The 72,089-nt window shown below is 37.2% G+C and overlaps 1 protein-coding gene across 1 annotated transcript; it reads left to right on the forward strand.

Annotated features, from left to right (window-relative positions):
- Positions 1-11,124: 11,124 nt before the first annotated feature.
- On the forward strand, positions 11,125-58,186 carry ADAM7 (ADAM metallopeptidase domain 7; the record flags this gene model as incomplete). The annotated part of the gene is given in 22 exon segments (XM_079706754.1): positions 11,125-11,243; positions 17,830-17,908; positions 19,269-19,345; positions 20,376-20,568; positions 21,856-21,909; positions 25,256-25,324; positions 28,242-28,411; positions 30,714-30,798; positions 32,224-32,344; positions 33,173-33,333; positions 33,337-33,357; positions 34,798-34,887; positions 35,909-36,104; positions 36,510-36,612; positions 37,617-37,803; positions 42,228-42,308; positions 43,445-43,523; positions 44,655-44,760; positions 45,347-45,446; positions 48,526-48,597; positions 57,049-57,105; positions 58,142-58,186. Coding segments are annotated over 22 exon segments (2,265 nt in total).
- Positions 58,187-72,089: the final 13,903 nt, after the last annotated feature.

The raw sequence follows: 72,089 nt of genomic DNA on the forward strand, positions 1-72,089 counted from the left end.
ATTAGGTTTGACGTAAATACACTACCATGTGTAAAATAGATAGCTAGTGGGAACCTGCTGTATAGCTCAGGGAGCTCAGCTTGGTGCTCTGTGATGACCTAGGTGGGTGGGATGGGGGGGTGGGAGGGAGGCCCAAGGAGGAGGAGATGTGGGTGTACATGTGGCTGATTCACTTCATTGTGCAGCAGAAACTAACACAACATTGTAAAGCAATTTTACTCCAATAAAATAAAGAAAGAAAGAAAGAAAGGAAGGAAGGAAGGAAGGAAGGAAGGAGAGAAAGAAAGAAAGAAAGAAAGAAAGAAAGAAAGAAAGAAAGAAAGAAAGAAAGAAAGAAAGAAAGAAAGAAAGAAAGAGTACTGGACTTCCCTCTGATAGTCTTTTCAGCATGGACTCTAGAACTTTTAGCATGGATCTAGAGTAGCCTTTCAGAGCATGAATCTAGCACTAGCTTAGCCTTACTACTAAGATGTGATCCCTCCTTACTCTACTGAATGTTCTGAGTGATGAACAAAGTCTCTCCATTCTGGTTCTGAATTTAGCTTGTAGAATTACTAGCTGAGCTTTTGTAATTGTTTGGTTTATTACTCCTCTGTAATTATTCTTTCTCCAGAAGTCGCTATTTTCCTGATTCATGAAGTTTTCTGTTACACACATGCACAAATTTTTGTTCATCCATAAACTCAATGGACCCAATGTGCAGATTTCTGGAGCACTTTCTCTGCTACACTGATCTACAAATCCTGTCTTCCTAAGGATTCTCCCACCCAATTGAACTCTCTCCTCAATTCAGCAGAACCATAGGCTATGTTTGTGTTTCCTCTTCTTGTGCTGCATTTCAGGTTGAAATCAAGGTTACTGTGGGGCTTCCTTGTTTGTTTCCCTTATTTCAGGGAAGCCTGTTGTCTAATTTCTAAAGATATCATTACATATAATTTGCTCTGTTTTCTGGTTGTCTATAATATAAACCCAAATTTCGATACCCCCTAATGAGGAAATTGGAAATATTTGGACCTATTTTTTTCTTATTCCATTCATCAGTTATCTGTGGATCTTGGAGAAAGGAACACCTAAGTTTAATTTGTCACCTTAACACCTATAGTTTCAAAGCAGTGAAGAATAACATTTTAACCATAACATATGGTATTTGGATGCAGTTATCCTAACAAAACTTTGTTCTTATTGTAAAATATAAGAAAAATCCAATCCCTTTAAATAAACGCTAAATTCAAAGATAAAACGCATCACGAATTTATAAACATAAGTGTACCTCCCACTCACAGAAACTATTCCATGTACTCCATTTCTCATCACTAGATAAAAGGGCAGGAAGAAACTTATTTTAGAGCACTGTATCGATCTCATGATAGAAATGCAATCATTTCCAGTTCTTGAAGTTCTTATTCAAACCAGAACTATATGTCTCTGTATTCACAGTGTTTTTCCATTCAGTACAGGCATACTGCAGGTTCAGTTCCAGACCACTACAATAAAGTGAATATCAAACTAAAGCAAATCACATGAAGTTTTTGGTTTCCCAATGCATATAAAAGTTATGTTTACACTATACTGTAGTCTATTAAATGTGCAATAGCATTATATCCAAAAAAGTACATACCCTTATTAAAAACATTTTATTGCTGAAAAATGCTAACTATCGTCTGAGACTTAAGTGAGTCATAGCAGTAACATCAAAGATCACTGACCACAGATCACCATAACAAATAGAATGAAAATGAAAAAGTTTGAAATACTGAGAGAATTACCAAAATGTGACACATAGACACAAAGTGGGCAAATGCTGTTGAAAAAACGGCACTGACAGACTTGCTTTATGCAGAATTGCCACAAGCTTTCAATTTCTAAAAAAACACAATATCTATGAAGCACAATAAAATGAAGCACAATAAAATGAGGTATGCTTGTAAATATTTTTTGTTTGTTTTATGGGAATTCTACACGTCTGGTCTGCATGCCTTGGCCTGGCCACTTATTCTTTCTGAACTTCACTACTCATAGCTTAAGACATAAGGATAATTTCTATTTTACTAACTTACAAGGTATTACCAGGATCACGTGAGATAATCTATGAGGTGCCTATTTTTAGATGAGCTATATATATGTCATACACACGTTTGTGTAGTCCCAATGTCCTTGACATAAGCCATTATGATGTATGTGAGAGTATTTATTTTACTAAGAAGTTACTTTGATAGTGTATGTCCTGAGTCTCTCTTCCTGAAAAGCATTTGATTTTAACTATATGGAGAATTGGAACATTTGCATGCATTTCATTAAGAAAAGTAATGGGATCTCCAAATTAGTATAGTCAAATATTTATTCATTATCCTCAGATTTAAATTAGCTTTTTAAAAATCATATATCTCCCTTAATTGGTAACCCACAGTAAAAAAAAAAAAAACTAGTAAATATGAATATCAACGCTTATTGCCTGGTCTCTCTCTTCTAATCTATCATCCTATCCATACCAACCTACTTATTCCTACACTGGGTAGTCAAAAAAAATTGTTAAGGTAATTAATAATGATACATAATACACAAAGATGAAAACATCAATTTGAAGCAAGGAACAAAAAAGTAAACCTCTGGGCTTTTAAATATTCATCTTGATTAATTTTGTCCTCAATGTGAATAAGAGGTGTTCTGGATCAGAGAGAGATTAGTTATTAGTATTTCCATAATAATAGCTGTGTTGTTTCCTTTGCTCCACTCTTACCCCAAGACAATACAATGAAAGCCAGATGGGAAAACTTATTTGAGTGGTCAGATACTCCCTAAACAAGAAATGGAGAAAAATGGATTTTCTCAGCTGTCTCATGGCTGTCTTTCTCTCCAGTCCAAAAAGAAGACAGAAAAGCCTTTGTTCCTTAGAGACAGGATGGAAAAGTTTCTAAGTTCTTACTCTAATCTTTTGGAATATAAATATATCACTCCAAAGGCCAGAGATGCCCCAGACTTTCAGGCTTCGATGACCTATAGATATATCTCCAAGGTCCCAGGTCTCATTTTCCATTGAAATGTTAACGCATACTTGTACCTATGGAATTAGATAAATGTCACTGGAGTTCTCTCGCTCTCTATACTGGTGTATTATCTTCTCATGGCTTATTCTTAGGTCAAGGTACAAAATTTATTCAGAAGACCCTTGATCTGCAGAAACACAAAAAAATTTTCTCTATATTCCTCAGTCATACAATGGCAAGATCATAAAATTTATGTGAACAGCAAAAGTAGGCGAAAGTAGCTCTAGGTTAAGTCCTTGAAATTTCTCTTTTAATAAATCTCAGAAATCAACTAATTTCCTAGTTAAGAGACTCTCTCTTTAGAGTAAACTACAGATACATATAGTCCTGTGCACATACACACACAGAAAACAAACAAGCAGAAAAAAATCCATTATTTTCACTCAAAAAAAGTGACTATGTTTTGGTTTTTGTTTTACTTCCACTTGGGAAATTAAAATAAGCTTCACAGAAATTAGAGAACCAAAATATTTTGTTGTAAAATAGAGATAAAAACTCATTAGGTTGACTTAAATGTTCTTTTGATTTTACTTTTTCAGATAAAGGGCTTTTTGTCCAGGGCATGTTATTGAAGTCAGATTTCCTTACTAGGAACAGAGCATTTTAGAGCTAGAAGAACCCTTCAATATTTAACAACCCTAATGGAATCAGAGCTAATTTTAGAAAAAGTATCTCTAGGATACATATTGATTTGTAGTACTGACAAAGTTTGTGTTTCTTCAGAATTATATATTTCCAGTTGCCTTTCTATGTTATTATTACCCAGACGGGCTTTCTAACTGATTTAAATCATAAATCTTTAAAAATTATTATATCTTTTAAAATTTTTAATTTATTTTCTATTGGAGTATAGTTGATTTGCCATACTGTGTTAGTTTCACGTGTACAGCAAAGTGATTCAGCTATACATATACATATATCCATTCTTTTTCAGATTTTTTTCCCATATAGATTATTACAGAATATTGAGTACAGTTCCCTGGGCTATACAGTAGGTCCTTGTTGACTATTTTATGTATAGTAGTGGTATATGTTACTCCCAAACTCTTAACTATCCCTCCCCCCACCTTTCCCCTTTGGTAACCATAAGTTTGTTTTTGAAGCCTGTGGGTCTGTTTCTGTTTTGTAAATCATAAATGTTGACAGGAGGTAGATGCTTGGGATTTTTTAAAAAGGTATGGACCTTTATTAGAGTCAGTGTGATATCCTGAAAAGCACTGGCTTTGTAGAATATAGACTTGGTTGGAATCCTTACTCTGCCACTTACCACCTGTATGAAATTGGAAAGTGACATTGGTTTACTCACCTATGAAATTACCCCCCGTTAATAGATGAGGACACAGGATGTAGAGGCACTGGATGAAGTAGGGTTACATGCTGCAAACTTCTGGCAGTTTAACAGAGACATATAAATTGCTAGCTGCGTGTTGTGAGACACAGTAAGCATTAAACCCATGGAAAATAACTTTAGCACATTTCTATAATAGAAATTTTTTCTCTTTGTTCAATCTCCGATGGACCATCTAAACATCTCTGATTTTCCATAGCTCTATCTTCTTCACCAATAGGAGGGTAACTCAGGACACAGTTGGAAAACTTCTTGTGCATCTTTTGAGGACTGCATTCTTTTGCATCACTTATACTGACAAGATCATTTACACACTTTCAACAAACAGTGGTGCCTCAGTGTCCAGGAAAAGAATGTCTAGAAACTTCATTATGAGATTAAATACTCTAAAAGACAAGTTTGGCTTTCTTTCAACAAAAAAGATAAAGCGTTATGTAACACAGTGAGCAAAACAAATTGTTCCATTTTTGTTTCTTCTTGCTTTTCTGTTTTTTACTATGTGTGTGTGTTTATGTGCTGTGTGAAATTTTTGTTCAGTCCCAGTAAATCCATAATATTTATCATCTATTCTATAAAATGAGTGTAGCAATAATGTTATGATAAATTATAATCAACTTCTTACATTACTATGTATTGAGTACCAACAACATGCAAGGTCTGGTACTTTTAGACTCCGCAGGTGACATGTGAATGCTCGCCGTGGTCTCTGTCTTCAAAGGGCTTGCACATATTTCAGAAGATAAAGTGAAAATTATACTAATAATATCTATGACTGCAAATATTTGAGAGCAGTGATAGGCAGAGGGTAACTTCAGATATATCACTTTATGAAGATATAAACAAAGAAACTTACTCAATACTGTGGATTCCACTATATCTAGTCTACCGTAGCAAGCAGAGAAGAAAGACTCACTCAAAGGTACTCACATACCAACATGCAGACTGTAGAGCAGAGCTAGGCAGGGTATTAGGAGTCAGGACAAGGAAGGAGCAGCGCGTGCTATGGTGGGTAATAGGGGTAATAGAAGTATCATGAAGAATGTGGTACTAGATGTGTTGGGGTCAGGGAAGGTAGACAGGGGATGATGGCCCCTCACCCCAGAGAGTGATTTATTATATTTGTCAAATTGGAGGCGAAGGGTGGCATGGAATGAAGCATATGATGAAGCCACAAAAGACTGACAAGTATACTCTGAGTTCTCTTTAATCAACCTTGAAAAAAGATGTTTCAGCTGAAATTGTAGGCAGATGAAAGGAGGGCCAACTGTGTAGGAGAACTCCCACAGGCGTGCTGATCAAAGGAGCAGGGGAACCAAGAACTGAACAGGCCAACCAACCAAACGGTCACTTGGCTAAAAGTAAAGTCCTTACACCGTTCTGTTGATAATCTTAAAATATTGTGCAAACAGTGGCTAGAAAGGATAACTTATGTCTCCTTACATTTGACCATCCATGCTACTAAGAAATCCTCTTCAGAAAGGCAGAAGAGGCCAGAATCTCAGTCATTCATTGGTAATATTCAGTTTCTTGAAAAGAAAATATAAGCTATATGGACAATATCCTGAAATAAATGGTTAATTTACACAAAAAGTTTATTGAGAGTCTGTTAAATGCAAGGAACAATCCTAAGCATTGGGGGTATAGTACCAAGCAGAAAAAAATCTCTACATTACATTTTAGAACAGGCAGAGGATGAAAAATAAATCCATGAATAAAAGTCTTCACTGACCAGGTACTAAGAAGCCTTCATTCACCAAGTGGGAGGGGGGATACAGAGTGCTTAGATATTTGTTCAAAGAGAGGTGCAATCTAAAATAGAGTGAACAGAGAACGTCTTGGTGAAAAGGTGCTGAGGAAAGAGCTAGAAGAGGTGAGGGAGGGAGCCACAGGGATGTTGCCTTGAAGTGATAATGGGCTAGTGTGTCCATTGTGGGAACAGGGAGAAGGACAGAGTAGCTGAAGAGAGCTGAGGAGAAGAGCCAGTGATGAGGTCCAAGAGTAACAGGGCACCAGATCATGTAGGGACCTGTAAACCTCCACAAGGAATTTAGCTTGCACTCACCATTAGATGGCAAGCCACTGGAGGATACCAAACAAAGGAACTGACATGGCATTGCTTCCATTTTAAGATGATCACTAACTACTTTTGGAAAAGAGACTATGAAGGAGACGCAAGGATAGAAATGGTGAAACCACTGGTCAGGAGGTTATTGTAGTAACAGACTGTGGGTTTGCTCAGAGTGGTAGCAGTGGAGGAGATGGGAAAAGATTAGATGCAGAGTATATTCTGAAAGAAGAGCTTCTGGAGCTTCTGGAGATGGTGTATGGAATGTGAGAGAAAGAGAGGTGCCCAGGCCAACATCAAGGTCTTTGGCTTGAGTAGCTATTTTGATTGACAGCATTGTTATTTCCTGAGATGAGTGGGATGTGTGGAGGAGCAGTTTTGGGGATGAAAATCAGGAGTTTTGTTTCTGTGTATATTAAATTTGTTATGCTCACTAGACATCAAAATGGAGATGCCAAACGGACAACTGGAGTCAAGGAAATAATTCTGGGATCTATGAATTTGGCAATCAACAGCAGCGCAATAGTTTTTAAGACATGTGATTTGTTGAGATCTCCAAGGGAATAAGTATAGACAGAAAAGCCAATAAGTTCAAAGAGTGAGCCCCAAGACCCTCCAATGTTTAAAGGTCTGGGATATGTGGAGAAATGAGTGAATCAAAGTAAAAAAAAAAAAAAAAAAAAAGCATCTAATGAGAGAGAAAAAGCAGGGCTTCCTTTCCAGTAAGGATAGTGTATCAAAAAAAAAGAGAGGGTCAAATGACAAATCGAATATGACCAAGAAGTGAAATTGGGACTGAAAATTAACCACAAATTTAAAATATGGAGATCACTGGTGACCTTGATGAGTAATTTCAGTAGAGTAGTGGGTACAAAAGAGATTGTCTCTTGTACCTGACTGGAGTGGCTTAAAGAGAGAATGAAGAACTGAGAACAGTGATTATAGATAACTCCTTGAGAGGATTTTGTTATAAAGGGATCAGAAAAATATCAAGGTTGCTGGAAGGGCATGAGAGATCAAGAGAGTTACTATAAATTGTTTAAAAATGAAAATTACAGCTTGTTGAGGAGTGAAGTGAAGGTGTGACATAGTTCTGTAGGAATTGGACTTATGGATAAGATCATGAATGCTATCACTTATGCAACTGGAGAAAACCTAATTGCATTTCATTTCATACCCTGTCACCACTTGGCTTTAAATCTATGTTGTTTAAACATTTTGACCTTACCGAAGTTAGTGTATTCCCTAAAGCTCTTATGAATCAGTTAAATTGAAAGTGAGAAATAATGTCAACCCTTCAGCAAAATTGAGAGTCGTATATGTATTATGCACTATTCATTAATGATCTTATTAATCTACACAGTGATCTTGTGTAGGAAGCACTATTATCTTTAATTTGCCACGAGGAAACCAAAACTCTAGGAATATTAAGTAATTTGTTCAATGTCACTAGTTAAGTAGTGTGATTATCAGAATTAAGAGGTGAAATTTCTATGCACTCTTTTTAGTCTGGGTCTGCCATTCCCCAGGAATAACCTTGTCCTTTTAGGTAGCAGAGTGAGTCAATTTTTTTATGGCTCTTGTTGCATTTATAACACGACATTTACTATGCATATTAATTTGTGGAAAGTAGGATAATGATAAAAAAAAATTCCAAACTTGTCATTATTCTATCAAGTCAAAATTTCTACTTACAGTGAAGAGGTCTTGGAAAAGGAGAAAAAAAATCAGTAAAAGCATGGAAACACAGCATCCTGATGTTAAAAAAAAATCTTAAAGAGCAAATAATCTGATATTCCCAATTTATAAATAAGGCACTGGGGCCCAGAAAATAAGTGATTTGGCAGAGGTAGCAGAATTAGTCACAGGTGAACATAGATAGAGTTCCTGATTTTGAATCTAGTGTTCTTTTCAATGCACTTAAAACACAATTAATGGGCTGAAACTAGCTTCTACAAAAAGAATTGCAAGTTCCCCTTAATTAGTGTGGTTTTGGAGTACTTTATAATGATATTTCTTTTAAAGTCAGACAGAAAATGCTAACCTTTATTCCAGTATTTCTGTGTGAAGTTTTTGCCATTTCTATTGTAATTTGAATAAGATTTGTTTTCACTTCATTCTCTTTATTCACTTGAATTTACTGACCCTTTTCTTCATGTTTCTCTTGGCAAAGGACATACAAGAATAAGCATTTTGAGTCTGCAGAGTGTGCCGCCTCTCGTTTCTGACTTAGAATATATTCTTTATCATCTGTCGTGCTTCCTGGGCCTCCACTATTGTGAATTCACTGTTAAGTCCTTAAGGAGGGGTGAGGGATGGCTCTCTAAGTTGCTGGCTAGGAGAGAGGGAGCAGGACTGAGAGAAAGAAAGAGAGAAGGAAGCTCAGGAGGGCAAGCCTGCAGGGGTACCTGGATTGTGAGGGAGGTCACAGGGAGAAAGTGGACCTGCGCTTCACAAAGCCGGGAGGCCCCCAAGACACGTACTCCTGCTTCACTACTTGTTAAAGGGGGATCCTAGTAATGATAAGGACTGGACACAAGAATCGAATCTACAACCTCCAAACCCCTCCCTGAAACCAAGATGGCATTAGATTGGAGAACCTCCTCTGAGAGGTTGCTTCACTAATTTGCAGCTAAGATATGAGGGGACAGAATATTCTCATATTTGCCTCATTTTTAAAATCTGCTTTTGTCTGATAAGCAGACTTCCCAGAGCCACTTTGACTGAAATCTGCTTCAGGGATCATTGTTTGTTTGTTTCGAAAGCTTTATATACTTTAGTGATGATGTTAAGTTAAACACAGAAAGCTGTGACCTGAGAGTGAGAATAAATTAGAAACTCGTTATATTATAATATTGCACTATTCCACTCTAGTCACTTGATAGAGTTTTACGAGAAAAAATAAAGTTTCTTTTCCCCTCAAAAAAAGCACTAGTGTATAAAAAGAACACAGAGCCAAGCAGAACTTTTATTTTAATGTCTGCTTTTCACTTATTGATTATGGGTCATGAGTAAGTTCCAAAAATTTTTCTTCTTTGAAAGTTCCTGGCTGTTTCACCCGGATTAGCCATGGATAGTGTCATATCTCTAATCTTACAGACATGCTAGAAAGTTAGCTCAGCCATAACTAAAGGCATCAGACAAATGCCTTTAAGCCTTATCATTTAACATGACACCATAAATAATTGGGATTTCACAATTGGTATTTTAATCATTGTTTATTCTAGTTTCCACAATTTAGACTGTAATAAAGGCAAGCTCAATATAGTTCCAACCCATCACCCAATTTAAAATGCTCTATTTAACTGTCATTGTGAATGAAGCTGCTAAGTTCCATTTGATATGTGGATGAGTATTTGTTTGGTGATGGGTCAGATATACTGAGTACGCCCATCAGTCTTCAACTATCTATTGTAATAACCTGAAAGATTATCAGAAACTCTACTGGTAGAGATGATCATTTGGATTAAAGTTGTTTCAATTACGTTCAAAAGAAAAAGAAAGAGAAAAAGCCATTAGTTTGGTTGAGAACCACCTTGTTAGTGACTGTATATAACATTCCAAGAATCGAGCCCTGGGGATCTGAGGTATTTAGATACTGGGGAGGGAAGGATGATGCAACAAATGAGACTAAGAAGAAGCAGTGAATAAGCATGGAGGAGATCCACAAATGAGCTAAACTCTTCAAAAGGTGAAAGTCATCAACAGTGTCAAAGGTTGTAAAAGGTCAAGTTAGTGAAGATTGAGAATTGACCACTGGATTTGGCTAAGGTGCAGATCATCGGTAACATTGACAAGAAGTGTTTCATTGAGTAAAGGATAAAAAGTATGTTTGGAGTAATTTCAAGAGCAAATGGGGAGAGAGGAACTGTACATTCATCTTCCAAGAAACTGTGCTATTAAAAGAAGTCAGGAACGGAGTAGTAGCTGGGTGGAAGGTAGGGTGATGTAAAAGAAGAAATGCTTTTTGAAAAGATATAAAAATGGCAGCATATTTGTATATATACTAATTGAGAGTATTCAGTCTCGAGAAAGAACTTGCCAGAATGATGATATGGGGGCTATGGGACAAGAAGAAACAGAATCCAATATATTAATGGTGGGTAGACCTTAGAGGAATGGGCAGTACATGTATAGAAACAAGAGAGAACTAGTCTGTTCTCTCTCTACATCTTGACAGTAATGTAGATGTGATCACTGGAGAAGGTGAGATTTTTTTCGTCTGATGGCTTCTTTTTTCTCAGCTAAATAGAAAGAAAGCATGGTGATCAGCTGATACTAAGGGGAGATTTAGAGATTTGAGGTGAGAAGAAAGAGTATAAAATAGTCAGCTAAGAACTGGAGAATGAATAAACCAGGGAATGTAAGGTTGCCTGTCAGCACAGATTCATCTAACACGCACACCATCCCTATGAGGTACATGTTATTGATAATATTATACCTATTTTACAGATGAGAAAAAACAGCAGTAGAGAAATGTTTCCTGTTTTACCCAAAGCCACAGAGTTAAAAGGTGGCAGGCAATTTACCTTCTGAGGCTTTAAAGCCAAGTGAGTCTTAATCCTAGCACCAATAAAAAAAAAAAATGACACAATCAGATTTGCATTTTGAAAAGATCACGCTTGTTGGAATATAGCCAAAGACAGTCTAGGATATCCTGGACTAGGATGGAGACAGAAAAGTTGGAGAAAAGTGGATGGGATTTTTTAGAAAGTAAAATAAACATAGTTAGTGATGGACTGATTAAAAGGGATATCCATGATGACTACTGGGTTTCAGACTTGCAGTGAGGAATGGATGACGACATCATGAACTAAGAGAACAGGCTGGGGGAGCCGCACTTTAAGTTTTGTATCTATTGAGTTTGTAGGGGTTTTGCACACTTCCAGTGAAAGTGTTGAGTAGAGAGTTGGCTGTAAAGGTCTATCGCTCAGATGACTGGAAATAGAAAGTGTGAGGCATATTGTAGAGAATTAAACCATAACTGAAGATGAGATGGATTTGGAACAAGTGTACAGTTAAGGGAAAAGAAGATATAGGATAATACCTTGAGGAACTCCATAATTTAAAGGTTGGGTAAAAGATACAGCCCTCAAGTTGCCAGAGAGCTAGAAAGAAATTAAGAAGAGTATGTGTCAAGGTACTTCAATAGAATATTTCAAGGGGGAGGGTATGGTCAACAATACTGAGAGGGCAAGTAGATGAGGAACCAAAGTATCCATTGGCTATAGAAATTGTGAAATCATCAGAGATATTAGTTAGCTATATCAGTAGAATAATAAAGGCAGTGCAAGTGGGATGTGTTAGGATGAGTTGGAGATGAGGAAATTGGCACAAGAAATATAGATCAACTTTGTGAGAAGTTTAACTGAAAAGGTAATGAAAGAGGGTGATGGTGGCGGTCTGTGGACTATAGGATTGAGGGTAGGATTTTGTGAAAGGGAGAGATTTTAGATTATTTAAATATCAAAAGATATTTAAAAGAAAGCTTCCCATGGTAGATTGGTTCCATTCATGGGAATATTATAGGGATAATCAATAATGTGAGATAGGGGAGGGGATAAAATCCCAGATAAGGGATTGTATTGCAAAGGGATCTCTCTTCTAATATAACAAGAGAACACATGCATATAGATAGGTTTGTACAGGTCTTCTGCACATTTGCCCATTAATATTTTCTTTTTGTATTGATTTGAAAGAGCTCTATATTATAAGGATATGTGCCCTTACATTTTATATGTTGCATACATTTCTGGAGTTTTTATTTGTCTTTTAATTGTAATTAATTTGTGATTTATGGCATAAATCAGTTTTCATAAATAAGTTTGGATGAAAGTGGTCAAAAGGTGCAAACTCCCAGTTATAATATAAATAAGTACTAGGGATGGAATGTACAACATGATGACTGTAGTGAACAGGGTTGTCTGGTACATCTGAAAGTTGTTAAGACAGCAGATCTTAAGAGCTCTCATCACAAGGAAAAATATTTTTTTTTGGTATCTGTATGAGACGAATCATTTCATAACATATGAGGTCAAATGATTTAATGTACACCTTAATCTTATACAGTGCTGTAGTCAATTACATCTCAATAAAACTTGGAAGAAAAAAAAGGAAGTTATTTCCCTTCATTTTCCCCTCTTGCCCCAGTGACTCTCTGGGTTCTTTTATCGGGATGGGGGGCGAAATATTCATTTCGATTGTGTTTCATTCAGTACTCTAAAGACCATTATCCTCATGTTCCTGGCCCAGGCCTTTATTTAGCTAGGAAAAAAAGTTCTCAATACTTCTGTCTAGTTTTTGTATCAAATCTTCCTTAACAGTTCTTACAAGTGGCTTTCAGCATAGAAAGACCTTCTTCAATGAAAGTTTATATAAAGATTCTTCAATAATTTTTTCCAAGTCATAGGTGATTTTTTTCACTTTTGAATTTTTAATACATCTGGAATCATATTTATATTAGGCATAAAGTAGGGATCTCTGCCCAGCCCACCTCCTCCACCACCACCATCTCAGTGGTTGCCTTTAATTAGTACATGACGTCCACTTTCTAGGTTTTAGCCTCAAGCACCTCACAAGTTGTGTAACATGATCAAGGAACACTTCCTTGTGCTGGATCAAAACTGCCTGTCTATCTGCTAGGGTCTTCATCCTCACTGCGGAAGCAAGGACCTGTGCATGTCTCTTCTCAAGCACATGTGCCCCACTTTTGCCAGAATCATTCAGAATGTTTCCCGGGAGTTTATTCTTCACGATTTTACTCATTTCTCAGATTAAAGGTATGTCATAATCTTTTTATGAGGGTTTTCTTATGATGCTATGAGGTAATGTCTCTCTCATCATTAAGTTTAAATTGTAAATGATAAAAACATTAATATCCATTGATGATTTTGCTGAGAACATAGCATAGGATTTGGACTAGATTATGGCTAATCTTGAGATTCTACAAGTTTATGAAATGCACTATCACTCTTAAATACTCTGATGGACCGTGAGAAGGAGGAAGGAGTGGATTTTACTGAATATCTGCAAGGCAGCAGACACTTTTAGCCATCAGCCACTTTGTATATTAACATGCTCAAAATTCTATGTTATTATCTCCACTTCACAGGTGAAGAAATTGAGACTAGTATCTACAGATCAGGAAGATTAGATATGCTACTTATGGTCATACTGCTAATAAACTAGTAAAACTTTGGTTCAGATAAGAGCAGATTCCAAAATCCTATACTCTCTTCTCTACACCTCTCTGTAGTGGGGTTGACAGGGCTCACCTGACAGATGACTACCAATTTGATAGGTAAAGCATAGAAGATTATCTCAGTATCTAAAATCCCTTTCACAGGGGAAGGCCTTATATTAGCTATGAGAACTGTCGCTCAGAAAATTTCCTCCTCCTCCTTCCTAGTCAACTTCTCTCAAAACCTGTTCACAGAGGTTTCACTCATCATAGATTATTCTGTCCATTCTGGAAGTTTTTATAAATAGAGTTACACTGCATGTACCCTTTGTGTAAGGCTTCTTTATTTTAGCATTCCATAAAGAGATTCATTCATGTAGTTCATGTAGCAGAAGTGTGGTTCTTTTACTTTCTGAGTACTATTCCATGATGTGTATGTGTATATGTGTGTGTGTGTGTGTGTGTGTGTGTGTGTGTATATACATATATATATGTGTGTATATATATACACACACACACACACACACACACATATATATACACATTACCATTTTTTTATCCATTCTATTGATGGAGACCTTGGATGTTTCCAGTGTTTGGCTATCATGAGTAAAGCCTGAATGAGCATTCTTGTATATAGTCCTTTTATAAATATACGTTTTCATTTCTCCTTGGTGAGCACCAAGGAGTGAAGTTTCTGGATCATAGGGTATGTATATGTTTAGTTTTATTAAAAAATTGTCAGATCATTTTCCAAAATACTGCGAACAACGTATGAGAATTCTAGTTGCTCCAAATCCTCTTTGTCATTTTGTGTTCTCACCCCTTTTTAATTTTAGTTATACTGGTGGGTTTGTGGTGATATTTCATTTTGGATAAGTTTTCAGTTCCCTGTTGAAAACTTTTTAATGTGATTATTGACCATTTGTATATCTTTTGTAAAGTGCCTGTTTAAATATTTACCCATTTTTAATTGGGTTAATTGTCCTTTACTGAGTTGAAGATCTTCATATAATTTGGAGATTAGCCCTTTGTCAGATATATTTCTTGTTAACTGTTTTCTCCATCCTGTTACTTTTTATATTCATTTTCTTAATATTCTTTTAAAAAGTAAAATTTATAATTTTGAAGAAATTTCGATTTACTAAATTTTCTAACGTTTTCATGGTTTTAGCTTTTAGTTTTGGTCTATCATCTTGAATTTGTGTGTGTGTGTGTGTGTGTGTGTGTGTGTGTGTGTGTGTGTGTAATCTGAAGGTGGGTCAAGGTCCTTGGTTTTGCATATACATAGCCAGCCTCTTTTGTTGAATTGCCTTTCTTTGGATTGGATAGCTTTTGCACCTTTGACCAAAAGCAAATGACTATTTCTGAGCTCTCTATTTTATCCTGTGCACCTACTTTTCAATCCCCAAGCTATGATCACACTGTCTTGATTACTGCAGCTTTAAAGTAAGTCTAAAAGCCAGTGTGGGTAACTTCTACAATTTTGTTCTTCTTTTGCAGAATTAAAAAAAATTCTAGATCCTTAGCATTTCTCTATAAAATTTAGAACTCACTTGTTAATTTTTATTTTTTAAAGAGCCTGCTAAAATTTTGGTTGCGATTTTACTGAATTTATACATGAATTTGAAAGAACTGATATCAACAATATTGAGTCTTCGTGTTGCATCTCTATATTAATTTAGATCTTCTTTAATTTCTATCAACAATGTTTTGTAGTTTATAGTGTACAGCTCTCATATGTCTTTGGTTAGATGTATTTCTACATATTTAATGCTTGCAATGCTCTTGTAAGCAGAATTGATTTTATTATTTCATTTTTCTATTGGGATGTCTTAATCTATGGATTTATCTATTGTTTCATAGATTAGAGATTTTCATCAGCAAATACTGGCAGTTGTATATCTTTCTTTCTAGTCATTATTCCTTTTATTTCTATGCTTTATTGTAATGGCTAGGAACTCCAGTACAATCTGAGTAGAAATAGAAGAGTTGGCAATCTTACAGTATCCCTGATCTTAAGAGAAAAGTGATAAATATTGAATGATTAATATTATATTGCCAGTAGACTTGTCATTTGTGTACTTTATGAGATTAAGATAGCTCCTTGAGAAGCTCACTGAAAGCATTTCATCTGCATCCATTGAAATGTCCATATGGTAATTTACACTGATTGATTCTCTCTTCCTATATTTTCTGAAGAATTTTATTTTTAGATTGTTGAATAGAATTCATGAATGAAACTACCTGTGGCTTGAGGGGTTTTTTGTGTCCATGTGTGGGAAGGAGGTTTTATGATTACAAATTCAATTTTATTGAGAGGGTTATTCAGATTTTCTATTTCATTTTATGTCAGTTTTAAATTGTAATTTACAAGGAAAATGTATATTTCATGTAAGCTGTCAAATTTTTGGTATAAAGTGTTTCATAATATTCTCTGATTATTCTTTTAATATCTGTGGTACCTTTAATGATAACCTTTTTATAATTTCTAATATTGGTAATCTGAGTTCTCCCTCTTTTTTTTCTTGACAAATCTAAAGAGGTTTATCAATTTGTTGATCTTTTCCAATAACCAACATTTGAATTTGTTTATTATTGCTATTGTCTGTTTATTTCACTGAATCCATCTATTATCTTTATTATTTAATTTATTCTACTTATTTAGTATTTACTTTTTTATGAAAACATTTGATCTTTTTGTCATAGTATTTAAAATATTTAAAACCATGACATTTCCTTCAAGCATTAATTTAGATGCATTTCAAACTGACGTCTTTTATTTTTATTATCATTCCTTTCAAAATATTGTCTAATTTCTTTTAAGATTTCTTCTTTGATTCATGGATTATTTAAGAGTGGGTTATTTAATTTCCAATATTTGGTAGTTTTTACATACCCTTTCTCAAGCTTTGTATGATATCATTTTTAAAAACATGTATTGTAATTTGTTTTATGGCCAAACCTATGTTCTAATTTGTGAAACATACCTTGAAAAGAACATGTATTTTGCAGTTACTGGGTGAAGTGCTCTATAAACAACAATTAGGACAAAGTGGTTGATAGGATTATTTAGATCTTCTATTTTTACTTATATTACTTATTTGTTCTGTCAAATGCTGAGGGAGGAATGTCAAAACATTCAATTATGATCTGGAATTGTTTATCTTTTCAATTTTTAAAATATTTTCTTCATGTTTTGGAAGCTTAGCTATTAGGTTATACACATGTTCTATTATTTTTTCTTTATGGTGAATTTACTCTTTTATCATTATGTCATTATGGAATGCCCGTCTTTTTGGGAACTGTATTCTACCTGATATCAGTACAGCTTAGCTCCGCATTCACGTATTTACTGTTTCCATAATATACTATTTTTCATGCCAATCTACCTGTGTCTTAACATTTAAAATGTGTCTCTTGTAAGATGGCAAGTAGTTGGGTTCTGCCTTTTTAGTAGATTCTGACAATCTGATTTCTAATTGGAAAGTTTAATCCATTAACATTTAATGTTATGAATGATATGGTTGTATTTAATATTGAATTTCTGTTTGCCTCTGATTTTGTTCCTCTGGTTTTCTCTTCCTGCCCTTCTTTGGATCTTTGAATTATTTGATTTCTTTTTTACTCTTATCTACTGGCTTTTTGTTTATCGATTGTTTTTATAGCAATATTTCTCTGCTTTAGTTTAAAGCTTTTGTTTTAGAGGTTACAATATTTACAGTTAATATTGTATAATTTCATGTAAAATGTAAAAACTTTGCAATCATATTAAATTCTTATGTACATATGATACATATATCTGAATACATATTAACCCAACAGCTGTATATTTAGATAAAATATATACAGTATATATATTTATATGATACATATACATTACAATTTTTTTGCATTAATTTTCGTGCTTAAGGCAAGAAGATTTTTACTTAGATAATATTTTCTCTAGGTTCTTCTCAAAATGATGCCTTGCTAAAACTGCCAGAATCTTTTACCATCTTTACCAAACCATGAAATCTAGGTAGAAAGGCTTTTCATGTGACTGGGATTGATTTTGCTTATTTGCTTTTAGCATAAGAGGATCTTGCTGAGAAGTGAAAGCAGCCTAGAGCCTTCACTCTCACATAATAGGTTTTATCTGCTAACTTTTTACAATAAGTGAATCTCACTACCTCTCTGCCCGCTTTTCCAGGCAGTTTATAGCCTCAGATTACAGTGAGACATACTACTCCACAAAAGGAGAGCAGGTCACCAAGCATCCTCAGATCACGGTATCTTATGGGACCTTCCTATGTCTCTTCTCTGAAACTATTGTTTCCTCGTATGATTTTTAAACCCCATCCTAGCTGTACAAGCAGCTTCAGAAAGTGTTACGTCAGAAATTACTCCTGCATTGACTACTATCACTGAATGATTCTAGAACAGAAACTATGACACTCTGACCTCTAAAGGAGATTGATCACTGCCTAACAAGCAAATCAATGACTGCTAATGTATTTTCATTTACCACACTGACTTCTATGTACCCCAAATTGGGTTAAGTCTGGAGGAAGGGTAAAGCAGGACACCAGAGAAGTATAAGGTACCATGATGGAATAGTAATTAATCTAAAGGATAAAACTTAAAGACATGAAACAAGTTTAAAACTTCCATCTAACTGACCCTTATGGGAGTCAAATCCTCTTGCCCTGTCCTTCTGATGCACCAACACTGAGTCCACTCCTTCATTGTCCAAATGAATCTTTGTTCATTAATCATGAATATTATTCCAGTGGATATGAGTTCTATTTTTATATTTATTCCCCTTTGCAGAACATGCCCACTGCAGCCTTCTAGCCAAGGATGACTTTATTCTCTTCTACTAAATGTATACTTTTAAACCATATTGCCTGTTTAAGGCAGCTGTCAACTATGAAATCTCAGTCATCATGCAATCTTTGTAAAATAGAACAGTAAGAAAACTGGGTAACATTCTTTTATACAATGAGTGGTTGTTCGTCTGTGAGAGTCTGAGGTGCAGGACCATGGAAAGTGTCACACATAGGCAGGAGTTGAACCTAAGGAACTGATGGAAAGAGAAATTATTTGGCGGAATCACCATGGATGGAACACCCAGTAGGGAGTAATAAAGATACCAACTTGATCGAAGCAGAGAGACAGGAGACAAAGGCACGAGGGGACCTGGTTGGAGAGTGAGACCTAATTTCTGTGATCATCAAAAATTTTGACTTTATTTCATAGGCAACTGGAGAAAATTTATAATAACAGCACAGGAGGGGTAGTTTGATAGGATTTTAAGATGGATTAAAAGAGTAATATTTCAAAGGAAAAGGGTTACATTTCTGAGGTTAGCATCAACTAATACTCTTAAATTTGTGAGAGAAGAATTCATACACTGCTTCACACAAAGTAATCATGCAATTAAAATAAAAGGCTTCTAAAGTAGCTTCGAAATTTTCCGATGAAAGAATGCAATGAATGAATGAATGCATGAATGAATGCATAAACGAACATAAGGATAGTTTGTGAAAATGAAATAATGATGTATTGTGAACATAAAATATCTAGATATTAATATTTCTATAATATCAATACATGTACTTATATCATTAGCCTCTTCATCTATTTTAGGATCACTGTTTTTACCAAGGATCCATCATACATGAATTTGATTCTGCTGCCAGTATCAGCACATGTAATGGTCTGAGGTATGTACCGTATCTTTCTACCTTTATGAGTTTTCCTATGAATTTTCAAAGACATTCACTTTTCTTAAGACCTTTAAATAGAAAAATTAATGGAAAAAAGCTACTGTATATTTTCAGCATGAGGATCCACTCCAGTCCATTGTTTATGTTCATTTTTGACAAAAAGATGTAAAACACAGCCCTAAGCAAGACAAGTTTTTCAGTCTATGATCAAGGGATTCAGAGTTGGAAGGTGACTGGAGCTCATCCAGCCTGTCCTCTCATGTTACAGATCAGGATACTGACATCAGAGACTTGCTCCTGAACATTCATTTTGCTGGTGGTTGAACTCCGTCCAAAAACCAGTCCTCCTAATTTCTAGGCCTGTGAATTCCCACTGCATCACACCACAACACTTCACAGCTTTTTACTAAATTAGGCAGTGTTTCCAGACTCTGGAAAGTAAAAAATGTCAGAAGTAAAGCCTATATAAGTTGTCTCTAGATCTTGGGCTCAAGGACAAAGGAAGAAGATGTGGGGAGGCAGAGAGTAGAAGAGGAAGAAACCTGTATCTTCATTTTTGAGGATTTTACTTGAGTAGGTCCCAGAATTTTAAAGAATGAGAAACCCTTTAGTGACACAATTACCACATAATAGTGTCTGTACCTTCATATATTTACTCTGTAATTAATGAATGATGGACATGAATATTCACAAAATTTTTGCAAGAACTAAGACTTGCCAGAGGTCCTCAACCCCGGGTGGGAATTGTTACTCTACCTATGCTTCAAAGGAGAGATTGGGCTCTTAAACTTCTGAAAATCCAGATGAGTTGACTCTTAGAAAAGTTATTGAGTCAAAGGTTACATGCTATCTTCCCTCTTTGTCTCTCAGAATACCTGGCTACATGCTTACATGAGGCCTTGACCCTGCAGTTTCCCTTTCTTAAAAAGGCAAACTCCATAAAGTGGAACAGAGAAGTATTGTGTAAGTAATGTAGGAGTAAAATGAAAGAGATCTTAAAGAGACATTGTATTCCCAATTTCCACAGGGGGTTCTTCAGGGTGAGTGACCAAAGGTACCTCATTGAACCAGTGAAATATTCAGATGAAGGAGAACATCTGGTGTTCAAATATAAACCCCAGGTGCAGCAACCTGCCAATTATTCTTCTACAGAGTTCAATTTTACCAGGACAGCTGTTCCAAATGACAATACTAAATCCATGGAAGACTCCAAAATGGAAGTGAGTGCCTTATTTTTAAATTGTCTTTATCCCAAGTCAAATGCCTCTTACTTTCTTACTGATCTCAAGAGAGAGATTATGAGCCCAATTAATGAAGTGTACAGGCTGCCTGAATCTGACTCTTCATTGTTTGAAATCCGAAATGTCAAACTTTTGTTTTTGTTATCTACACAGAAAGTGTTCATTCCCTACAGCAAATCTCAGTTTATCTCATCAGTTTCTAAGAAGGGGGATATCTACAACCCTACATATAGATTTATAGTATTAGGGCTATAAGTGGTTGGAAAGAATGAAATTTACATCTTGAAATCTCTCTTAGATATTGTCTTTTCTTTCCTGGTCTTTCCTGCCACTTTTTTGGGAGGAGTTGTTGATGATAAGCCAGGTTATCCCCCTTTCATCACGCTAAATATTCTAATTGTTAAGGTGGAATTTCTAGTAGAATGAAGGCACAATGATAGTCCTCCATATTTTAGGCTTTTCTCTACTTGTTCATATCAACTTAAATCCCCTCTACATGTTAGCCTTTAAGATCTGTGAGTGTTTATCTTCTTCATATATCCATGGTGTAGACTGTGTCTGAAACTTACTAGATGCCTAATAGATGGGTTTTTTGATTGAATATATCAATAAATAAATGATTACTTAGTTCAGAAAAGAATGACAGTCAAATATTTGAACAATATGCCTCTGGTTTATATTCAAGAGCATATGCGTGTACCTCAATGCATGACACTGAAAGCTGAAAACTTAGAATTTCTTAGTATTGTGTTTTATAAAATAAAAGATCTATAATTAACAACTTTTATATGTTTCCTTGGAATTGACACTCCCACAAAGGGAGATCGGGAGACAGAAGAGGAATAGAAGGAATACAGGCACTCCTGTTGGCCAGTTATATGTCTTGCTCTCAACTGTAAATGGTCCTTTTACATGAGCTTACTTAGTAAGCATTTACTTTGTAAAGTAAAAAAAAACCCTAAATGTTAAAAACTGGATTCATGATTCTTTATTTATAATCCTTATTTTACCTGAAAGACTAAACAAAAAAATAAAAGGAAAATAAAATATGGAATGTTGTTTCAGGTTTACTAGAATCTGATGCATAGAACCACATGTTTTAATAATATAGTGGGTTTTATTTACCTACATTTCTAGAATTATTAGATACACTCCTGCATGACAACTTCCAATAATACTAACATTTCTTACCTTGAAAATTTTAGCTTAAAATGTTAAGACAAGAGACATTAACCGTATTTCATTCAATTTTCCATAAATTTCCACAGTATGGAAAAAGAAAAGTATATTGAACTGTTCATTGTTGCTGATGATAACATGGTAAGTTTTCAGATAAACATTTGCTCCCCATTCATTCTTATAAAACTATAGTTGTGATTTTTAACAAAGAGAAAGTAGTATTTTAATCAGAATTCCATTCCAGGTTCAATGTTCTGTTTTTAGCTTCCCCAAACAGACATATATAAGAGATGATAATGTCCTTTGGCAGTATAGCAGACTAAGCCAAAATAGAACCTCCCTCCACATTATGAACATATGGAAATGATGAACAACTTCAAAAAATTGAAAATATGTCATATGTCCACAATCTATAGTTGAGCCAAAAAAACACAGAAAATCTCCAAGTGCTAAAAATGAGGCAGAGAATCTCATCAAAACAGTAACTAAAATTCAAAGGCATGGTGATACAACACACAGTATATAGAATATATTGCCTGAGGCCCAGAGCCACAAAGTGCTGTCCCATCTCTTAAAGGGAACTGGAAAAGCTCTCTAGTGAAACTGCAAAGAGAAAGGAAACATTTTGTTTGTCTACCTGTAGCAATGGGCAGGGAAAATATTATGCCTGGGAAAACAAAATCCGAAGCCTGTGTCCTGCACTGATGTGGGGTATGACATACTTTTCTTTAAATACAGAAATGCCACGCCAAGCTTTCAACAAAAAAAACTGATTAGAAATTCGGTAAACTGCTAGACTCCAAGTCAAAAATGTCCTATAATCATAATCCAAGGTAAAACTAATCACACGAGGAAGAGTCAACCAACATAATGAAAAGAAGAATGAGCTCTCCAAGAACTGCAAATCATCCAACGATATTTCAGATTATACACCTTACAGCAGAATATAAAAAGATATACAACAACAACAACAAAAAACATGGTTACAGGGTAAGAAGGGTTGTTTTTACTTCTCTATTAGAAAATTTTAGGCTAAGCAGGGAAAAAATTCAACAAAAATAGAAAAGATTTGAACCACATAAATATAGGTTTGATCTAATCAATTGATGGATGTATACTGCAACCAGAAAAAAGACAATATGTAATCATTTCAAGTTCAAACAAAACATTTTCAAGAATTAAACTGACATTTTGCCACAAAGGAAGCAAAACAGATAGGAAAGGTATATACGGAGAAGATCACCGCTTTTTTTTAACCACAACCAAATTGGAAGGTATAACAAAAAAATTGTTAAACTAGACTACAAAACGAAAATTGATTTGGAAACTAAAAGAAAAATACATTGCCAAATATTAATTGACTAAACAAGTCAAATCTGAAAGTATGAAATATTTATAATAGCAAAAAGAAAACATTAGTTGAGATAAATTTTTCCAGATGCAGGTGGCATAACCGTAATTAGAAGGACATTTGTAGACAAACATTTATATTAAAAAAGAAATTTAATGAATTAAGAGTCTAACTGGAAAAGTTAGAACATAAACACAGAATAAAACCAAAAAAGAGAAGGAAAAATAATTTTAATAATGAGTAAAATTGATAAAAAGCACAAGACAAAAAGAAACAAAGTCAAATGCTAGTCCCTTGGAAAGATAAATGAAATAGAGGAACTTCTGACAATACTTAAGACAAAAATAGAAGTACAAATAAAATTAGAAATGAAAGAAAAACATAACCATAAATATAAGAAAGATTATATATCATTAAAAAATATATGTACAACCTTGTGCCAACAAATTTATGAGCAGAAGAATGTAGTACAATGTTAAGAAGCTGACTTGAGAAGAAATAGGAAACTCCAGAAAGAATATAAGAAAGTTTTAAAGTTAAATTAGTCCACAATCTATTGACAAATAACTAGGCTCAGATGAGTTTTAAGACAAATTACATCGAAATTTATTGTAACAGAAAACCCCATCTTTCATACACTGTTTTCAAGAATAGGAAACATTCTTCACACATTTCATAGTTATTGTAACGTTCATATTAGTTATCTACTGCTGTGTAACAAACTACCCAAAACTTAGTGTGGGTCATTTATATAGTTGCAGTAATCTGGTGGTTCCACTGGGCTGGCTGGATGGTGTAACCTGGCCTTAGTCACTTGTCTGGTATCTAGTGTTGGGTTTGGCCCATGTGTCCCCAGTAGGCAAGGCTGTTCTTCTGGTATTATACCTGGGCATCAAAACATCATGAGAGAGACCAGGCTTCAATGTACAAGAGCTTTTCAAGCTTCTGCTTATAGGACACTTATTAATGTCTTATTAACTAAAGTCATATGGCCAAGTCTAGAATCAATGGTTGAGGGAACCACACATCGGTGCAGATACCCAGAAGAGTGATTCCTTAAGGGTCATTACCATAACAACCTATGATGACACTGATAACAAATCCAGACAAGAAAGTAAAACTACAAGCCAATTTCACTCACAAATACGACTGCAAATACCCTAAAAATATTTGCAAAACCAATCCAGCACATATCAAAAGAAAAAGTGTGCATAACAATGAAGGTTTATTCTAGTAATGCAATGGATTTGATAATTAAGAGGAAATTTATGGGCCTATCAGGAATAGTTTCAGTAGAATAGTGGCATTTAAATCAGTGAGTAGTAGGTTGAGGAGTGGGTAGGAAATGAAAATTAAAGGGATTCTAATGTAATATCTTTGGGGTATTCAGATATTTAAGATAACAGGCGAGCAATGGAATGTTAACTATAGGATAATTGCAGCATTCAGAAAAGGCATTTTTTTTTATTATAAAAGAAGCTTGACCATTTGCATTTATCTCTACGGGATACCTTATGTTATTATTAAGTGTATTTTATTAGGCCTAAATTGATAATGTTGAGAACAAGTACAAATAGGGAATCCATTTGTAAGAAGAGAACAACATACAAAATAAGCTGAAGCAGGAAACTGCTTTGTCTTCTTAGCCTTTTCCTGGAGAGAAAGAAGGGGGAAACCACAATTTCTTGCCCCTCTCCATCATATCCCTGGCTCCAGGATGATCCTTGATTATATGCTCCTTAGTTTGTAGCCACCATGGATATAGGAGTGCTGACAAAGTTGTTTTTTGCAATATAATGGTTGCTGTGGAGCTTTAATAAGTTTTGTTATGAATATGGACTCTCAAGAATACTTATCAATTGGTTTAATAAATCAACATAATGTAATATGTCTAATGTGAAGAGGGAACAGAGTTATAAAGAAAACCTTAAAGTAGTGCCAAGGTGAAGCATGACTTTTGAAACTGCTATATCCTATTATTTTATATAAAACATGTATTTCTGCATAAATTGCCCAGATTTTTTAGCTCTCTGGACGGAAAGCCAATGAGCTTTTTTCTTTGAAATATCTCATGATGTTGAATTTTTATTCAACTCCTATGATTAATGAGTATTGATTTGATGTCTATATTTCCAGTATCACAGGAATAATCACCCTAACAAACTGAGGAATCAAGTTTGGGGAATGGTCAATTTTGTCAACATGGTAAGATTTGATACAGTCTGAATCAAGCCAAAAACACAAATGGAAAGAAACTTTTAGGATAGATCTCTGCTGGATTTTTGTAGTAATACTGATATTGAGACAGCACAAAACATAACAGTTCACCAAGTAGTCTAGCAAAATTCCACTGAAAAACAAATCACAGCAACAAATGGATCATAGCTCTAAGTTTTTGGTTTTCTAAGTAAATGACACTTAATATTTACATAAGTTTCAAATATTGGTCACTATCACAAAATTTATAAAGCAATGTACAAAGATTTGAATACCCATCATGAGTAAATCAAATCCACTATTTTAAATCACTCTTCCACGACCTTTGCATAGCAAAAAGTCTTTCAAGCTATAATTTATTGCCCATGTTTAGACAGAGAAATCAGGGGAAATATTTCTGTAAAATTCACTAAAATGATGAATTCGTCTAACATGAAATGAACTAGAATGCTGTCAAAGAAGCAAGACTGTGAATTATACACATCTTTCAAAGCTGACTCCTTCCGACCAGCTCCATTACCAGGATAAAGAGGCCCAAAGAAAGACATTGTAAGAAATCGCTCCTTTAGATCAGTGGTTTTTGCATTCACCAGTTGAAGGACATTTGATCTTTTTCTAGTTTTTTACTAGAATGTTTGGGGCCTGAATCAGACCTGAGTGCACTGAATGAGGCCACCAGTTTTGCTCGCAGATGGGGGAAGCCACGGGCTGAACTCTGTTCAAGTTCCGCAGTTGAATGGGCTATGTAGCGTCTCACAGTGAGGGTCCCTGGTCAGACAGGCTGAAGTCTATATTTAGCAATGAGTGGGGCTGCAAATTAAATTCCCTGCTTGGGCACAGCAGGAGAAGCAGCCCTGAAACTGGTAAAGCTCTTTGTTTGTTGCCTTAACTCAAGCTGACCCCAGGTTTCCCAGCTGAATAGGATTACTGGCTTTGCTCACAAACTACTGGCTCTGTCAGCCCTTCTCTCAGCTGGAGCACCACTGGGATGCACATCTTTCAGGTGTTCTCACCAGCCCTTCGGGTCAGATAGGGCTGGAAAACACTCTCCACAGTGCGCGGGGCTGTCTCAGCCCCCTAGCGTGGGCAGGATGTGGAGGAATTGCTTCAGGGTACTCTCAATTTCCCAAACAGGATTGGAGGGACTGAGAGCTACCATTAGCCCTGGATATAAATTAATCCCTTTCCTGGGCATAGTGGGGAGCTCCCACACCCAGTACTGGCTTTGCTCTGGGGGTGATCTCAAGTGCTGCTTCTCCTGTTTCTTATATCTTGCAATTGTCTTTATTACTCCTCTAACACTGACCCAAATATAAGACTCTATCTCTCTCTTCTTGGGGTCCCATCTCCAAAATTGTTGCACATTGCTGAACTTTTACTAAAGATTTTCAGTTCAGACTGGGGGCTCATACCACAAACAATTTAAAGTAGCATAGTCTAAAAGTCCTTGACTCTTCCCGTCATATCTCTTCTTACTGGCCCTTTATCCTCCATACTCATTACTTCACTGCATCCTTTCTCACTTTACTTTCATGTCTTCACCTCTTTTGTCTCAGAAATTCCAAAGTTCTTCCTCTGTTAAGAAGAGTGAACCAACTCTCTCAACAACCTTCCAAATATGTATATCCAAACCCATCCAAGCATTCTGTAGATAAAATATGGCTTTATTTTATAGGATATTTTCTCACCAGAAGAGAATACATCCATAGAATAACAAATATGGTTCCCATTTGCACTTGAATCCAGTTTTATGGACCTAAAGCCCACCCATGAATGTAGAGAATCCAAAGGATAAAAAAATCATCTTGCTTGGTGGGACCTAATTCATAAGGTTTATTCCACAATACGATCAGAGCCAGAAGGAATGGACATCTAGTTAGGTTTGAGATCATGATTTAACTAAAGGTCTAACTTTGTAAGAGTTCATGAGAACCATAGTTCTCACGGTTATGAAATGACTATGGGTCATGGTTATCACGTTGACACATGAAATTCAATATATTCATATTATGCTGGTTAAGAAAAGTGAAAAATGAATACAAAGTTATTGTTATAGCAATGATGTGAATATTAAACTTCTTAATAATCAGTTACATTCTCTATTAATATTGTTGAGTTGACCTCTATTTCTGTTCCTAACTTAGTGTTCATAGTTTATCATTCATTCTTTCTTTCAACCAACTTTGTACTGGCTGTTATGAAATATAAAACTGATATAATACATAGTTCTTCATCTCAAAAGCATCATAATATTTCCTTAAACTCTTAACCTCTTTTGTCCTGGCATCAAAGTACCTATCAACTAGGTGTTTACAAAAGCAGATGGGAATAGGGGTGAGAAGCCTTGGGCTACAACTATTTCTGTCTGTTTTGAGGCTTTGAGCAATCCCCAATAAGATTTCTTACACAACAAAGTAGTTCCAAAAATCAAACATGGGGAACAAACATGAAAGCTAAGCTATGGGTTTTTGAAAACAATATCAACTTTCTAATCTGCTACAGAACAAACTCATGACCTAAGTAGAGAGACGAATAAAGAACATTCATTCCATTATGTGCCACTGTTCACAAATTCATATTTTCAGGTCAGGTATAATCTCAGAGCTTCAGTAAATTATTTATTTTAGACATATCCTGAGCCCAGTGTATGTAAGGATTATAATAGTTCAAGGAGAATCAGGTGTTTTTGGTCAAGTTTCTTTGCTAGTCATGGCAATTCACCCAGTATTCTGGACGATTCAACTCTACATTCTGTTTCAATACAACTGTTTGTGAAATGAGGTCTGAACTTTTGCTTATGTACTTCACACATTAAAATTACTTTTTTTAATGTAAAGGAATATAGTCATGATAAAGGATCCTTCTGCAACCTCACACTGTGAAAAATTATTTCTCCTTCAAACAGATTTATAAAACCTTGGACATTCAAGTGACATTAGTTGGCCTTGAAATATGGACAAATGGAGACAAAATAGGTATAGATTCTGAAACAGAAACTACCTTATTACGTTTTTCGGCTTGGCAAGAAATAATCCTTAAAAAATGGAAGAATTTTGATCATGTTACGTTACTCAGGTATGTCGCTGCTTTATTTCCCCGCGTATCTTAGGTGGATTATTAAAAAAGAAAACAAAACAAATAAACCAAAATACTTTTTAAAGCAGCTGATTTTTGGATAAAAGTCACAGGGACAAAAATGTTATGTGTAGCTATATAGAAAATTTCCAGATGAACTTGTAAATAACCTTTCTTCCTAATAATGATTAATATCAGAAATGAAAACTTTGAAACATTCATGTTGCTAGGCAGAGTTGAAAATGTCATTAGGTATGCAAAGCACCCTTAGAATCCATTTACTTTACTTATCAGCATCCAGTTTTAACTCTCTTCAGCCTTCCATGCCATGCCATTTCAACACTGCACTTAAACCCACCTTTCTGAGAAAGCACTTCATTTTCTGGACATTTTCCCTCAACAGAGTGTGTGCATCCAGACCAGCTCTTCAAGGGCATCTATACTTAAGATAACAGATAATTAATCTGATAAATTAAACCTGCCACAGCTTTAATGTTCCTAAGTAAAGGGCTGGATTTTTCTGTAATACTAGGTCATTAATTCCTTAAAAGGGGGGCTATTTTTACCGTTTTGTCATTCAAAATATCTAGTACACTACTCAGCCCATAGGAAAATGATAAATTATGGTGGAACTGATCTGACTTCACCTTTGTGTTTCACATAGTCCTGTCCTCATAAGGAATGTTAAATTAGGGAAGAACAACTTTGAAGCAGTGGAGTCTTTTAGCATCTCTTTTGATGTCCTTAAAGCTACTATATACGAGTGGTACCCACTTTAACTATTTCATCTACCTATATTACCAGTATTTCTCCTAAAGTCTACAAACATAGCCTGCAAATATGCTTTCTATCATTATCTAAATGTTAACTTTCAGTCTGAACTCAAGACTGTGAAGCTTCCAATGCCCATAGTCAGAGGTCAGGTTCAGCCCTTTGGCAGATTGATGAGTGAACCAGACCTCCAAATATCATTTCTGATTTTCATATCCAGGATGGTCCATAACACATATCTCCAGGGGAACAGTGGTTGGGTTCAGATATTCATGTACTACTGTGCCCCAAAATTATGGAGGTAAAGTAAAATAGTATCATGACCTTCACAGCAGGCAAGATTAGCTCTTTTGCCTATTCCTTGGATGTATGTCTTAAAATACTTAATAAATTAGCCTAGGAAAATTAATTTGGTATAAGTAGACAATCTTTTACTTCCATGTGTGTCTCTTACTCTGAGCAGTAGCTTCACACACCAATAGCATGTCTACAAATAGAGATGTGGGGGAGTGCTATTAAATGACTAACTGGGCATCATATTTAGAACTTCTTATGTTGGTTTCTTACATGTCTTCCCTCTATATTCACATAGATCTAGAAGTGACTGGATACTGTATATGATATCATGGTGTGACTTTTGGTTTTCAGTGACCATAAGCACAGTCAGAATCCAGAGTGTGCTTTCTCTGGTGCTTCATCTCCATAGCTGATATTCTCCCAAGATCTCCAGAGTCTGGGAAGACCAGAATTCTAAGTTCTTCCAATATGCATAGTCAAATACTAAGACTTTAAAATGTAGGGACAGAAACGTATCAGTAGTGAAGAAAGAAATATAGCATATCTTCTTGATCAGAAAAGTTAAACACGGAAAGGGGTCATCTAGCCTGACTAGCTTTCTTGTATTTGAACCATCTCTATTATACTCTACATATGGTCCTTCAGCCTATGATAGTTCTTTTTAAAGTGGTCCAAGTCTAAATGTTCTTCTTGAAAGCATATCAAATTTGGCTCCCTTTAATATACACATCTACATCTGTCTTTTTAGATAATCCAGGAATAGACCTGTTTTCACATGACAAGTGTTTTAAATGTTTGATTCTACTTATCAAATCCTCTATGAGTTTCAATGGTTGATTAATTTTTTGTTTTAATTGTCAACCACGGCAAATTAATCGTGGTGTTGAGTCCATTCACTATGTTGCATTTTACCCTCTGAACACTTTAAACTTTTTTGGTCTTTTAAGTGGTTTTATCCAAAGTTGAGTGTAGGGCAAATTAAAGTCAAGTCAAATGGACTCTGACCTTATTATTATTTTTTTGGGGGGGAAGTACTCTTTTATGATTTCAACTCAAGACTACATTGACTTTCTCAATGCCTATAAAATACCACAGGTTTAAAATGAGCTTCATATCAACCAAGGTCATCCTCAATTCCAGAACTCCAGTGCCAAGGCACTAGCATTGGGGGGATTCACTGCACTTCAGTGTTTGTGTTAACTGAACTACGAGTTTATTTATATCTCGTTTATAGTGGAAAGTGGCTCTACGCACATGCACAAGGAACTTCCTATCCAGGGGGTATATGCCTGCCCTATTATTCCTCCAGTGTCGTTAAGATGGGCTGTGTTTTATTTATGTTATATTACTTAATCAAAATGCTTACCTTAGATTTCTGTACTCTTCTGTGTCCTATTGAAAGGAACCATGTATGCATCCTGTCATACATTCCCACCAAAATGTCACGATGAAACTGTCATGTTTCCGTTATTAAATGGGAAGTGTTTTATTAAAAACTATAGATAAGTAATGAAGATAAACCAGTGTTTTCCAGAGTTTGTATGAACGTCATACACGAATTAACCTACAAAGATTAGGAAAGCTCTTTTGCATATTAAATATAGTTATTTGTAAGGACATGTGATGTACATAAAACTTGATGGCTGGTTTAGCAAGTAAGGATAATTGTTCTTATGTGGAAAATATCATATCTAGATGGCTTTACCATTCACTTTCAGAAAGCCTAAAACCTACATACTGCTGACTCCCTTTGTTTATCTGATCCCTTACCAAGTCACTACACTTCTAGTAAATGCTGCCCAAATAACACTATCTAAGGCATTCTTTAAGATATCAAGGTTTGGGTTGATTTCCTGTAGTGTCTCTGCCTAATTGTTGTTATGCTTAAGCGAGTCTTGTAAGACCTTGAACTTAAAAGCCAGTACTTACTAAAATGACTACTTGATTTATTATTCCTATGGTTCTTTTTATGATTATGCCTTTGCCCATGGTAGTTTAGAAACAAAATTTTGCATAATAGAGTCAAATTAATCTAATATAGGCTGTCCACTTCAATTATGACATTATAACCCATCCAGGACACATTTTAAATGTCATATGAGTAAGATGAAATCACCAAATTAGGGGTGTTTTACTTTTATAGTAACCTGATATCCCACCCCTCTTTGGAAATTTAATTTTTTCATTAATATAGAGATTAAAACATGAAATAGAACTAAGAACAAAGATAACTATCAACTCTGTGTTGGATTTTACATTACTGATCTTCTGACATTTTTCATAGTAGTAACTGCCTCTTCATGATTGTATAACATTATTGCCTAATGTGAGACTATAAATTGGAAACCTGAAACTCACATATTTTTATTTTTACTCCCTTTGAATATCTAGTAATATAAGACAATCAATAATGTTTATTTTATTGTGTAGGACTTTAATTAATAAATTTGAGCTGTTTGTAAAAATGAGTCTATATAAAACCAACAATGACTATTACTGCACCAAAAAAAAAAAATTTCCAAGTGTTAGTGTTAGAGACATCCAAAAGGTTACTTGTCCAACCTCATTATATAACTGAAGAAACTAAGGTGCAAGAACGGAAGATAACTAAGTCCACGACCTCTTAGATAAAATACTAGTTAACCAGAAGCTAGAAACCAGCTCTCAACCACTAGTTCAAAGCTTTATGTACTGTAGTGTACTATCTTATAGAAATTTCTAATGCACATCTTTTTTGGCATCAGGATCTTTTACCTGACCTAAATGCAATTGCAAGCAAAATGGCACATCAGTTGGGGCATAACCTTGGGATGCGGCATGATGATTACCCATGTACCTGTACTTTGGGAAAATGCGTGATGGAAGGTGAGGCTTAAACAACATAGAGAATATATTTCAATGTTGGGGGAGTGGCTTTGAGTAAAACTCAATATTGTAGGGACATATTGTTATTATCTGGAATTTTCCTAATATCTCCTGGGTAAGAACTCAGTAACTGATATCTAATTTTACATCATTATCTACATAATTCGTAATATTTTGGGGGGACCACAACATCCCACTCAAACGTCTCCAAGACTTTAAAAGTCCATCTGTATCCAATCATTGTATCAATAATAATGACAAGGGAGTCAAAACAAAAGGAAGATGGAAGGGAGGCAAGTTTCAGCTTAAAAAGAAATATATCACATTCCTAAGATGTGTAAGAGTGTACTAAATATTAATACTTTGTTTCAGAAAATGTTTATAGAGAACTACTTTGTGCCAGGCACTGTGTTAACTAGTGCTTATTTTTAAAAACTTTGAACACGAGTCAGTCCCTGTATTGAGAAGCTTGTATTCTTGCATGGATGGTAGGCAAATATATAGATTATTTCAAGTGGGACAAATAAAAAGTGATATGGGAGCAGCAGGCACAATTGGTCTAAACCATGGGCTTCAGGAAGGATATTCTGGAGGATATATAGTCTGAGTATTTTCACTAAAATAGTATGTGTTGGCTGTGTTTCAATAAGACATTTTCTATAATAAAGAGCCCAGCTACTACTCTGCTGTAACAGTAAGACGAGTAAAAAAGGTAAATGGACCTTGAGTCTATCATTTACATATTTTTTGTTCTAAATTCTCTATAGAACTTTCATAGCTGTTCTACCACTATGCATTGATATGATTAATCTTTATTTTTAACTCATCCTATCTCTAGCATTCCTGCACTAAAATTCAGTAAATGCAGCAAAACCCAGTACCAGCAATATCTCAAGGATTACAAGCCGACGTGCATGTTGAATATTCCATTTTCTTATAAGTTAAGTGATTATCCATATGGTGGAAACAAGAGGTTGGATGATGGAGAATAGTGTGATTGTGGCCCTGTTCAGGTATTTGCAAATGATGTTGCCTTTACGTTTACAAAGTGTAACCTCAGCTAGAACCTAGACAGGGATGTAGCCATTAATCAACCATGGTAATTCTTGTAAAGCTTTAAAAACTGTGCTTAAAAAAAAAAAATGGAAACAAGTTGTTGGTGCAGCCTCAATGCAAGGCTTCTTACCAAGTCATGTAATGATCTTGCTGGAGATTCAGAGCATCATATTAGCCTGGTTTACACATTAATTGGCTCTTCTTGTGAGAAGGGCTCATAGGTGTCGTTAAGTCTGATCTCTCATGCACAGTAGGAGTCTGTTCTACAAAATCCCTCACAGTCAGTCAATCGAGTTTTACTCAGGGTCTTATGAGGCTAGTCTATATCCCTGTTGACCAGTTCACATTATTAGAAAAGTTAATTGAGCAGAAACCTTCTAAACTTACACATATTTATTGCAGTCTCTGGTACATTTAGAATAAGCCTTGGAGGCATATTTTAAATTAATTCTCATTCTGCTTTTCTCTAACATAGGAGCTTTTTCTTTCAAGAGCTCATCATATAGGTATGTGTCCTAGATAATGACTTCTCACATTATCAAGTGCTCATAAATCACCTGGGCATGTTGTTAAAATGTGGATTCTGATTCAGTAGGTCTGGAGTGGAAATGAGATCCTATTCCTACCAATCTGCAAGGTTGTCTAAGGCTGCCAGTCCAAGGACCACATTTTAAGTAGCTATGCTCTAGACAATGCACAATTCAAAATTCATTCTGGCCATGAAGAGACTCCAAGATCAGAGCTGAGGCAGCAAAGGTCCAGAGGTTACAGCTTCTATTTTTCAAATGTCTCAGATTAAATGGAAAGAGAATCCTAACTTTGGAAAGTGATGTTTTTGCCTATGTGCATTTTTTGGAATGGTTCTACAGTTTCATTCCAACACTTGAAGTACCTTACATGACAGGATGCAGACAGTATTTTGCAGTTTTAACTTTGTTTCAGCAGATAGGGTCTAAGTGTCCATCCTGTTATTATTATCTAACAATGCATTTTGTTAAAAGTTCAACCCGAAATATTTAGCATCTTGAGGAAAATATAAAATCGGAAGTTGTATTATCTCACACCCAACATTTAGCATGAGAAGCAGCAGGACTCTTCCAGAGAACAGAAGTCATCAGGAGAATGGAAGGTCACAAACTTTGGGCTTTGTATGCTACCAGTGAGAATCATTAGCTGTGGAGTACTGAACAGCACAAGAGAAGGAAACAAAGTAAAAGTCCCAAACACCATTTGCAAGCAGTAGTCTTTGTATACATATCATAGCCAAGGACCATATATTTGGATTTAACTCTGAAAAACAATTATGGCTAAATTGCACAGAAGCACCACAAATTAACTCTTCAAACAGGAGCCAAACTACAAACCGCTTCTAATTTTTCATTTTTGATTATTGCCAGGAGCGCACTAATCCTTGTTGTGATGCACACAAATGTATGTTGAAGCCAGGATTTCGTTGTGCAGAAGGAGAATGCTGTGAATCTTGTCAGGTAAGATCCTTTGCTAGGACTGGGTTTCTCTGTTTTCAGTTTATTAAGTATACATAGAACCAAAGAGTCGTCTGGCCACTGGATGACCTTCCACCACTAATCCCAGATTGGAGCTAAGATTGCTCGTACCCAATACAGCCTCTTCTGAGATGCTCAGACTTCTAAATACTAAGCAGTGTTATGGTCTGGGGAGTGGAGAAGCAGGTAAGCAGTGCTTGGACTTTTAGGAGTGGAGTTATAAGACTAACATGATTCTTGCTTTTTTTGTCGATCATTACCAACCTATTTCACCTCAGCTGAGGGGGAAAATGGCATCCCAACAACAGTGAACTGAAAGGGAAAAGGGTTATCCTGGAATTGGAAAGTGACAGTGACTAGTAGCTGGAGATATATTCCTAGGAAAGATGACCAAAAGTCCAAACGCCTCTGTCTAAGGGTTTATTGACACTTCTTTCACGCCACTGGATTGCGAACTGACAAAGGAAAGGAAGTGTGTTTTATTCATCTTCAAATCTTTCCAAAACCCAGCACAAATTAAATGCATATTGAATGGCTGAATGAGAGAGAATATTTCCATGTTGTGCCCTCCAGCAGTGAGAGCCTGGGTATTTTTTTAGTTCATCTGAAAAGATCTGATTTATTGGGAGTGGTGATTCCTCATTAGAGTCAGGCGTTCCCAGTTGTGCATGTACGGTGGGGTGGGGTGTGAGAAAGGGATGTACTAAAGGGGTGAAGGAGGCAAGATGAACAGAACATATGCTTCATTTCTCCATTTTATGTCCATTCCAACTCTTCTCAGTGCTGCTCTAATACCAAATTTCAAAAACACCAACTTGTCGTTCCTAAAATTACATAAAAACCAAGAACGCTAATAATTCTCAGTGGAATGGAGAGGGAAGTCATGATCCATCCTTAAAACTTTTTTAGATAAATTAAATGGGTCAACCTCCTTACTTCCTCCTACGAACCTTTCCTAACCTATGGGTGTCCAAGATTCAATCTATTCGTTTTTCTTCAACAGTTGGAAAAAGCAGTGTCTATATGCAGACCAGCAAAAGATGAGTGTGATTTTCCTGAGATGTGTACTGGCCACTCTTCCGGGTGTCCTAAGGACCAATTCCAAATAAATGGATTTCCTTGCAAGAATGCAAAAGGCTACTGCTTCATGGGGAATTGTCCCACCCAGGATGATCAGTGCTCTGAATTGTTTGATAAAGGTGAGAGACAATTACAGTGAATGATTGATAAAGATAATAGCCGTTATTTCTGTTACTGTCCTTTAGGAATCTGGGGACAAGATTGGAGATAATGCCATTTGTGGCAGATATTACCTGGCACCTTTCTGAATAATACCTTTCATATTCATTGACTTTACCACTAATATTAATTGACTAGCTCAGTATGTGGGTTAAGGTATGTTTGTTTCTTTTTTATATCCATATTCCTTCCTAAAATATCCTCCCAAGCAATAGGATAGTTTTTAACTTATTTATTTGTCCCATTCTGCTTCACTGCGACATGACACTGAAATTTCAATTATATTAGAAAAGTAAGGCTTTTTATGATTTGTCATATTCATGCTTTCATTGTTTTACTTTTATCATACTCTTTTTGGGTCCCAGAGGCAAAAGGCAGTTCTGATATCAGCTGCAAGATGAATAAAATTGGAAATAAATTTGGATACTGCAAAAACAAGAAACACGTATTATTTCCTTGTGAAGAAAAGTAAGTGCCTTGTAAAGAAAAGTACGTGCCCTCTCAGAGTATTTTGCAAAATCAGAACAGCTCTTGTTCTGACAGCTGACAGCCTGTTTTTACTGAGGAGATTAGGAAGAAAGGGAAACAAGAAGGGAGAGAGCACACATCCCTGATGGAATTAAACGGCATTTATGCTCTGCATTTTGTAACTGAAAGTCATGGAATACAAGGAGGAAAGATGGGAAAGATTTAAGATTCTTAGGAAGAAAGGGAGGAAACGAAGCTACAAAAAAAGAGAGAAAGAAGCAAACAGAAGGAGGGCAAAAATAAGTAGAAAAGGGGAGAAGAGGAAAAAAGAAGGAAAGCCATCAGAAGAAAGAAAGGTAGATGCTGAAGTTGAAGACAGAATGGGACAACTGGATGTTAGATCTGATTTTTAAAAAGCATGTGCTGACCCCCACTTCTGGGTTTGTTTCTGACATTTGGCAAGGCTTTCTGTGTGCCCCCAAACAGGATTTGGACTGAAAACAACAATAATAAAAACCTAGAATCAAGTTCAACTTTGCTTCTAAATATAATCCTAAAAATGGGCAGTAGCTTAACTTCTCTCACTTCCAATTGCTGCCTAATCTGCAAAGAGGGGGTTATGATAATAGCAACTTCATAGATTTGTTGTGAGAATCAACTGATGTGCTCCACGCAAGAAAGAGTAAGAAGGAAATCTTAATATTTGATTAAAGTTATGCTAATTCAAATTACTAATAAGAAATATTCTCCTGTAAACTTGAGCTAATATTGCTTTCTGAGAATTACATAGATATCATAAAGAAATACAATCATTTCACATCTTTGTCTACTCATCTCAGTTTCCAGGGTCAGGAAACAGGGTCCAACAGTTTACCCAGCCTCTCCTGGGCTCTGACAAGCCTGGTTTAGAAAAAAGTGACCAGGCCACTTCACTTCCAACCTAGTCTCTAAAGTTCTATTGTATTTCTGGTCCCAAGTGTGACAATACTCTTCTTTTCCTTCAGAGATATCAAATGTGGAAAGATATGCTGCACAGGCTGGCAGCATTCTTCTGTCCTTGGAGAAGAAAAGATCTATCAGCTTAAGAAGCCTCTGAAGCAGAATGCCACTGAATGCAAAACTTCTTTTTTATACCACGATTCTAAGGATTTTGGCCTGGTTGCTCCTGGAACAAAATGTGGAGATGGACTGGTAAGATGAACGCCCTTTGTTTTATTACAACTGCTTGTCCAGTCACTTAAAACCTCATTGGATCCTATAAATGGTTCCAGAGGGCTTATATATGGGAATACAGAAAAAAACTCTGCAGTATTTTTTTAATTGAGCAGAGTAGCAATAACACTATAGTAAATATTCATTTTGCTTAACAGTTGTTACACAAATTATGAAAATATTATAAATGTGCTTAATTAGTGTCTAATAGTAGATGCTCAATAAAATTACAGACTGCATTTTTTAAAACTTATTTGACTATGAAGTAGCCATAGAATCTTCATTTCTTTTATTCATTCAGACGTATTTACTGGGCACATACTATGGTGCCAGTGTCTGTGTGGGACACACGTGATGTAAAGATGAGTGTACTTGAGAATTTCATAGATTAAATTAAGTGTATCACTACAATCCAACTCAACTGTTTTCATGGCGATGTGCACGAGTCCAAAGGAAGTGACTGACTTCACTTGTAGAACACAGAGTGGCATCTTCTGATGTCATTAAATGAGCGACATTTCAGCTCTGACTTTATGAACATTTTTCAACACACTGAAGATGAGAAAAGACTTTTTAAAAAGAAATATACCTACATGATATGCAAAGGTACAAGTCTATGGCATAGACAGGTAGCTGACAATTTCAGAGTGACTGGCGCTCCGAGTGAAATGGCAAAAAGTTAAATTGAACAGGTAGAGTGAAGCCTGATTGGAAAGGCTTTATCACTCCAAGATGAAAACGTGAGAATGTAAACTAAAACCAGTAGCCATCTCATCAAGGTTTATAAACACAAGAATATTTGAAAAAATATAACGCTGTAGAGAAAATCAGCAATTTTGCAGTTGAGCAGTTTCTGTGCTATGCACCACCCCGACACTGCCATCCACAAGCATTACAGTATCATTCATATAATGAGATAGATAAATGAATTGGAAAGTAAAAATTCAGCATGTAAAAGCAGAATCAGAATTTAATAATTTCACAGAGACCTCTATTTCAAGTCCATAGATTTAATTATACAGTTTCCCATTAAAAGGACTACATAAACATAAAAATGGCGAGGAGTTAATAGCTGTGAAAATTTGGGTATGTGTAACAACCACAAACTAGAAAGTTCAAGGACATTCAGTAAGATAGAATGTATGAGGCACTGGTTTGAAGAAAATACCGAGTAATTTTCTACTCACTTCAGGTAAGGAAAATCAGCCAGAGGTAGAAAGCAAACGTATGACATCCCTTTCATAGAATGGCAGGAATTAAGCCAAGAAATTGATAGGGGAGCAGTTGTTAAGGAACACTTCGTGATTGTGCAAACACATCGTGACCACGTACCACCACATAGAGTGCCTAATTCCTTCTAGAGAAATCTTAGTACAGAAGTGCACCACTCACAATGGTACCAATTCTTGAACCGATTCCTACTGAGGGAATCTATGCATAGCAAACGCTAGTCTGTAGAGGTATCACAAAGACACTACTGACAGAATTTGTCATTTTCATATTTATTCTGAGATACTATTTTTTAGACTTGAGGAACATTAAATGCCTAAAAACATTCTAGTTTCTCTTAGTAGTTATTCTTTCTGGGTAAATTTTAATTTGGCACGGGAAAAGAGGACAAACATATCCCATTACCCCTGGGTGCCCTTTTCCTTAGTTATACTGTAGAACTTACAACATAGATAAGAAAAAAAGATGAAAAATAAAAGACGAGAAACGGTAAGAGAGAAAGATAGTAGACTGCAGAGAGAATGAGAGTAGAGAAGAAAGAGAGGAAATTAGCTAATTCTTTCATTCTCTACCAGAGAAGAATTGCTCAAAAACTGTCTCTGTAGTTATCTCTTTATGAAACATACAGAACAGCAAAATCAAAATAAATACATCTCAGTATTTTCCTTTAGTTGAGCCTGAAATACTTGAAGTGAGGTCTACATGGGTTTTAAAACAATGTTTCTCAGTGTTTAATCGTGTATATAGAAAACCCATTCTATAAGCATAGAGAAAGAAGATAAACAACAGACATAAGAGAATTCAGTAGAGTGAACAAAGGAGACCAGTCTGAGATATCAAAGATGATAGTCTCCTATGAAACAGATGCATTTTTAAAAAGAGGAAAACCCTTTAGAAATAAGTTAAATTTATATTTTATACTTTAGAAGGATATTATATCTATAAAATGATATAATTTGAAATCAAGAAGCACTGACTTCAAAGTGCAAAATGAATCATGATTGCCTGTTTATATGCAATTTATGCAGTAAACCATGGAATAGAAACTCCAGGAAAAAAAAAAAAGGAAATTGGAAGCTAAACTTCTTAACACAGAAAAATAAGATAAGGAAAATTTTAAAAATAAAAGAAAATGAATAAAAGCAAGAGAAACAGTGTTAAGAAACCTGATACAGTGTTAACAGGAATTCTAGATAAAGGAAACAGAATAGAGGTAAAAAAAATGTAATTAAGGAAATAATACTCAAAAATGTCCCTGAACTTAGGAATGCATAAAGTAAAAACTCAGTACTGGGAAAAAATCATAAAAATAAATGAGCATTTAGACTTACTTTCATACCATGAAGTCAACAATAAAGAAAATGTTCAATGAGCACAAAAGAAGGCAAGTATTATTTTTCAATAGGAAAAATTATCAAGTTACCATCATATTTATCTCCAACAAAAAATGCTGGAAGATAATGCAGCGAAATCCACAGTTTTGGGAAACAGAAATATGGTGACCCTAAAACCATATATATAACCAAGCTATTATTCAGAGTGTAAAGTAATAGAACAACACCCTCACAACCTTATGATTAAGACAATTACAGTAAAATTAGACAGCATTTATTTTCTAAAAAGAAAAATAGTCAAGTACTCCAGCCAAATGGAAAATGAATTTAAATTGAAGTGATATCTGCACTTCCGTATTCACTGAAACATTATTCACAATAGCCAATGGAAACAATTTAAATGTCCTTGGACAGGTGAATGAAAATGTGATTATATATGTAAATATATATATACACATATATGTGACTTTATATATGAATATTATTTAGCCTTAAAAAACAGAAGTCGTTTTTAACAACAAGGATTAACTTGGATATTTCACTTACGCTAAGCAAAATAAGCCAGACACAGAAAGACAAATACTGTATGATCTCACTTATATGTGGAATCTAAAAACATTAGTCACAGAAGCAGGAAGGAGAATGATGGTTGCTGCGGATGAGGGGTAGGGAAAGCAGAGAGACATTGGTTAAAGGATACAAACTCTCTGTTATAAAATGAATAAATTCTGGAGATCTAATGTAAAGCATGGTGACTATAGTTAATAATACCGTAATGTGTACTTGAAATTTTCTGAGAAGTAGATCTTAGGTGTTATCACAAAAAAAGTAACTATTTGAGGTGATGGGTGTGTTAATTAGGTTGTTTGTGGTCATCTCACAATGTATAAGAGTGCCTAAAGTCATCATGATATACACTTTAAATATATACAATTTTTAGTTGTTAATTATACCTCAATAGAGTTGGAAAAATATTTCCAGATGTAAGTTTCTTTTCTAAAAAGCAGGTAAAAATAAAAATCACAGTTGACAAATAAATGAGCTAAGATAAGCCAGGCAATAACCACAAGCAACAAAACAACAGTAATGTGGTCATAAAACTTACCCCCCCAGGGGCTCCCCTGGTGGCGCAGTGGTTGAGAATCTGCCTGCCAGTGCAGGGCACACAGGTTCGAGCCCTGGTCTGGGAGGATCCCACATACCGCGGAGCAACTAGGCCCATGAGCCACAATTACTGAGCCTGCGTGTCTGGAGCCTATGCTCCGCAACAAGAGAGGCCGCAATAGTGAGAGGCCCGTGCACCGTGATGAAGAGTGGCCCCCGCTCGCCACAACTAGAGAAAGCCCTTGCACAGAAACAAAGACCCAACACAGCCAAAAATAAATAAAGGAGTTCCTTTAAACAAAAACAACAACAAAAAAAAACCACTTACCCCCCAAAACGAGCATAATTTAAAACAAAAGTAATAAGTATAAATAAGAAGATTAATTGATTTTGACAAAATGCTCAACCAGCAACTGTGAAATAAAACAATCATGGATCCTTATCAAACCAGAAGAAAACCTGATAGAAGTAATAGAAGAAATTGCTGCAATTACAGTGGTGGAATCTTTGATAGATTAACATTTGAAGAATTAATAAGGACATAGACATTATAATAATTAACGTTTGTATACAACAGTATTTGAACGTGCAATACACATTTCAAATAACCATCGAATATTTATAGAGGATTTCTTCTTCCACAGAAGATTCTACATGTGGTTTTTCACAATAGAACAAATGACGCAAATTCTAAGAGCAAGTAATTCTAATTCACCTTGGTGACTTCATTTCTAGGCGTGCAGCAAGGGTGAATGTGTGACTACTGCACAGGCCTACAATTCAACCGACTGCTCCTCTCAGCACAATGAAAATTCTGTAAGGTTTGACTCCTTTTAAAATAAGTGTCTTACCAGTCATTTATTTACACAAGACTTCATTCCTGAGCCCATGTATAAGCGCAGGTGTGTGCATGAGCGTGTATGTATGTATGTATATATGTATGTATAGTGATCTTTAAATCAAATATGCATTGGGGATCCATTTTTTTCATGTATCATCAATAATATTGATCCAAAAGCCAAACCAAGTACTATACATAGATAATGCCGGTGTTGCAAGTATATGTCTTATCATTGGACTGGTAATCTAGAAACCCAGGAGCTTACATACGAATGAAGTTTAAACCTGAAGTTTAACATTGGATCTATCATAATTTCACTTACAGTTAAATTACACCAATATCAACATTAGCCTAAAGCTTCTGAGAAAAACAATAAAAGCAATTTTTTTCATTCATTTAACACTGTCCAATACTAGCAGTACCTAGCAGTTTGCATGTGTGGGTAATATCTTTCCTAAGCCAAATTAATCAGTAACACGTATATAGAGTTATACTCTTTCAATTATTTTACATATATATTAAATATTAAAAGCTTCAAGACAACATCAAAAGATAAGTACTATTTCTATGCCCACTTTTAGAGACGGCGAACCAGTCACACTGATGGTATGTGCAAGGAAAAGCTGAGAATTCAATACAGAAAGAGTGTGTGATCTTAACCATTACACAACGCTCTTTGATGGACTAAACACTATACCATCACTTTTCTCCCACGTTAATATTATCTCACTGTTACTAAGCCTAGTTAGAGTCTCCTCTTTGGCTATGACACGTCCAGCTCTAGCTGGGCTGTTCATTTAATAAGATTTATGGCTTCTGGAAAAATAAGTCAAACTATCTGGCTCATCTGGTTTTGAATTTGTCGGGATCATTCTCTTGTTCCAAGGCCATCTTCAAAGATAGCTGCTCCTTGTATTTTGTTTGCTTATTCTTCCCAACACTGATTTTGGTATGCAGTTTAGTTAATTAATCAATAAAAAGTTCATGAGTGTGTGGGTGTGTGTATTTTTTGGGGGGGGGTGTTTGATGTAGAGCTGGCACTAAGCTAAATGAGCGGCGAAACACAACTTACGTCAGCCATTTGATGAATTATGATTTATGGCTCTTCCAGGTGGATGACGGTGAACTTGAGTGCCAGTGTGAGGCAGTACAGGCATCTGCGGAATGGGAGGAAACCTTAAATGTTACCAGTGAGCATCCTAGATTAATATAATATCTTTCATATATCAAAAGCCTCGCCAGTGAGAATGCTTTTTGCTTATATTCTAAGTCTACTACACATTTGTTGTATTTCTGTATGGATTTGTATGGTCTTCTTGGTACGCCGGATATTTAAATACCCAAGTTTGAATTTACTAAACTTTCTTTTTAAAATGAACGTATCTCCTTCTAGTTAAATTTGGATGAGTTCTTCTAAGAACCCGTAACACAGTAAGGCCTTTTCTATAGTCAATAACTGATAATCCAACTTTTCCTGCTGACTGTGATTCCCTTAAACACAATGGAATCTTGGGTGGAGTGTTAATTGTTAATACAGATAATAAGTTGTGCAATGTTTTGGCCTTTTACTTTATTTAAAAAAATAACCGGGGGGATTCCCTGGTGGCGCAGTGGTTGAGAATCTGCCTGCTAATGCAGGGGACACGGGTTCGAGCCCTGGTCTGGGATCCCACATGCCGCAGAGCAACTAGGCCCGTGAACCACAACTACTGAGCCTGCACGTCTGGAGCCTGTGCTCCACAACAAGAGAGGCTGCGATAGTGAGAGGCCCATGCACCATGATGAAGAATGGTCCCCGGTTGCCACAACTAGAGAAAGCCCTCGCACAGAAACGAAGACCCAACACAGCAAAAATAAATTAATTAATTAATAAACTCCTACCCCCAACATCTTCAAAAAAAGAAAAGAAAAAAAAAAGAAATAGCAGAAAATTTCGAATTAGGCATGAGCATGAATTTAAAATAAATAAATAAATAAATAACCGGGGCTTCCCTGGTGGCGCAGTGGTTGAGAGTCCGCCTGCCAATGCGGGGGACACGGGTTCGTGCCCTGGTCCAGGAAGATCCCACATGCCGCGGAGCAGCTGGGCCCATGGGCCATGGCTGCTGAGCCTGCATGTCTGGAGCCTGTGCTCCGCAACGGGAGAGGCCACAACAGTGAGAGGCCCGCGTACCACAACAACAAAAAAAAAAACGGTGGAGGGAGAATTAAAGCCCTTTAAGGAAGGAAGAAGCAGAATTGTAACAGCTCAGTTAAATGTTAATATTCTATTGTCCTAAAGCTGATGTCCTAGCTGAAGTTCATGTGTTTTAATGTTACAGATATCTCCACCCTGGTGGTTGTGCCATTCCTGGTTATTACTGGTGCTGTGGTTGTCATAGTATTAATTCATTACAAAAAATGTATTAAGTTGAAGCAAGTTCAAAGGTATGTCTGTATTCTCTGTGTGTTGAAGGGGACCATGACTGAGACTATGTAAGCTTTATGGCCATAGAGATGGGAGAAAAGTATAAGCCTCTTACTGAAGACCAAGAAAGAGTAGTAATAAGTCAAGCTTTTACACACTTCGCTTTCATTGAAATGTTTATCCCAGTGACTCCCAAACTTTTGCACACTGGAATCAAAAGAGATTTAGGATTGACATACATATACTACTATATATAAAATAGATAACTAATGAGAACAGACTGTATAGCACAGGGAACTCTACTCAATGCTCTGTGGTGACCTAAATGGGAAGGAAATCCAAGGAAGAGGGAATATTTGTATACGCGTGGCTGATTCACCTTGCTATACAGCACAAACTAACACAGCATTGTAAAGCAACTATACTCCAATTTTTTTTTAAAAAGGGATTTAAAAAAATACTAAATTTGATTCCTCCATCAGATTTAATTGTTATAGAGTGTAACACGATTATCAGTCTTTAAAAAATCTCCGAGATGATTTAATATTAACCACAGGCTTACCTCATACTTTAGCTGGTATCAACATTCAATTCCTTTCTTGACAGCCCACCGAGAGAAACCCTAGGAGTGGAGAATAAAGGATACTTTGGTGATGAGCAGCAGACAAGGACTGAGTCCATCTTACCTGATAGTCACCCCCTACATGTAAGAAAATATCATTTGCACTAGTTAATCAATTTAAAAAGTAGTTGTAGGTATGTCTGAAGTGGAACTATCCCTAAGCTAAGTGAGGTGGGAAATGCAGAATAGTCTAACATGATTCCACACCAATAATCTTCCGCTGACAGGTGGGGAAGGAGAGGATGGCAGGACTCAAACACACCAAGACACTATTTCAGAGCAGAATATATTGGTTAAATAAAATACTAATTTGTGCATGACTGGAAAAATGTACAAGCATAAATCATATTCTGGGATATAAAACAAATCTTAATAAATTTAAAAGAATTGGGGTCATACAAAATATGTTCTCAAAATAAAATTCTATTAGAGATCAGTATCAGAAAAATACTGGGAAAAATCTTTTTCTCGTAAAAAATTTAAAATGTACAACACTAAATGATAGTGTTAAGAGATAAATATTCGGAGGTAAAAGTATAATCACATGCAAGGAGGAGGTCATTATTTTAAGTTGGGAAAGTGGCTAATTTTGGGGGAGGAAGTGGGTGACAGTAACAATAGGAAACTTGAAATGGCAAAGTTTCATTCCTTAATCAGTGCAGTGATTGCAAGGATATTTACCTTAAATGGTTCATTAAGCCATGAATCTGTTTTGTGTGTGTTTTTTATCTGTATTGTATTTTCCCAAGAAATGACTAAAAATGAATAAGGGCAACAATGCCAATTATTAGTGGGGATATAGAGAGTAAAAACTCTCATAAAAGCTAATGAAACTTTAAATGGTACAACCAATAGGTAAAATTCATACTATACCCTAAACATGATCATACACATTCCCTGTAATCCAGCAATTCCTGTCATTATGAACACACCAAACAGAAATGTGTACATGTGTATATCGGAAAACATCAACAATAATGTTCCAACAGCATTATTTGCAAAAAGTGAAAATAATACGAATGTCCAATAACACTACAGAGAAGGAAAAACGAACTACTGACATTTACAACATACTATTGTATGTGATATCTTACTGTCACATACTCTGACAGCACACCAAACCCAAAAGCAAACTGTATGATTCAACTTATATAAATTCAAACTGACAAAACTACTCTATGGTACTAGAAGTCAGGGTAGTCGTACCACAGGGAAGATTTTCAGAGGGAACGGTAAAGTTTTATGTTTTGATCTGGGTGGGGTTCGGTTACCCATAGGTGCTCATTTTAAAAAATTCACCCACCTCATACTTTCTGTTTGTACATTTCTTTGTGTATCTTTTACATTAAAAGTTTATTAAAATAACACCCATAGCAATATATGAAAACCTAATAAAAAAGCTGACAATCCTGTAAAAGTCCCTGCAAGCAGTGGCTTGTTCAGCACCTTTAACAATAGCTATGATTTCCAAAGCATTTGACTCAGTGGGGGAAAAAAAAAAAATGTGAGTGCTGGTTAGGAAACTACAAAAGCATCCTTTTAAAAAAGTTAACCAGTGAGGAAAGAATTTGCGATAATATACCGATGAAACTGCCCACTAGGACCTAAGTCTTGAAGGAAGTATGAACTGATTGTTAGATGCAAATGCCAATGAAAATATAAAGGTGCTAGTATTTTAAAATTAGGATTTTTTTTTGTTGTTGTTAGTGGTAATCTTGCTCCACGGCTCCAGAGATTTTGAATGCTTTACCCCAACTCTCCATGTCCCATAAGCCCTGTGCTTTTTACTGCACAATATTACAGAACAAGCTCCACCCTACCCCCAGGAACACGTATATGACATTACAGTAGAAAGGCTTTTACTGAACTTCTCTTACTTATGTCTGTATAGTTACCCTTTCTCTGCTAATATGGTTTATCATTTTTATCCATTCATACATTTTATTATGCCAGTGGTGACCCAAATAAAACAAGTCTTCATTGTCCATGCAAATGAAAGGAAAATATTGTGTAATAATTTTTTAAGCTTGCACTGAGATTTTCTGATATGAAAACACAGGATGCTAATATCAGGTTTAAATAAGAAACTGAATGTAGATGCACTTAGTACTGTGTTTGGTACACATTTAGCACTTAATATGTGTTAAATATCTACTATGCCTCATGCACTGTCGCAGTAACTTTCCTAATTACATTTTCTTTAAATTAATGTGCAAAACAGTTGCACTCCCAGAGAAAGGATTCAGGTGGAGTTAGCCTGAGCATATGATCAATGATAGATAGTCACCAGAGGTTCAAATAGAGCCTGGGGCATATTTATATTGAATACAAAATCCTTCAGGGCTTTTTGGATTTTTAGTTAAATGGGGGAACTTAGAAGAAGAGCTTAATAAATATTTGTTAAATATATGAATGAATTTAATTAATCATATAGCATAATATATTATAAATGTAGATTGTATAGGACAGTTTGGGTCCTTGAATCTCTTGTTTAGGTTTTTTGTATTATTTGTCATAAAGTTATATGAATAATAATGATTTAGCTCACTCCTGTTTGATACATTAGTTACCCATCAAAGGCCAGTTCTCAGCAAAATTGTGGTTTGGAAAAGATCTGTGTTTGGTGTCCTTTCCCAGTTACATTAATGATATTTGGTTAGCTTTTCTGTCTGGTACCCATTGCCTCTCCTAGGTCCTGTTTCCACTGAACCATGATGCCTGGTTGTATTAATGTCCACTGGGGGTTAAAAGAAAGCTCTTCAAAAAGGGTAACTTCAGCAGGGTACATCTGCATTACAATAGTAAGTTCTAGAAATCCTCAAAGACTTCCAAGGTCCAAAGGGATGTGCCTGGTTGTGGAATTTCAGGCATGCAGACAATTAGAGACTCTAAGATTTGGAAGTTAACAGACTGACCTTGAACTACTCATATCATAACATGTAAAGAAGCTCCCACTCTTATATGTATGCTTGATTTACAGATAAGTTGTTAGACTCATCCATCACAAGAGAACAACCTAGGCAAGAATATTGTCTCCGTGTGTTTCAATATTTGTACATTTACTAGGACTGTATCCTAGAGACGACAAGCAAATGTATTTTGTAGGCTTGGAAAATAGTCATATTTGTTTGAGCCCTAACTGCAGGTCAAGAGTATCTCTTTTCATCAGCCAAGACCTGCAGAGTCCTTGGAGAGACTTCCAGCCAGTTTCTTGAGTCCACGCTACATCACGCTGGTATGGTGCCGTGGCTCTTTTCTGTTGGCTGTGCTAGTCTGTGTACATTTCACTAATAATCTTGGTGCCACTTAACCACTCATTGGTTCCTTGAAAATTTCCAACAATATAACATGGCTCTCTGACTTGAGGCAGAAACAGGAACTTCCTACTTCTCACCAGGGCTGGGATTAGGGTGATAAAGAGCACAGTGACTCTTGTAAGTACACAGTCAGATACTGTCATTATTTAAAATATTGACTGTGCTCATCATGAATTCTTGGGAATTAGTTCTGATTTTTTTTTTAAATAACACATTAACGTATTATTTATTGTGATCACAGAGTTTGTTTGTACCCCTTAAATGTTGCTCCTGGGACAAATGCCTTGCTCACCTCGCCCTGGTCCCAGCCCTGGTTCTCAGGGGTCAAACCCAATGACAGCTTCCAGAGAGGCCTTGATCAGCAGAGGGCTTTCCACTAACTGAGGAGGTGTCTTCCCTGAATAAATATTGATGAGAAAGAAACAAATTGGCTAAATCAGCCCACACATGCACGAGAAACATGGAGCCAAAAAAGAGATATTACCAGGTTTCTAAGAGCACCTGTACCACTGGAACCTTTATCTACACGTGTATCGTCAAGGTCACACAGAACACTTCTTATTCAGAACTGGACGCCGAAATCACCAAGATTCTCAACTACATCTTTGTAAATTCGGCAATTCTCATTACGCATCGTTCAATGGCTAGAAGGGTGTGATTAAGGGAGTGTTGTCTGTGGCGCCACAGAATCTGCCTGTCACACAAAAGGGTCTCAGAACGTGCTGTATAGTCAGGGGGGCACGGAATGAGCATATCTCCCCATGCCCTGCTCCACCAGCACAGTCCCTTTTTATAAATTGGTTTTACTGGGATTTCAACTGAGATTTTTTTTTGAATGAAAGCTCTAGTACTTGAAAAATGTTTGGCAATCTTCTTACCAAATATATTGTTGGAGAGAGTTACAACCAGGATAACAAGGAAACATGGCTTCTGATAAAACTTCTTAGGACGTCCGGGGAAGATGGCGGAAGAGTAAGAAGCAGAGATCACCTTCCTCCCCACAGATACACCAGAAATACATCTACACGTGGAACAACTCCTACAGAACACCTACTGAACGCTGGCAGAAGACCTCAGACCTCCCAAAAGGCAAGAAACTCCCCACGTACCTGGGTAGGGCAAAGCGGAGAGATTCCCGCACACAGGATCAGGCTGACCCGCACTCACCAGCCTGAGAGGCTTGTCTGCTCGCCCGCCGGGGCGGGCGGGGCTGGGAGCTGAGGCTTGGCTCGGTCGGAGCGCAGGGAGAGGACTGGGGTTGGCGGCGTGAACACAGCCTGCAGGGGGTTAGTGCACCACAGCTAGCCGGGAGGGAGTCCGGGGAAAAATCTGGACCTGCCGAAGAGGCAAGAGACTTTTTCTTCCCTCTTTGTTTCCTGGTGCGTGAGGAGAGGAGATTAAGAGCGCTGCTTAAAGGAGCTCCAGAGACCTGCGCGAGCCGCGGCTAAAAGCGCGGACCCCAGGGACGCTGGGGCTGCTGCTGCCGCCGGCCAAGAGACCTGGGCGCAAGTGCAGGTCACTGTGCACGCCCCCCTTCCGGGGAGCCTGTGCAGCCCGCCACTGCCGGGGTCCGGGCATCCAGGGACGGCTTCCGCGGGAGAACGCACGGGCGCACCTCGGGCTGGTGCAACCTCACGCCGGCCTCTGACGCGACACGCTCGCCCCGCCTCCGTGCCCCTCCCTCCCCCCCCGGCCTGAGTGAGCCAGAGTCCCCGAAGCGGCTGCTCCTTTAACTCCGTCCTGTCTGAGCAAAGAACAGACGCCCTCCGGCGACCTACACGCAGAGGCGGGGCCAAACCCAAAGCTGAGACCTGAGAGCTGTGAGAACAAAGAAGAGAAAGGGAAATCTCTCCCAGCAACCTCAGAAGCAACGGATTAAAGCTCCGCAATCAACTCGATGTACCTTGCATCTGTGGAATACATGAATTGACAATGGATCATCCCAAATTGAGGAGGTGGACTTGGAGAGCAAGATTTATGATTTTTTCCCCTTTTCCTCTTTTTGTGAGTGTGTATGTGTATGCTTCTGTGTGAGATTTTGTCTGTAGATCTTTGCTTCCACCATTTGTCCCAGGGTTCTATCCTTCCGGGTTTTTTGTTTGTTTGTTTTAATTAATAATTATTTTTTATTTTAATAACTTTATTATATTTTATCATACTTTATTTTATTTTACTTTATCTTCTTCCTTTCTGTCCTTCCTTCCCTCCTTCCTTCCCTCCCTCCTCCCTCCCTCCCTCTTCTTTCTTTCTTTCTTTCTTTCTTTCTACTTCTACTAATTCTTTCTAGCTACTTTTTCTCCCTTTTATTCTGAGCCATGTGGATGAAAGGCTCTTGGTGCTGCACCCAGGAGTCATTGCTGTGCTCTGAGGTGGGAGAGCCAACTTCAGGACACTGGTCCACAAGAGACCTCCAGGCTCCACATAATATCAAACGGAGAAAATCTCCCAGAGATCTCCATCTCAACACCAGCACCCAGCTTCACTCAACGACCAGCAAGCTACAGTGCTGGACACCCTATGCCAAACAACTAGCAAGACAGGAACACAACCCCACGCATTAGCAGAGAGGCTGCCTAAAATCATAATAAGTCCACAGACACCCCAAAACACACCACCATACGTGGACCTGCCCACCAGAAAGACAAGATCCAACTTCATGCACCAAAACACAGGCACTAGTCCCCTCCACCAGGAAGCCTACACAACCCACTGAACCAACCTTAGCCACTGGGGACAGACATCAAAAACAACGGGAACTACGAACCTGCAGCCTGCAAAAAGGAGACCCCAAACACACTAAGATAAGCAAAATGAGAAGACAGAAAAACACACAGCAGATGAAGGAGCAAGATAAAAACCCAACAGACCTAACAAATGAAGAGGAAATAGGCAGTCTACCTGAAAAAGAATTCAGAATAATGATAGTAAAGATGATCAAAAATCTTGGAAATAGAATAGACAAAATGCAAGAAACATTTAACAAGGACCTAGAAGAACTAAAGATGAAACAAGCAATGATGAACAGCACAATAAATGAAATTAAAAATACTCTAGATGAGATCAATAGCAGAATAACTGAGGCAGAAGAACGGATAAGTGACGTGGAAGATAAAATAGTGGAAATAACTACTGCAGAGCAGAAGAAAGAAAAAAGAATGAAAAGAACTGAGGACAGTCTGAGAGATCTCTGGGACAACATTAAACGCACCAACGTTCGAATTATAGGGCTTCCAGAAGAAGAAGAGAAAAAGAAAAGGACTGAGAAAATATTTGAAGAGATTATAGTTGAAAACTTCCCTAAGATGGGAAAGGAAATAGTTAATCAAGTCCAGGAGGCACAGAAAGTCCCATACAGGATAAATCCAAGGAGAAATATGCCAAGACACATATTAATCAAACTTTCAAAAATTAAATACAAAGAAAACATATTAAAAGCAGCAAGGGAAAAACAACAAATAACACACAAGGGAATCCCCATAAGGTTAACAGCTGATCTTTCAGCAGAAACTCTGCAAGCAAGAAGGGACTTGCAAGACATATTTAAAGTGATGAAGGAGAAAAACCTGCAACCAAGATTACTCTACCCAGCAAAGATCTCATTCAGATTTGATGGAGAAATTAAAACGTTTACAGACAAGCAAAGGCTGAGAGAGTTCAGCACCACCAAACCAGCTTTACAACAAATGCTAAAGGAACTTCTCTAGGCAAGAAACACAACAGAAGGAAAAGACCTACAATGACGAACCCAAAACAATTCAGAAAATGGGAATAGGAACATACATATCGATAATTACCTTAAATGTAAATGGACTAAATGCTCCCACCAAAAGACACAGGTTGGCTGAATGGATACAAAACAAGACCCATATATATGCTGTCTACAAGAGACCCACTTCAGACCTAGAGACACATACAGACTGAAAGTAAGGGGATGGAAAAAGATATTCCATTCAAATGGAAACCAAAAGATAGCTGGAGTAGCAATTCTCATATCAGACAAAATAGACTTTAAAATAAAGACTATTAGAAGAGACAAAGAAGGACACTACATAATGATCAAGGGATCGATCCAAGAAGAAGATATAACAATTGTAAATATTTATGCACCCAACATAGGAGCACCTCAATACATAGGCAAATACTAACAGCCATAAAAGGGGAAATCGACAGTAACACACTCATAGTAGGGGACTTTAACACCCCACTTTCACCAATGGACAGATCATCCAAAATGAAAATAAATAAGGAAACACAAACTTTAAGTGATACATTAAACAAAATGGACTTAATTGATATTTATAGGACATTCCATCCAAAAACAACAGAATACACATTTTTCTCAAGTGCTCATGGAACATTCTCCAGGATAGATCATATCTTGGGTCACAAATCAAGCCTTGGTAAATTTAAGAAAATTGAAATTGTATCAAGTATCTTTTCCAACCACAATGCTATGAGACTAGATATCAATTACAGGAAAAGATCTGTAAAAAATACAAACACATGGAGGCTAAACAATACACTACTTAATAACGAAGTGATCACTGAAGAAATCAAAGAGGAAGTCAAAAAATACCTAGAAACAAATAACAATGGAGACACGATGACCCAAAACCTATGGGATGCAGCAGAAGCAGATCTAAGAGGGAAGTTTATAGCAATACAATCCCACCTTAAGAAACAGGAAACATCTTGAATAAACAACCTGACCTTGCACCTAAAGCAATTAGAGAAAGAAGAACAAAACAACCCCAAAGTTAGCAGAAGGAAAGAAATCATAAAAATCAGATCAGAAATAAATGAAAAAGCAATGAAGGAAATGATAGCAAAGATCAATAAAACTGAAAGCTGGTTCTTTGACAAGATAAACAAAATTGATAAACCATTAGCCAGACTCATCAAGAAAGAAAGGGAGAAGACTCAAATCAATAGAATTAGAAATGAAAAAGGAGAAGTAACGACTGACACTGCAGAAATACAAAAGATCATGAGAGATTACTACAAGCAACTCTATGCCAATAAATGGACAACCTGGAAGAAATGGACAAATTCTTAGACATGCACAACCTGCCAAGACTGAATCAGGAAGAAATAGAAAATATGAACAGACCAATCACAAGCACTGAAATTGAGACTGTGATTAAAAATCTTCCAACAAACAAAAGCCCAGGACCAGATGGCTTCACAGGCGAATTCTATCAAACATTTAGAGAAGAGCTAACACCTATCCTTCTCAAACTCTTCCAAAATATAGAAGAGGGAGGAACACTCCCAAACTCATTCTACGAGGCCACCATCACCTTGATACCAAAGCCAGACAAGGATGTCACAAAGAAAGAAAACTACAGGCCAATATCACTGATGAACATAGATGCAAAAATCCTCAACAAAACACTAGCAAACAGAATCCAACAGCACATTAAAAGGATCATACACCATGATCAAGTGGGGTTTATTCCAGGAATGCAAGGATTCTTCAATATATGCAAATCAATCAACATGATACACCATATTAACAAATTGAAGGAGAAAAACCATATGATCATCTCAATAGATGCAGAGAAAGCTTTCGACAAAATTCAACACCCATTTATGATAAAAACCCTGCAGAAAGTAGGCATAGAGGGAAGTTTCCTCAACATAATAAAGGCCATATATGACAAACCCACAGCCAACATTGTCCTCAATGGTGAAAAACTGAAAGCATTTCCACTAAGATCAGGAACAAGACAAGGCTGCCCACTCTCACCATTCTTATTCAACATAGCTTTGGAAGTTTTAGCCACAGCAATCAGAGAAGAAAAGGAAATAAAAGGAATCCAAATTGGAAAAGAAGAAGTAAAGCTGTCACTGTTTGCAGATGACATGATACTATACAAAGAGAATCCTAAATATGCTACCAGAAAACTACTAGAGCTAATCAATGAATTTGGTAAAGTAGCAGGATACAAAATTAATGCACAGACATCTCTGGCATTCCTATACACTAATGATGAAAAATCTGAAAGTGAAATCAAGAAAACACTCCCATTTACCACTGCAACAAAAAGAATAAAATATCTAGGAATATACCTACCTAAGGAGACAAAAGACCTGTATACAGAAAATTATAAGACACTGATGAAAGAAATTAAAGATGATACAAATAGATGGAGAGGGCTTCCCTGGTGGCGCAGTGGCTGAGAGTCCGCCTGCTGATGCAGGGGACACGGGTTCGTGCCCCGGTCCGGGAAGATCCCACATGCCGTGGAGCGGCTGGGCCCGTGAGCCATGGCTGCTGAGCCTGTGCGTCTGGAGCCTGTGCTCCGCAACGGGAGAGGCCACAACAGTGAGAGGCCTGCGTACCGCAAAAAAACAAAAAAAAAACAAATAGATGGAGAGATATACCATGTTCTTGGATTGGAAGAATCAATATTGTGAAAATGGCTCTACTACCCAAAGCAATCTACAGATTCAATGCAATCCTTATCAAACTACCACTGGCATTTTTCACAGAACTAGAACAAAAAATTTCACAATTTCTATGGAAACACAAAAGACCCCGAATAGCCAAAGCAATCTTTAGAACGAAAAATGGAGCTGGAGGAATCAGGCTCCCTGATTTCAGACTATACTACAAAGCTACAGTAATCAAGACAGTATGGTACTGGCACAGAAACAGGAAGACAGATCAATGGAACAGGATAGAAAGCCCAGAGATAAACCCACACACATATGGTCACCTTATCTTTGATAAAGGAGGCAGGAATGTACAGTGGAGAAAGGACAGCCTCTTCAATAAGTGGTGCTGGGAAAACTGGACAGGGACATGTAAAAGTATGAGATTAGATCACTCCCTAACACCATACACAAAAATAAGCTCAAAATGGATTAAAGACCTAAACGTAAGGCCAGAAACTATCAAACTCTTAGAGGAAAACATAGGCAGAACACTCTATGACAGAAATCACAGCAATATCCTTTTTGACCCACCTCCTAGAGAAATGGAAATAAAAACAAAAAGAAACAAATGGGACCTAATGAAACTTCAAAGCTTTTTTCACAGCAAAGGAAACCATAAACAAGACCAAAAGACAACCCTCAGAATGGGAGAAAATATTTGCAAATGAAGCAACTGACAAAGGATTAATCTCCAAAATTTATAAGCAGCTCATGCAGCTCAGTAACAAAAAAACAAAGAACCCAATCCAAAAATGGGCAGAAGACCTAAATAGACATTTCTCCACAGAAGATATACAGACTGCCAACAAACACATGAAAGGATGCTCAATATCATTAATCATTAGAGAAATGCAAATCAAAACTACAATGAGATATCATCTCACACCGGTCAGAATGGCCATGATCAAAAAATCTAGAAACAATAAATGCTGGAGAGGGTGTGGAGAAAAGGGAACACTCTTGTGCTGTTGGTGGGAATGTGAATTGGTACAGCCACTATGGAGAACAGTATGGAGGTTCCTTAAAAAACTACAAATAGAACTACCATATGACCCAGCAATCCCAGTACTGCGCATAGACCCTGAGAAAACCATAATTCAAAAAGAGTCATGTACCAAATTGTTCATTGCAGCTCTATTTACAATAGCCCAGAGATGGAAACAACCTAAGTGTCCATCGACAGATGAATGGATAAAAAAGATGTGGCACATGTATACAATGGAATATTACTCAGCCATAAAAAGAAACAAAATTGAGCTATTTGTAATGAGGTGGATAGACCTAGAGTCTGTCATATAGAGTGAAGTAAGTCAGAAAGAGGAAGACAGATACCGTATGCTAACACATATACGTGGAATTTAAGGGGGAAAAAAAGTCATGAAGAACCTAGGGGTAAAACAGGAATAAAGACACAGACCTACTTGAGAATGGACTTGAGGATATGGGGAGGGGGAAGGGTAAGCTGTGACAAAGCGAGAGAGAGGCATGGACATATATACACTACCAAACATAAGGTAGACAGCTAGTGGGAAGCAGCCGCATAGCACAGGGAGATCAGCTTGGTGCTTTGTGACCGCCTGGAGGGGTGGGTTAGGGAGGGTGGGAGGAAGGGAGATGCAAGAGGGAAGGGATATGGGAACAGATGTATATGTATAACTGATTCACTCTGTTATAAAGCAGAAACTAATACACCATTGTGAAGCAATTATACTCTAATAAAGTTGTAAAAAAAAAAAAAAAAACTTCACTTATCCTGAACTATCATTGCCTCACCCCACCCCCATCCCCTCCATTCCCTAGCGATTTACAGTCTTAGGTTTCTCATGGATCAAAAAGAGGTGGTCTGTGTGTATATGTGCTCATGTGTATGTGTGCCTATGTGTGAAATCTGGTTTGGTTCCTGACACAACAACATGTGTTTATTATAGAAACCTGCAAATAAAGAGCCAAGAGGAATCGCAGATCCCAATCCAAGTGCCAAAGTGGTAGGTTCCTGTGACAGACGGTTCCCTCCTTTTTAAATTTTTCAAACCCTAGCCTCCTTTTGTGTTCTTTGTCTACTCATTGATTGGAGAGATCCTCTGTTCTTATCAAAAGATAAGGAGGGTTGAAACTGTTTCCTCTGATATGCTTAAATTTATAACTGATACTTCAGCAGTGCATGTTTTAGTCCAAGAGTTTTCAACCTGACTGAAGGAGCAAACTAGAATTCAACAGTGTCAGAGTCTGAATATATTTTGGAAATAACAACAAAAACAAAATTTCTTTCTCAAACTTTTCTTGGCTAGAGTATGCATACCCATGGGTTCTCATGAGGTATTTTAAAGGACATAGCAGTACTGGTAATCATAGAAAAGGTATCCTTTCTAATGGAACAGTTTTTTTCATGATAACTTTGCCCAAGTTTTCACTTACAAATCAATAACTGACTATGCCCGAGGGATGATTTCACTTTTGAATTATTATGTCTAATGTCAGAAAATTTATCAAAAAATTGTGATTTTTGCCAAAGGGAGACAAAATGAGCATTGTTTGGCTACATTTCAGAGTTTTTGTTTTCATTCCTTCATTCATCCATTCAGTGACTTTTGTTGAGTCCCTACAATGTACTGGGTTAATGTGAAGCTTTCCCCAAGAAAGCATTCTTACTAGAAATACTGCCCAATACACTTTCCCTGTTGGGATGGAGAAGGAAAGACTTTTCTAATGGTCCTTCCACTCCACAAGGATGAACCTGTCTCATACTGGGGAGTAGAAAGAGATAGATGCTCCTTAGTGCAAGCAAACTGGCTTCTTGTATTGAAAAATAAAATGATTTTCTTTCTTTTGTGATAGGCTTGTTGATTTTATTTTATAATGATGGCTTAATTAGCCATGGCTAAGGCGATCTGGGAAAATGTAAATAAATGAAGTACAACAGAATCCAGAGAGGTTACTGTAATTAGTAGATATAAATGAAATATAACATGCTTATAGATTTTGCAGAAAACAATTTACTTTTAACCATCTCTTTTTATTTAGAGCTTGAAATTGGATATCCAAAATGGCTGTGCAAGGCTAGGCTGAGGATTCTGGATGTAAGATCTTCTTAACCTTCCCTAGATGTTTGCTACACATATTCTGGTAGTTTTTCAAATGTTTTTTATCCAGACAGAAAACGGTGAAGAGAAACAACATCTTCTATAATATTTACCTGTAGAATGGCATAGACATAAGCTACCAAAAAAATCTACCATTTTTCAAATGCTCCTTAGCTTAATACAAAAAATAGTCTTCTTGCTCTAGTATTTTCTTACAAAATATTAATCTAATTACTTAAAAAAAAGAGTCAAAACTTAGAGGATAGTAAATTACAACATTGAGTCTAAGAAGTAAAACATCTCTTATAACAGGTTATTTCTTTGGGAACATAAAAGTACTTATCTTAATTTGAACCTGACATAATTGCCATTAATTATGGTTTAAATGAACATCTCTCCTGCAGAGATGCCAAGGAAATCGGTACAGGAAACATCAGATTCCACTAGTTAATTAAAAGGTAGACAGTGAAAGAGGGAAAAGAATAGTCACTTTCACTACAAAAATCCTTCTTAAACCTATGGTGGCAGCCAAAGAGGACATGAAATGCTCCTGTTAATTCTAAATGACTAGAAGTTAATTCAAAATTCCTTATTTTTTAGAATTCCTTAAGAACTTGACAGAAAAGTCAGAGCATTACAAAAATTTCAGAAAATTGACTCCAGCAGAGAAGAAAGACAATTCCCACGAAGAGCTTTTGAGATCCTTACAATATACGGGTTTGAGCACTTCCCGTGCAATTTCTGCACTGTTTCCTTCCCTTCCTGTCAGTTGACGGTGATGCGCAGGATTGTCCTTGGAATGATTTCAGCTCCTTCTTATATGGGGGCTCCTCAAAGTGTTCTCATGTGTTCTCTGTTTTATTTTTTGTTAACTGCTAAAGCTATCTGCAATTATTTTTTCACTTACTGAAATAAAGTTTTCAAGGGCTAACTGCAAATTTTCTGATTCAATGAAATAAAGACTGCAAATCAAAGAAGAAAGCTGATGGTTCTTGGTGAATTTCTGTGGCCCTGCTGACTGGTTGATGGGAGGAGTGAGTGAAATCAGCAAAGGACAGCAGTGACTCAGCACTTTGTACCTAGTGTGCTTTCAAAAAGCATCTGTTTTTCTAATCAAAGCTATTCCTTTAAGAAACAAAACTGGCACCTTGGATGGGCAATGCATTCATGCACCAAGGGCATTTACCAGCCTGTGGTGATGAAATAAGGTTTCACAGTATATATTGATAGGTGTTATAGATTTAATTTGTCCCATTTTCAAGAGTGACATGAGTCTGCTCTTGGTAGGAGATACAGAGTCTGCCTCTGTGCTCTGGCCTCCACAAAAGTGTCTGTCTCCTGTGTATCCTCCACAGGATAAGTTGGACACTTAAAAGAGATGATGAATACTTACCTGATTAAAATAAATCTTTATCTGTTAAAAAAAAAAAGAAAGGAAACAATACAGATAAAGCTATGCTTAATGCAAAATATACTAATTGAAATATTTTATGTAAATTTTTGAGAAAAGAGAAATTCCATATCATATACACTAGCCTCATTAAAGCAAACAATAATCCTCATGTCCAAGACAAATATCATATGATATTGCTTATATGTGGAATCTAAAAAAAAAAATGGTACAAATGAACTTATTTACAAAATAAATAGTCACAGATGTAGAAAACAAGCTTATGGTTGGGAGGGGAAGCGGGGGGAAGCAGGGAGCAGGGGGAGGGTTAAATTGGGAGACTGTGATTGAGATATACACACTACTATATATAAAACAGATAACTTATAAGGACCTACTGTATAGCACAGGGAACTCTACTCAATACTCTGTAATGACCTATATGGGAAAAGCATCTAAAGAAGAGTGGATATATGTATATGTATAACTGATTCACTTTGCTGTACACCTGAAATGAACACAACACTGTAAATCAACTATAAACAATTTTTTTAAAAAAGACAAAATGAAGGGATGTTCACATATCCATATTTGCCTGAACAATACGTGTTGATGAACAATATACATTTTGGTGATATTCCCCCTTTAAAAGAATCATTTTCTTGATTTTTAAATAATAAAAACCCAGCTGAACTTTGACGATGCTCCCAGCCCAGGCACAGATCAAGGGCAGAGGGCCAAAGGTATATCGGCTCCCAGAATTTGAGCAAAACCGCTGCCCAAACCTCTGACCTGTGAGTGATACAGAACCAAGGAAACCCATAGAAATCAGTAAAATATAAAAAGAAGTCAAACTGAGCAGAGACATGAGTGGCTGTACATTGCAGGGGGTAGAGGGCAGTTGGGGGATAGATTCTGCAGTTTAACTTCCCACAAAATCACTTTAAAAAATTCTCCAGGGCTTCCCTGGTGGCAGAGTGGTTGAGAGTCCGCCTGCCAATGCAGGGGACACAGGTTCGTGCCCCGGTCCAGGAAGATCCCACATGCCGCGGAGTGGCTGGGCCCATGAGCCATGGTCGCTGAGCCTGCGCATCCGGAGCCTGTGCTCCGCAACGGGAGAGGCCACAACAGTGAGAGGCCCGCGTACCGCAAAAAAAAAAAAAAAATTCTCCAAAAAAATAAATCAGAATCCGTATTTGTTATAATATATTGTCTAAATGCTACAGTGCCAAGGAATCTCAAGTATATTTTTACATCATTTCTTCCAGGAATGCAGTGATGGTGACCCACACGAAAACAAAACAAAACCAGCATTGCCAATAGCATCCATTACAGTCCTGCCTCGGTATCTGTGGAGGATTGGCTCCAGGACCCCCCAAACAAGACTCTTCCCAAGCTCAATTCTCTTACATAAAATGGCAAAGTATCTGCATATAACCTAAGCATATCCCCCCAGTATACTTTAAGTCATTTCTAGATTACTTATAATACCTAATACAATGAAAATAGTAGCTTTGTAAATAGTTGTAAATAAAATGTAAATGCTATGTAAATAGTGGCCGGGATGTGGCAAGTTCAAGTTTTGCTTTTTGGAACGTTGTGAATTTTTTTAAAAATATTTTTTCATCCTCAGTTGGTTGAATCCCTGCATGCAGAACTCATGATTACAAAGGGATGACTGTATTCTCAAATATCAACCAGCTCCATATACCCAATTTGCCTTTTTCTCAAAGTATCTGTACTGACACGAGATTGTGGAATTTAAAAAAAAGCCACACCTTTTAGCACACACATGTGCTAAAACTGGGAAATATATTCTAAAGAAAGCTAATAACCTCCTTATAAACATGCATATGTATGTGGCAGGTCTGTCTGTACCTGACAACCCATCAATGAAGTTCTTAGAATGGTCACTAGGTGGCGACATAGGAAACTAAATCTCCTGTGAGCGGGCAGCTCGCTGGACGATTTCATCCCTTTGTCAGACACCACCAGGCCGTCAAAATCATGACTTTAAATAAACTTACTAAGAAAAGTGTTAAAGTCCTGTTCTTGATTATTAAGGAGGTAACTCTGTGAATTTAGCCAGACACAACTTCCTGTCTGCCAGGGTCGTGGGTTGAGGTAGAAAAATAGGGATCATTATCACTGAACAAAAGGGGAGCTGGGCTGGCAGCCTGAAAGCTACGATTGGAGATTTTAAATTGGAAAGACAAATACTATTTACTCTCAGGTCTGCAATCCAGTCTTCTTGAAGCTGACCTGTCAATAGTCCCAAAAAACCCAGTCTCCTGAAGACTCCTGTGAGATTTTGCTTTTGTTTTTAAATTTTGTATGATCTGTGTACTTATTTTTTAGAAGGCCAGCAGATTAGCCACTTCTGCCGTGGAAACTTGAAGAGCTCCCCCTTTTCCAGGGACACCTAATGGATAGAAAATGTCAGGAAAAGCCACAGCCTGTGTGACTTACATGACTTTTTGGTGGACCCTTGATGACAACTGATCATCACCAAAGACTGAGAAATATTGATTAGACTCCTGAGCTTATTGGAAGCTTCCTGATCACTTTCTAACTGAAGGTCAGGCTTTTAAGAAACTCAAAAGCCGTTCTGTAAGGAAGTGGCTGCCTCGTGGCCTTGACAGAATCCATTAACATCTTTCTCCAGGAAAAGCGGTAACCGTGAGCTATACGTAATGGATATTGATTGCTAAGGAAAGAAGATACATATAACTTTAAACCTCAGGGGTCTCCAGGAATGAAAGACATAGAAAAAGATGTCTTCAGCGTCACCCGAGTGCTAGCTCAGAAGAAATTATGCCAGAGCTGTCTTAGAGAATCTTAGATAACTGAATGTAAAACCCAGTGTTCTTGCCATGGATACCAGCAATTTGCTACAAGGAGAGCAAATACAGCATTTACTGAGTGCACACTATTTGTTAAGCATTATTGTAAGCACTTCATATGTATAATTTCATTTTAAAATTAAAACAATTCTGAGTGAACTAATATTATTATTCTCATTTTATAGTTTGAGAAAATCAAGGTCAAAAGTCAAATAATCCACCTAAAGAGAGACAACTGATTAAATTACATAGTCAGGACATCAACCCAGGAAGTCTAACTCCAAAGAGTATGCTTTCAATCACTCCCACGCTGCTGGTGTAAATATAATTTTGATTATATTATAGCGAAAAAGCAGAGGCCTCCTCCAAATTCAGACTCCTGGAAAGGAAATTAATATATCTCACTCCCATTCTCATTTTCCATCCACCAAACTTCCCAACCTTCGCAGCCACAGGGACAATGATTCATGGGTTAACACAGCAAGGAAAGAAAAGGGAAGCCAGGCAGCAGTCACCTCACGATTTAGCCGATTTACCCTAGTTGAGATGCTGTTGTCCACAGAGAGCTGTGTTTGGGGATACAGCTGAGGCTTTAATACCTTTTACCGTTCTCCTGACCACTCCCTAGGGGGTGCTTGTGATCCTGGAATCTTTTCTGTGTTTTACAACTACTTCAGGTTCTGGATGATGCTTTCTCAACAGAACGGGGCTCTCCCTGGGTGATGTTTTAGTTCAGTTTAGCATGCCTGGGAAACTGTCTGATGCTGCCTCCACCATCTGTGTTCAGGGAAGGAAAACCAGCGGAATTATTGACACTTAGCAGCTGATGGGTCACGGGGTGGCAGGCATCAATGAGGCAGAACCCTCTGATGAAGCCTTCTTCCTTGCTTTAATAAAAAAAAAAAAAATGCCCCAGATGAGTGGTCACCTTTCACAGGTAAGGAAAGAGAGGGTATCTGTATTGCACCCTTTCAGACTCCAGGCACCTGCTAGACCTTTACACACTTCTCCTGGGATGTCCACTGCAAAGTTCTGTGACAACTATTATTTTATAGACAAGGAAACTAACGATAAGTGATCCCCAGACATACAGCTGTAAATGGGCCTCAGACTAAAACCATGATCTGAACTGTTACCCATTCCAGTTTTGAGGCTGGAGTGGGTAGCAGTCAGGCACCAATGTAACAACAACATAACAGGTCGCCGGTGAATGACCTAAGAGTTTATTCCTGGGGAACGCAACTTTGATCTAGAAAGGGGCTGCCCAACGAAGTGCAGTGGGTGGGCCTGGGTTTTGGCCATAAAGCAACAGATATCAATTTCATTTTTCACATCTTCTCCAGGTTCTTCAAAGTAATGATTAGAGGGAAGAAAATATTCAAAGGTCTGTTGTCATTCCAACAGGACTCAAAAAAAAGGACTCGCTGGATAGAAAAACATGAATGATTTTAGGCAAATCCTTCAGCATTTAAAAATCATTCTCATCCCATATTTAAACTTTTCCATTCCTCACTTTATCAAGATCAGCCTCTTGATATAGAAGTTTATGATGATGACCCAGGAAAGGTGACATTTTTTAAAAAAAGAAGAAATCTGAGGTCCTGACTCTGGAACATGCTTCCTCAGGTCCACCTGGCAAAGTAGCTGGAGATTAGTTTGATCTCAGAAATGTGTATGATGCTCTCTCTGAAGAGGGACTTAGATTAAGATATTATTATCTACTGCAGTCTTTAGGCTGCCAAGGAAAGGAAAAGACATGATCTTCCGAGATCGGTTCAAGATGGAGGAGAAGAAGGACTTGCTCTCACTTCCTCTTCCGAGGGCACTGGAATCACAACTAACTGCTGAATGATCATCGACAGGAAGAAACTGGAAATTACCAAAAAAGATACCCCACATCCAAAGACAAAGGAGAAGCCACAATGAGATGGTAGGAGGGGCACAATCACAATAAAATCAAATCCCATAACCACTGGATGGGTGACTCACAGACTGGAGAACACTTATACCACAGAAGTCCACCCACTGGAGTGAAGGCTCTGAGCCCCACATCAGGCTTCCCAACCTGGGGGTCCAGCAACTGGAGGAGGAATTCCTAGAGAATCAGACTTTGAAGGCTAGTGCGATTTGATTGCAGGACTTCGACAGGACTGGGGGAAACAGAGACTCCACTCTTGGAGGGCACACACAAAGTAGTGTGCCCACTGGGGCCTAGGGGAAGGAGCAGTGACCCCACAGAAGACTGAACCAGACCTACCTGCTAGTGTTAGAGGGTCTCCTGCAGAGGTGGGGGGGGCAGCTGTGGCTCACCAAGGGACAAGGACACTGGAGGCAGAAGTTCTGGGAAGTACTCCTTGGCGTGAGCCCTCCCAGAGTCCGCCATTAGCCCCACCAAAGAGCCTGCGGAGGCTCCAGTGTTGGGTCGCCTCAGGCCAAACAACCAACAGGGAGGGAACCCAGCCCCACCCATCAGCAGACAAGCGGATTACAGTTTTACTGAGCTCTGCCCACGAAAGCAACAGCCAGCTCTACCCAACACCAGTCCCTTCCATCAGGAAACTTGCACAAGCCTCTTAGATAGCCTCATCCACCAGACAGCAGACAGCAGAAGCAAGAAGAACTATAATCCTGCAGCCTGTGGAACAAAAACCACATTCAGAGAAAGACAGACAAGATGAAAGGGCAGAGGACTATGTACCAGATGAAGGAACAAGATAAAACCCCAGAAAAACAACTAAATGAAGTAGAGATAGGCAACCTTTCCAGAAAAACTACTAAATGAAGTGGAGATAGGCAACCTTCCAGAAAAATAATTCAGAATAATGACAGTGAAGATGATCCAGGACCTCAGAAAAGGAATGGAGGCAAAGATCGAGACGATGCAAGAAATGTTTAACAAAGACCTAGAAGAATTAAAGAACAAACAAACAGAGAGGAACAATACGGTAATAAATGAAAAATACACTAGAAGGAATCAATAGTGGAATAACTCAGGCAGAAGAATGGATAAGTGACCTGGAAGACAGAATGGTGGAGTTCACTGCTGTGGAACAAAATAATGAAAAAAGAATGAAAAGAAATAAAGACAGCCTAAGAAACCTCTGAGACAACACTAAATGCAACAAAATTTGCATTATAGGGGTCCCAGAAGGAGAAGAGAAAGAGAAAGGACCCAAAAAAATATCTGAAGAGATTAGAGTTGAAAAATTCCCTAACATGGTAAAGGAAATAGCCACACAAGTCCAGGAAGCACAGAGAGTCCAATACAGGATAAACCCAAGGAGAAACACACCAAGACACATAGTAATCAAACTGACAAAAATTAAACACAAAGAAAAATTATTGATAGCAGCAAGGGAAAAATGACAAATAACATACAAGGGAACTCCCATAAGGTTAACAGCTGATTTCTCAGCAGAAACTCTATAAGCCAGAAGGCAGTGGCATGATATACTTAAAGTGATGAAAGTGAAGAACCTACAACCAAGATTACTCTACCCGGCAAGGATCTCATTCAGATTTGATGGAGAAATCAAAAGCTTTACAGACAAGCAAAAGCTAAAAGAATTCAGCACCACCAAACCAGCTTTACAACAAATGGTAAAGGAACTTCTCTAAGTGGGAAACACAAGAGAAGAAAAGGATCTACAAAAACAAACCCAAAACAATTAAGAAAATGGTCATAGGAACATATATATCGATAATTCCCTTAAAGGTGAAAGGATTAAATGCTCCAACCAAAAGACACAGGCTCACTGAATGGATACAAAAACAAGACTCATATATATGCTGTCTACAAGAGACCCACTTCACACCTAGGGACACATACAGACTGAAAGTGAGGGGATGGAAAAAGATATTCCATGCAAATGGAAATCAAAAGAAAGCTGGAGTAGCAATACACATATCAGGAAAATAGACTTTAAAATAAAGACTGTTACAAGAGACAAGGAAGGACAGACACTACATAATGATCAAGGGGTCAATCCAAGAAGAAGGTAGAGCAACTATAAATATATATGCACCCAACATAGGAGCACCTCAATACATAAGGCAACTGCTAACAGCTATAAAAGAGGTAATCAACAGTAACACAATAACAGTGGGGGACATTAACACCTCACTTACACCAATGGACAGATCATACAAACAGAAAATTAATAAGGAAACACAAGTTTTAAATGACGCAATAGACCAGATAGATTTAATTGATATTTATAGGACATTCCATCCAAAAACAGCAGATTATACTTTCTTCTCAAGTGTGCACAAAACATTCTCCAAGATAGGTCACATCTTGGGTCACAAATCAAGCCTCAGTAAATTTAAGAAAACTGAAATCATATCAAGCATCTTTTCTGACCACAAAGCTATGAGATTAGAAATGAATTACAGGGAAAAAAACGTAAAAAAAAACAAACACATGGAGGCTAAACAATACGTTACTAAATAACCAAGAGATCACTGAAGAAATCAAAAAATACCTAGAGACAAATGACAATGAAAACACGACAATCCAAAACCTATGGGATGCAGCAAAAGCAGTTCTAAGAGGGAAGTTTATAGATATACAAGCCTACCTAAAGAAACAAGAAAAATCTCAGATAAACAATCTAACCTTACACCTAAAGGAACCAGAGAAAGAAGAACAAACAAAACCCAAAGTTAGCAGAAGGAAAGAAATCATGCAGATCAGAGCAGAAATAAATGAAATAGAAATAAAGAAAACAATAGCAAAGATCAATAAAACTAAAAGTTGGTTCTTTGAGAAGATAAAATTGATAAACCATTAGCCAGACTCATCAAGAAAAAGAGGGAGAGGACTCAAATCAATAAAATTAGAAATGCAAAGGGAGAAGTTACAACAGATACCGCAGAAATACAAAGCATCCTAAGAGACTGCTACAAGCAACTCTATGCCAATAAAATGGACAACCTGGAAGAAATGGACAAATTCTTAGAAAGCTATAACCTTCTAAGACTGAACCAGGAAGAAATAGAAAATATGAACAGACCAATCACAAGTAATGAAATTGAAACTGTGATTAAAAATCTTCCAACAAGGGCTTCCCTGGTGGCGCAGTGGTTGAGAGTCCGCCTGCCGATGCAGGGGACACGGGTTCGTGCCCCGGTCCGGGAAGATCCCACATGCCGTGGAGCGGCTGGGCCCGTGAGCCATGGCCGCTCAGCCTGCGCGTCCGGAGCCTGTGCTCCACAACGGGTGAGGCCACAGCAGTGAGAGGCCCGCGTACCGCAAAAAAAAAAAAAAAAAAAAAAAAAAAAAATCTTCCAACAAACAAAAGTCCAGGACCAGATGGCTTCACAGTTGAATTCTATCAAACATTTACAGAAGAGCTAACACCCATCCTTCTCAAACTCTTCCAAAAAATTGCAGAGGAAGGAAAACTCCCAAACTCGTTCTAGGAGGCCACCAACACCCTGATACCAAAACCACACAAAGATACTAAAAAAAAAGAAAATTACAGACCAATATCACTGATGAATATAGATGCAAAAATCCTCAACAAAATACTAGCAAACAGAATCCAACAATACATTAAAAGGATCATACTCCATGATCAAGTGGGATTTATCCCAGAGATGCAAGGATTCTTCAATATACACAAATCAATCAATGTGATACACCATATTAACAAATTGAATAAAAACCATATGATTATCTCAATAGGTGCAGAAAAAGCTTTCAACAAAATTCAACACCCATTTATGATAAAAACTCTCCAGAAACTGGGCATAGAGGGAACCTACCTAAACATAATAAAGGCCATATACAACAAACTCACAGCAAACATCATTCTCAATGGTGAAAAACTGAAAGCATTTCCTCTAAGGTCAGGAACAAGACAAGGATGTCCGCTCTCACACTACTATTCAACATGGTTTTGGAAGTCCTAGCCATGGCAATCAGAGAAGAAAAAGAAATAAAAGGAATACAAATTGGAAAAGAAGAAGTAAAACTGTCACTGTGTGCAGATGACATGGTACTATACATAGAGAATCCTAAAGATGCCACCAGAAAACTACTAGAACTAATCAATGAATTTGGTAAAGTTGCAGGATACAAAATTAATGCACAGAAATCTCTTGCATTCCTATACACTAGTTATGAAAAATCTTAAAGACAAATTAAGGAAACAGTCCCATTTACCACTGCAACAAAAAGAATAAAATACCTAGGAATAAACCTACCTAGGGAGACAAAAGACCTGTATGAAGAAAACTATAAGACACTGATGAAAGAAATTAAAGATGATACAAACAGATGGAGAGATATACCATGTTCTTGGATTGGAAGAATCAATATTGTGAAAATGACTATACTACCCAAAGCAATCTACAGATTCAATGCAATCCCTATCAAATTACCAATGGCATTTTTTAGAGAACTAGAACAAAAAATCTTAAAATTTATATGGAGACACAAAAGATCCCGAATAGTCAAAGCTGTCTTGAGGGAAAAAAACGGAGCTGGAGGAATCAGACTCCCTGACCTCAGACTATACTATAAAGCTACAGTAATCAAGACAGTATGGTACTAGCACAAAAACAGAAATATAGATCAATGGAACAGGATAGAAAGCCCATAGATAAGCCCACGTACCTATGGTCAACTAATCTATGACAAAGGAGGCAAGGATATACAATGCAGAAAAGACAGTCTCTTCAATAAGTGGTGCTGGGAAAACTGGACAGCTACATGTAAAAGAATGAAATTAGAACACTCCCTTACACCATACACAAAAATAAATTCAAAATGGATTAAAGACCTAAATGTAAGATGGAACACTATAGAACTCTTAGAGGAAAACATAGGAAGAACACTCTTTGACATAAATCACAGCAAGATTTTTTTTTGATCCACCTCCTAGAGTTATGGAAATAAAAACAAAAAGAAACAAATGGGACCTAATGAAACTTAAAATCTTTTGCACAGCAAAGGAAACTACAAACAAGATGAAAAGACAACGCTCAGACTGGGAGAAAATATTTGCAAATGAATCAATGGACAAAGGATTAATCTCCAAAATATATAAACAGCTCATGCAGCTCAACATTAAAAATACAAACAACCCAATCCAAAAATGGGCAGAAGACCTAAATAGACATTTCTCCAAAGAAGACATACAGGTGGCCAAGAAGCACATGAAAAGCTGCTCAACATCACTAATTATTAGAGAAATGTAAATCAAAACTGCAATGAGATATCACCTCACACCAGTAAGAATGGGCATCATCAGAAAATCTACAAACAACAAATGCTGGAGAGGGTGTGGAGAAAAGGGAACCCTCTTGCACTGTTGGTGGGAATGTAAATTGATGCAGCCACTATGGAGAACAGTATGGAGGTTCCTTAAAAAGCTAAAAATAGAACTACCATATGACCCAGCAATCCCACTATTGGGCATATACCCTGAGAAAACCATAACTCAAAAAGAGTCATGTACCCCAATGTTCATTGCAGCACTATTTACAATAGCCAGGACAGGGAAGCAACCTAAGTGCCCATCGACAGATGAATGCATAAAGAAGTTGTGGTACATATATACGATGGAATATTACTCAGCCATAAAAAGGAACGTAATTGGGTCATTTGTAGAGACATGGATGGATCTCGGGACTATCATGCAGAGTGAAGTAAGTCAGAAAGGGTAAAACAAATACCGTATATTAACGCATATATGTGGAACCTAAAAAAACGGTACAGATGAACCAGTTTGCAGGGCAGAAATTGAGACACAGATGTAGAGAACAAACGTATGGATACAAAGCGGGGAAAGTGGCGGGGTTGGTGGTGGTGGGATGAATTGGGAGATTGGGATTGACATGTATCCACTAATATGTATAAAATGGATAACTAATAAGAACCTGCTGTATAAAAAAATCAATAAAATAAAATTCAAAAATTCAAAAAAAAATGGTCTTCCATGTAGCACACTGAGCACATTTGATGCCTCAGTACTGAGGCACTGCCAAGCAATTCAGAATAGAAATCAATTCATCCCATCTCATTAATGATGCTTTGGTGGTTTAACAGGTTTCTATGCTGAAAATCTCACCAGCTGGACCCTGTGCCACTCAACATCCCACCTTCAGAACTGAATTATCAGACACAAGGCCAATGTAATGTCATACTCCTGCCTGGGTTCACTTGGATCTTCAACTGAGAGAATGCTCAGAAAGAAGAGTGAGAAATCTAAAGAAGAGTGGATATATGTACATGGATAACTGACTCACTTTGCTGTACAGCAGAAGCTAACAAAATATTGTAAAGCAACTATACTCCAATACAAATTAATTTAAAAAAAAGGAAAGACGGGGCTTCCCTGGTGGCGCAGTGGTTGAGAGTCCGCCTGCCGATGCAGGGGACACAGGTTCGTGCCCTGGTCTGGGAGGATCCCACACGCCACAGAGTGGCTGGGCCCGTGAGCCATGGCCGTTGAGCCTGAGCGTCTGGAGCCTGTGCTCCACAACGGGAGAGGCCACAACAGTGAGAGGCCCGCGTACCGCAAAAAAAAAAAAAAAAAGAGTGAGAGAATGAACATCATTTCCGGATCACAGAACAGGCAAAATATGACCTTCTTCACTAGGAAGTCCCCCACTCAGTGACACTTCTAAAAGCAAACAAGCAAAAACTAGAAACAGAGACCAATAATCCTTGTAAATTTCAGAGGGAAAAAAAATGGCATAAAAATAACAAAATGAATCCCAAATATGGATTGATAGCATTTAGGTTCTTCTTGTTTCATTCTCCATTTACTTCATTATTCAACAAGGATTCATTGCACACTGGCTGTGTTGGAGGTATGGTTCTAGGGACATGAAGATATACAGGTGGATAAAGCTCTGCCCTAAGAAACCCAACCCTCACGGGAAAGCAAAACAGGCCTCTACATGGATGGTCATAAAATAGTGATGAAAGGCACCAAGGAGAAGGCAGTAGAGGGGGCTGCCCAGGGGAAGGAAGGGGAGGTGTGTACTGTGTGGCCGAGTGGAGAAGCCTTCAAAGAGGCATGTGAGGCTTCCCTGGTGGTGCAGTGGTTGAGAGTCCACCTGCCAATGCAGGGGATGCAGGTTCAAGCCCTGGTCTGGGAAGATCTCACATGCCACAGACCAACGAAGCCCGTGCACCACAACTACTAAGCCTGCACTCTAGAGCGCACGAGCCATGATGATTGAAGCCCGCGTGCTTAGAGCCCGTGCTCCGCAACAAGAGAAGCCACCACAATGAGAAGCTCGCGTGCAGCAACGAAGACCTGATGCAGCCAAAAATTAATTAATTAATTAATTAAAAAAAAAGTTATAGTGTAGTGAAATTTCAAATCACCAGTTTTAAAGAGAAGAACTCAAAACCTCAGAGGCAAGTTATAGGTCATAAAGTGGAATCAAAATCAGGGATATCATTATATTTCTCAATACTGTATAGGAGGTTAGGAGAAAATAGATCAATGCCTTCAAATACTGAGGGAAAATGTTTTTCAAACCGGAAGTCTAAATTCAGCTAAACTTCATAATCAAGTATGAAGGTAGAATAAACATTTTCACCATGCAAGCTTTCAAAATTTTAGCTGTTATTCACCTACTGGAAGTTGGTAGAGGAGGTGCTCCAAAATGTAAGAGAATAAAAGGATAAAGAA

Source organism: Hyperoodon ampullatus (genome assembly GCF_949752795.1).
Source record: "Hyperoodon ampullatus genome assembly, chromosome: 6".
Lineage (NCBI taxonomy): Eukaryota > Metazoa > Chordata > Mammalia > Artiodactyla > Ziphiidae > Hyperoodon > Hyperoodon ampullatus.